The sequence below is a fragment of the Triturus cristatus genome, chromosome 8, assembly GCF_964204655.1.
Source record: "Triturus cristatus chromosome 8, aTriCri1.1, whole genome shotgun sequence".
Taxonomy (NCBI): domain Eukaryota; kingdom Metazoa; phylum Chordata; class Amphibia; order Caudata; family Salamandridae; genus Triturus; species Triturus cristatus.
Window position 1 is genome coordinate 1,571,589,254 of NC_140591.1, and position 72,089 is coordinate 1,571,661,342.

General features: G+C 43.8%; 1 protein-coding gene and 1 pseudogene across 1 annotated transcript; both read left to right on the forward strand.

The window, feature by feature from the left end:
* Positions 1 to 20,713: 20,713 nt before the first annotated feature.
* Positions 20,714 to 46,311, forward strand: LOC146806209 (uncharacterized; annotated as a pseudogene).
* Positions 46,312 to 48,791: 2,480 nt separating this feature from the next.
* Positions 48,792 to 51,866, forward strand: LOC146806210 (olfactory receptor 52R1-like). Its single transcript, XM_085623896.1, is given in 3 exon segments — positions 48,792 to 49,226; positions 49,228 to 49,680; positions 51,825 to 51,866. Coding segments are annotated over 3 exon segments (930 nt in total).
* The last annotated feature ends 20,223 nt before the right edge of the window (positions 51,867 to 72,089 follow it).

Consider the following 72,089-nt stretch of genomic DNA (forward strand, 5'->3'; position numbering starts at 1 on the left):
AAAGACATAAAATGAGGCCTGGTCAAAATGCTTTCAGTCTGAAATGCAATCATTTAAAACCATGTCTAATTAATTCATCATGGATGTTAATGTGTTGAGTTTAGATTTAACCACACTATATAATGTACATTTAATTTACAGAATGTTTTGTTTTTACTTTTACAGCAGCACATAATTGTGCTGAATCAACATGTGTTTTTGTAGTGTAGAGAAACTCGTGATTGCAGTTTCCTTTTTAGCTTTGAAGATAAGCATGGAATGTGTTCTCTCCTCCCAGCTCCTTTCCCTTATAATCTACACTCCCTGTTCCCGTCTCAAGAGACTCTGGCTTTTTTGCATATTTAGACAATACATATTCAGTTCATAACACATCTTTTTATAATGTATTCATTATTCAACCAAGCACCAGGACTACACGTGGGGCAAACGCATTTTGCATAAAAAGCTATCTAAAACATTAGAGCATGTTGCTATGAGTATGTATCAATTGTTTGCGCTTTGAAACTGGTGCATGTTTATGCTATGTTGTACATTGCACATTTTTGCATGATGTGGACAAATAATAGAAAAGCTGCTTTAAACTAATAGCTTTTGCTAGGTAATAACTAATACAGGGTACTAGTATGGGGGAGGTAAACATAATGGGAATTATTTCATAAATTAATTCTCTTTTGTGTTTGTTTTATTTTTGGGCCCACCATAAAATGGCTGCCTGGGACTCTAGCATGGCTGAGAATTGTTAAGCAGTATGCTGAATGAGAGACGCAAGCACAGAAGATTATGACAGCTACATGAACTGCCAAGTGCCTCAAGTAAAGACACATGGGTCAAGGCCACAGTGAACTGTACATTCTTGTCATCGTGCCAATGTACCAGTGATCGTGGGAAAGCGTCATTCCTACGTACGATGTGAAAGCAAGGAGGAAATGGACTGATACATGTTTCCCTATTAAATGTTGCCATATTTGTATAATCATTGATGGTGAAACATATGACTGTATTAAGCATTAACTCTTCCTTTGTTGAAACCGGTATAGGTTAGATTTGCAATGAGAAAAGGATGGTGAGACCCTCACGTCACCTATGCTAACCAAATCACAGTGCGAGTTTCTCCTGACACTGCAACATTATTAGTGTAGTCAGCCAAGAATTAGAGTATAAATAATGACCCCCTATGGGGGCGTGTCAGTTTATCTGGACTAGATGAGATAGGAGGTGAGAGGAGAGGGAGCAGATGAGACCAGACATCATAAGGGTTAGGTACATGAACATCGCGGGTGCAGCCTGGGAGGAGATTGCGTCCGAGGAGAGGTAGAGGGAGGAGGGGGCAGAAAGGCCTAGGCTAGCTTACACATCATATTTTTGGCAAGGCAGATCACATTCCTCGGAGGTCTTGTGAAGGAGGGGCATTTTCAATATTAATTGCATTTTTGATTTTTCATGTTTATGTAAAGTCTCCCGGAGGTGATAACACGGTGGCAAAGGTCCATCACCTTTACAGCGGTAAACTAGAGGTAAATGACGTATTGCATTGATAAATTACAGTGAAATTACCGCTGGATCACAGGCAAGACTTCGGGTGCTCCACACAAGGCATTCCAGTCTCTAGCCACAATTCTTAGTTCCACACTCACAACGCCCAACAAGTTAGGATACAGCAGACGATGTGTAAATTTGAGAGGGCAACGCTCTCCTGGTGTCACAAGCAGACGTGTGAGTCCCTCGTAGGAGATCTTTGATGTCCCTGAGACATCTGAAATAACAGGAGTAAAGCCAACAAACCCTTGGAGAGCACTAGGGTGCCAGACAGAAGCAGGTAATCAGCTCAGACCTGCCACTATTCAGGAAGGGCATGTTATCCCTTTCAATGGCAGTTATCCTCCGTGTGCACATCAGATTCCTCTCGCAGTTTACACCATGCAGTTCCAGGTTCTCCGGTCCCACGTCCCCACAAGTGTATCTCTATTGAAGTATGGCACCAGTAGTTATACTATAGTGTGTCTTTGAAGTTGGGGCAGTTCAGAGGGTTTCCCTTTTGACCACAGATATCTCCCCTAAATTTCAGTCATGTCTGCCATGAGGCTGTGGAATATAGATTTTAATCTTTAGTGGGGCCATGATCTGGCTCCAGAGACAAAGTGTCAATATCTCTTTCTCTAGTCTATTGAGTCAGGCCCTCAAATGGCAGAGGTCTGTCATTCCATTTGCATGCCCAATGTTTTATAGCCCAGGTGTGCTTCCCCAACCTTTGGTGTGGGATGGAGTCAAACTAAAAGGCACACAAAGAGTTTTAGAACAGAGAAATGCCCACTTGCTAGAGGTAGCATTTCCAAGCTAGTAATGATAAAACCACCTTTACCACAGGAAAGGGGTTGTCATTATGAATCACATGATAGGAAACATTATTAGGCTGCACCACTGCAATCCACTATTGCAGCCTAAATAAATATCTACCATTGTCCCATGTTAACCTATGGGAAGGGCAAACCTCATAGGTAGTGAAAACACACTTGGGTATTCTTCACTAACCGGGCAGGGTACACACCTATGTACCTGCCTTACCATTAACCTACCACTTGCTTCAGCCCTCAGAACTTACCCTAGGGGTGATCTAGTGGTAGTGAAAGGCCCCTCTCAGGATGGGCTAGTAATTTTGCAACCAGCCTGAGCATATGTACAATTGAGCATGGCCCGATTCATGTTTAGAACCACCATACGTGCCAGAGTGCAGACACCAGCCTGCAATGGCTGGCTTGACACATGTTTAAATACATCCTAGGTGCCAGTATTCACACCAACCTTTAATGGCAGGCTAGTGATATGTTTTACAAACATCAGGTAAGCACCACTTCCTACCATAGGTAGGAAGTGTACCTGCGCTTTTGCACTGCATTTATAGTGGGAAATTGCCCAGAGCCCGAGGCCACTACAAGAGAATCACTAAAACCAAAGAAAACAAAGCAAAAGGTTTAGGAAAACACTACCTGAAGAATAACAATTCTGCAGTCCAATAGTGGCATTTAACTTCCAGGCCCTTGGTGCATTTTCTACTCCATATACTAGGGTCTAACAGACAAGATAGATATGTCATTTAGGAATATGCCAATGTAATCATGTTTAAGAGGGAGCAGAGGCACTTTACTCCTAGTTAGCAGGGGCACATTGCACAGAGTTCTAAAGCCACCAAAACAGACAGCACACTACTTCTGTGGACCTCACACAAAGCATGGTCATCAAGTTGCAGCCACACAGACATGAAGTTGTCTGACTGACACTAGCCTGTGTACACATTTTTCCAAGGAGCAGCCCATGATCTGCTAAACACAACAGGTGCCCCCTATGTGACATGCTATGCTATTTTCAGGCTTGGCCTGGAACTGTTGCTTGTTGTTTCACACAAGTCTATTTAACGACTCAAAATAGAAGGAGCCGGACACCACATACTTTTCAGGGGTCTATCTGGGTGAGTTCAGGACAAGACTTACATATAGGGAGTGTAAGCTTTCTGTAGGAAAAAGGGATGTCTAGTACCATGGTACAACATATACTAAATATTGGGAAGGAAGGGAGCACATAGGCCTTGAGTAGTCAGTGACAGGCTTTGAACAGGAAACTGAAAGTCTATAAAGGAAAATGATAAGATAACACGAGTGCTACAACTAAGGGAAATAAGGGAGACAATTGACAAACTATCATAAATTACAGTTTTATGCTCTTTTGGCTAGTGATCTCTCTGTGAGGTGAAACAGATTAATCTCACAGAGATAGAGAAGACACCTAGCAGCTTCTATGGAGAAGGAGCGCTGGGTGGTTTCTCACTGGCACCCTTGAAAGCTAAGACAATCAAATTTACAATATAATCCACAGGACAGGACAACTGGAAACAGAACAAGGAGCACCAAAATAGAAACTGGGCTCAGAAATAACAGGACAGGAATTAAGGACAGGAGCAGAACTGGAAAACTGGTAGGGTTCACGACTGAATTAATAATTTAGTTTTATTGTTATACATAGTTATTAAAAACCATAGCACATATTAGCTCAATTTAAAAACCTGCTACAGAAACAATTCTATAGGAAGTACATATTAAAACATAGTTAAAATAAACAATTCAAAACACTACGATAATAGGAATTATCAAAGGATTAAAATGGTGTAAATTCACAGATTCCAATTTTTTTTCGATGCAGGGTTTAAAATTACAATTCAAAGAGATATCCAATGCCTTGAGACATGTCATTACAGCATGCCAGCCCCAGCGAATTCCACGCTGATTAAAGAGTGCTGTTAGCAGCCCCCTCCTCTCATTCAGCAGAAAATGCTTGCACAGTCTTAGACTAACAATTGTAAATCTGTTGGCAGGGCACCGCCTAAGCAAGACCTGTTATGAGGTCAAAACGAAGCCTGAAAAAAAGGTCTTTTAGGTGCCAGGACCATCTGATCTCTAGGTAGGGCTGGGGTTTGAGAGTTTTATATTCATTTAAAATCATCCAGGCATTGGATATGAACGAGAGGGCCTCTTTGTCTTTTAACAAAGACATTCTCTTTCAGCGATCTATTATTCTCTTTTTTAAATTTCGTAGGAGGCAGGGGCCTTTCCCATAGTGATCGAACATCCAGTTCATCAATCACAAAGTCTAGACACTGCCGGGAAGGCACATTTGTATTTTTTTGAGCTTCTTACCAGAGAGCTTGGCATTATTGACTTGAAGTTGATTACTTTATTCTTTTCCATAGACGGAGATAGAAAAGCGATCTGGATGTTTTTGTTAAAATGGTAACTTTTCTGCCATTACTTTTAGTAGTGGCAAGTAACTTGGGCCATCTAATGATCTCTGTAAAGTGTGAAATGCGAGGAATTGAGTGTTCCCCTTCCTCCGTGGATCCAGCCTATGCCCTTGTAACCAATAGTTCTCAGAGGTCTCTGTAAGTTTTAACCGGTTCCAGTTGTTGGCCTTGTCGGTACCATTTGTGACTTTTCTGTATCATTTTGCTCACTCCGTTGGCTGTTGAATAGTGTGATAACTTGTCGATGAGATGATAAAAGCCGATGTTTGTTTGGCTTAGGAGTATCATATTGTCTGCATACAGGAGGTTCAAGATGTGCATGTCTCCTAGTTTAGGTGGGTGTGCATTTCCACCCAAGGCTGGGGTCAGGACAAGATTGAACAGGTACGGCGCAAGTACACATCCTTGCTTTAAACCCTGGGAGCTTTCTATTTTCCTGGACAGGATAGAGCCATCTCCAATTCTGACTCTTGCCCTGGTACCCAAGTATAACACCTGTATTGCTTAAAGGAGACAAGCACAAATGCCCCAGGTTTTGCCAAAGGAGGTTGATGTGCACACAGTTGAATGCTGACTAAAAGTCCACCAAGCAGAGGTAAATTGGTTGGTTATTTGACTTTCGTTTATCTATAATTAACTAAAATGATAGAATGTTGGTAGCCATGCTGGCCCCTTGTACTAACCCAGACTACTTAGAAGGGGTCATTTGTTTTTCTTCCGCCCAGAGCAATAGTTCAGTTAAAAGAATCCTTCCAAGGTGCCTTGGCTCAGTGTCTAGTAGCATGATGAGGCAGTAGTTTTCCAGTCAATGGCGATTACCCCCTTTGAAAATGGCCTTTCCGCAAGTACGGATAAGATTCTAGTTGGAGTACAGTGTTAAAAACTGCCAACAGGCTGGCCGCCCAAAAGGCAGGGTTTGTCTTTTACAATGCTTGTGGCCTGATGCGCTCTCTTGTCTACTCTTTCAGATAAATTTACATATTTGCTCTTCAGAGAAGCTAAGCATGAGGTCGTCTGGTATTATCAGGTTTGTTTTTAGAAGTTTGTTTTTGAATAAAAAAAATCTCTCCCAGTCTCTTGGCTGAGCAGTGCTGTGGCCTCTAGGGGTTGGTTGAAGCGTTTAGTTAGTTTAGTGCTGGCTGATTTTGATTTTGGTGATGGGTTGCAGATTTAAGCTCATTTCTTAGGGCCGAGATTTTGTCACAGAAGAAGGAAGAGAATTCCTCACTTGATATTAAGGGTTTCGGTGTTTCTTTGGCAGTTTTGACTAGTTTGTTGGATTGGTGTTTGACCAAGTCAAACAGCTTGCGAGGCCGATGTTTCGCATTTTCCAGTTCAGATCTGAAGAATTCTTTTTTTGTGTTGAGTATTTTCCTGTTGTAGACATTTCTGGCCTGGCGAAGGAGATTTAGATGTGCTGCAGATGGGTGTTTTTTCCATATTCGTTCAGACTGTCGCAGGGATCTCCTCTACTTGTTGAGGGATCCACTGAACCAGGGGTTTCTGTCTTTGATCTGTGTTCTTTTTAGTTTTAGCGGTGCCAGGTCATCAAGGATGTCGGATATGGTGGAGGAGTAGTGGTCCGCCAGGTTTGTGACCGCTGTGCACTGTGGAGGGGGGGGAGGTCAGACTCACAACGGGCTGCCAATTTCTCGTGGTCGAGGGTTTGTAGGTGTAGAGGAGAGCAAGAATTTCTTCCTCAGAGAGGAGGCAGGGTTGCTTGCGAGGACGTAGGTGTCTTTGGGATAGAGGTAGAGGGTGAAGGAGGGGCTTCGTGAAGGGGATGTGAGTCTCAGTCTGTGAGAGCCATATTTTGGAGAAGGAGAGTTCAGTGATGTGAAGGAGGTGCTTTAGTTCCAGAATCGATTTGTGGATGCTCAGTGTTAACTCTGAGGATCTGCGGTGGAGAAAATCTATATCGTAAAGAGAGGAGAGTTCAGGTAGGCCTGAAGCCCGTTGCCGGGGCGTGGTTCTGATGGAATGTTCAGGTAACCTAGCGGTGTGATCAGGCGGGCTGAGGGCTGATGGTGGGTGAGCTATAGGGAGAGACTGAGCCGTTCTGACGGTATGTTCAGGTAGCCTCCAGGTGGGTTTAGGTGGGCGGAGGGCTGGAGGCTGGTGTGCTATTGGGATAGAGTGAGGGGGGTTAGGTTGCTCCATGTCCCTATGTGAGGAGGGGTCTTGTGGGCAAGGGGCTAGGCGGGTGGGAGCAATATCTCCAGAATGAGTATTGAGGTCCCTAACCAGGGTTACAGGGGACCGGTGGCCGGAGGTTAAGGGTTTTTGGGACGCTTCTGGTGAATGCTGGAAGTGAGATGGTGGGGCTGGGTAGACGAGAGGGGAGGATCCTAGGGGGAGCTTCGGTGTTCGATGGACAGGGGTTTCCTCTGAGGTCTGGGAGTGGTGGTAATGGGGCATAGTGGATGGCGGGCATGAGTGACAAGGAGGCAGGGCCGGGAGCCCCCAAGGCAGGGCCACTGCCAGGGCCGGGTCCCCCCAAGGCAGGAGTGGTTGGTGAGATGCAGGGTATACTAGGCAGAGTGGGTGCAGGGAGGAGTGGCCGGAGTGGGGACTGAGCTGGTTGTGAATATGTTTTTTAAGGAGGGTGAAAAGGTCAGCAAATTTGATGAGGTTTTTGGGAGGCCCTTGAATCAGGATGGTGCCGCTGTTGTATAAGGAGATGATAAGATCTGCACGTAGATTTGTAGAAGGAGTGATTGTGAGTTTTTTTCCGTGAGGGATGACCCTGGTTTCTTGAACTTTGAGGAGGCTTGAGAAGGCATTGCACCAGAGGGACATTTTCTTGGAATGGAAGGTGAAGTCGTTGATGACAGTGCCCTGGTTAACACAGAGACGATGGTCAGATATCAGCGTTTCAGGATGATTTTTCAGGATGGAGTGTTTAAGGGTTTTGGAGGCAGAATTGGAGAGATTAGGGGTGTAGAAAACGGTGTAATAGTTGGCTCCCGTGGAGGACAGGCACGGTTCAGCCATGCTGGGGGAGAGAAGAGAGTTTCAGCCCCGCTGGTCAATTTACAAGGAGGTATGGGTTCGTAAATCTGTCCTACCTTCAAGGTATGCTGCTGAAGGAGCGCCCTCGTCCGATGACCGGTTGGAGTATAAAAACCATTGTCTAGCTAGGTGACTACTGTGGAAGTCCTCTCTTTATTGTTGTTGCGGGGGGCTTCTTGTTGTAGGTGGGATTTTGCTTAGTCCCCTGTCTGTTGCTGTGGAGTTAGCTGCGCAGTCCTCTTTTAGTTACCATTAATGGGGCAGGTGATGATCAGTCCCATTTAACTATCATTAAAACTATTGCGATTCCTCATTACGATGTGGCAAGAGGGAGATGATTTGATCCTTTTTAGGTCTTGTGAGTGCTCTTTGGCTTGGTAAGTGCTAGGGTGGTTTATTGATGAGCAAATGTTCTGTAGCATTCCTGTAAAAAATGTCCACTTTGATATCAGGGTCAGGCAGTCCTCATTAAAACAATGCTTGACAGGGCCTGACAAAGCAGCTCCATTCGACCCGATTGTGCCTTCCGAACAGCGCAGTTTCCTAAAAATAGTTGTAACTAGATCCCCCGGCAGACAATGTGCCTGCTGGTGAGGCATTGGGTACTGATCTCTATAATTTGTGTCTGTGGTTGCATTCGTCCATTTGTTTTAATCTTGAATGATGAAATTAAGCTGAGTAGGGACAGGGGTAATGCTGTGAAATCAATTGTAGAGTGTGAGCCTGCTGAGTAGCAGGACCGCTGTGCTGCAGTGTCTTGTGGGTACCTGCCATTCAGTACTCTTTGCCTTGCAGGTCCAGCAGACATATTGGGAACAGTTCATAGGAGGTCCTGTTTAGTGTGTGTTCCTCTCTGGTGAATAGTCACAGCAGGTTTATATTGAAGTCACCTTAGACAAGTATTTCCGAGGACATTGGGTCTTGTGGACTTTCTAATAGAATATTTATTATTTTGGAGGGCATCGATTTCCTGGATCTTGGGTCTGGGTGAATGTAAAGTTTAATTAGTAAGAGAAAACTCATAGTTTCTTTGTGCCACTTTTGCAGTTTTACTATGAAGATGTTATTTTCATCTGATTCCACCAGCTTATTTTCTGTTTTGAGTGCTGCGGCTATGAAGATTGCCAGACCCACTCCTTGGGTGGCCAAACCTTTTTTATTTTAAGTGCTGGGCTAAAATAGCCAGCAAATCCCTCCATTGGAAATGGCAACATTGCCCATGTTTCTTGTAAGATAATGATTTGGAATTCCCTTGTGAGATATCAAAATCTTATTGTGGCTTTTGGTGTACGCACCATTATATATTCCATGAACACAGTTTCATAGGTTTTGTTGAGTATTGGGCTATAGTTGCATTAGGAGGTGCTCCTTAGCATGTCAGGATCAACTGCTGTGGTGTAAGGCTGCTGTTAACCATCCTAAGTTGAGTTGAACTGAGCTGTATTCGCCTGATTGGGAGTGTGTATTTTGCATCAGCGGAAGAGAGGGGGAAGATGGAGCCAATTTTGCGAATGGAGTTTCTGAGAATTGAGTGTACTTGCTTGTTATCTTTTGGGCCTTGCATCAGGGAAGGCTCTTTTTGTAGGACAAGTCAGCTCGGTCGGCTGTTGGACGGGGCATACTGATTTTAACTCCCAGCCAAAAAAACACTCTCTCTCATGAACCACTTTCCTAGCTAGCAGTTTAGAGGCCATTGACCTTGAGGTCCATGAGTGGCAGAAATTCAATGGATTCAGTATCTATAGTGGACATCTTCTCAAGATATATAGCTGCCTGTAGACGTTTTAGGATGTTACCACAATTAAGAATATTGTGTCTCCCCCTGGACTGGTATTTTTGGTAAAAACTATTTGATTGTCGTTAGCTGGAGGTCCAAGTGGTAGAAGAGTACTGTCTAAACCATGCCAACAGGTCCCTTACCAGTTTGTTCTCAGGCCTGGAGAAAATCAGATGATCTTGTCAGGCTGCTAGTAGCAGCTATGATGTGCCACTGAACTAGCAGATTTTCATAGACCTTTTCGTTAGTCGTTCTTTGTGGTGGTGGAAGGAGAGCCTGGGCTGTGTTGATTGTAGAGGCTTCTTGGCTTTCCCCGTTGATAGGCATAGGTTCTGGGTGAAATCGAGCTTCCTCTTTTTGTCTCTTGCCCAGCAGAACTGGTTCCATGAGGGAGCGTGAGTCTGTGGGAACCAGAGTTCGAGCTGGAGTAGGAGAATCACACTCTTCAGGGGAAGTTGTATTTCAAGAGGGTTTTCCAGGCTTTTTATTGAATAAGGGATAGGGCTTGCTTCTCTTCATTGAACTCAAATATATTTTCGGCCGGTATACTTGCGCTTGTACAGGGGATGATTAGTAGGCTGTTTTTGTTTGCTTCTGGCATTGCATTGTTTTTTACTCTGGAGGGGATGGTTGGGTAATCTAGAGGAAGCTCTCCCATGGGTTAGAGTCCTCCTTAGCGAGTTCACCTGCCTCCTCCTTTGACGTTGTGTGTTGGCGGTCACCCACTGTTCCTGTAATTCCTGTGTTCCTGTTACTAGGGTCACAGCTCCAACCACGTTTCAGTTAATTTTACTGGTGGAGTTGAGTCCTTTTGTAACAGGGGACTCCAGATTTAATTTGAGCTCTTCTATTAAGGTGGTCAGAGCACCCAGGATTGTTGCAAGCTTATTAATTAGTGATGCTCAGGTGCACTCTACATAGGTTCCTGTCATATGGTTTTGTGCTCGGACTATCAAGTTGTTTCATTCGGGCAGCTTCTGGTTGATACCAGAAACCGATTTTGCCATGACATTAAGCAGGTCCACTTAGACATGGATTTTGTTTGACTGGTATGTCAAGGCATCTGGTGTCAATTGTGACATTCTAAATAGAATGTCTCATACAGCACATGTTCCTAATGTGACTGGAGAGCCTTGATTTTGAAGTGATTTGGCATTGTTTTTGCCGGGGCTCTTGCTTACTGTATGTATCGCTGCTTGGAGCCAAGTGTTTGCCTTGGACTGTAAAACGTGAGGCTTAATTGTTAGGTTGGTAGTTAGTCATGGGGTGCTCCAGTGGTAAGGTTCCCATTCCCCTTATGGGTGTACATAGTTTGTCCACTGATCTGACCTTGCTGCAGTTGTACTATGTGGACGTAAGTCGTTTTTTGCTCGTCCAGTTTGTGAATTGAAGTTGCTTTATATGAGCCCAGAGCGAGTGTAGAGCTCAACTGCTGCTGTTCCAATTGTCCATTTTCTGTGTAGTATGATTGATTGTGAACATCCGGATGCATCTGTGTTTCCAGTCTGTTTGGCCCTTTTTTGGTTTTTAAACTGGCCTCAGTTGGGAGTAGGGCACATATTTCTCAATAACGGTCTGGGGGACGTTTGCGGTGAAAGTCCACTAAGAGATGTTTGTGGTGACAATGACCTCAATGAGAGTAGCTCCAGTTCAGTTATCAGTCCCCAAGGAGTTTCTTTGTTTTCTACCATCTCTTGATTAGCTACTACATCCACAGTCCCCTTGCAATGCCAGGTATTATGACTTAAATTGTGTAAGTTACTGTTAGCTTATGGTTGGTGAGATTTGGGCTGGGTGGATATCCTTGGTCCCTGAGATGGAAAAAATCGTGCCAACTGGATCCTTTAAAAAGTCAAACATGTGGATTTTTGATTGATTTTCAAACATTTGAGCAGGGAAAGTTGTGGGTTTTGGAGGGGTGAAATGCAGTATTCCCTCTCCAACCTAAATAACAGTAGTTAAAGTATTGAATTTTGGAGAGGTTGGGAGAGCACGCACGGCGCCAAACAAGATGGCCACCTAGCTCCGGAGCACCGGGTCGTGGCGGAAATGTTGCAATGAATTTCGCGGCAAAAAACTCTCTTTGCACATCGAAATAGAGAGTTTCAGACATCGGAACTGCTCCTGAACACCCTCATATGCCTGATATGGGTGTCTTCTCTGTTTTTTGAGGTAAAACCTCTCTCTATTGTTCTGACTCCTCTGCGGCCGCCATTTTGTTTTTTCCCTGTGAGGATTTCCTTGCATTTCGCCTCAGTTACCATGCTGCTTTCCTGATTTTTGGTGAAATTTATTATTTTTCTGCCATTCTATGCCTGACTAGACATTTTTTAAACTTCAATAACAATCGTGCTGTATTTTTGAGCTGATTGCGCATACACTTGTGAAGCCTGCCTCACATACTGTGTGACATTCCACTTCTTAACAAGTGTTTCTCCTCTTTCGCACATAGTCTTTCCTTCCCTGCTCCATGGGCAGGAGCAAGAAACTATTACTTACACAGAAGAGATCCACAACTCATTCTCCAGTGCCAGTATCATTTTCCTCTGCTCCTGTACTTAGGAATACTATTACTATGGCGCAATCCAGCTCTTCAAAGTCAACAACTTCGTCACCAGCGTCAATTAAATTGCAGATCTCATTTTCTGCTAATAACGCCTCAAACAGAACCCTCCTACTCCACCAAAGCCTGCTTCTCCAATTTCTCTCGACACTATCTTTGAGGAAATTCGCGCTTTGCGCCCCTTTATCAAGGAGACTAAATCACGCTTACAGACTATGGACACCAAGTGGGCGTCTATGGACTCTCATATCTCCACAGTGGAACAGCAAGTTGATGAACTTCAAACTGATTCTACAAAATTAATTGCCTTTGAGAAGGAGGTCCTTTGGATGAAGAAATCAGCGGAGGACTTGGAAAACAGAAATAGGCACAACAATCTACGCTTATATGGTCTTCAATAGAATTTAGAAGGTGATGATCCAGTCCATTTTTCAACAGCTTTCTCATAAAGCTTCTGGACCTCCCTGCATCTAAAATCTGAATATACAGAGAGCACAGAGACTGGGCCCTCGTTTGTCATCTTCAGCTGCTCCTTCCAAGCCACGAGGTGTGATTTTTCTGTTTTTGACATCTAAAGACATGCTGCTGGTTTTAAATGCGGCTAAACACAAAAAACAGCTTGTCTGCTCAGGTGCTAAGTTATTTCTATCTCAGGATGTTTCCTCTGCAACGGCTAAACAGCGGAAAGAATTTTTGGATCTTCAAACTTCTTTGTGCACACTTGGAGCTCGTTATGGACTTTTTCACCCATGTTTATTCAAGGTTACTTACCAAAATAAAACTTCCACTTTTGAGGAACCAGCAGAGCTGAGGAAATTCATCCAGTTTCATTTCACATCGTCGATGGATATCTCTGGCCCTCTCTCTTCTTCGACCTCCATACCTTGACTTTTTTCTGATCTGTTTTGGATTTAATTTGCTTGGTTTTACTTAAAATTTTCTATCTTTTCAGGTTATTGTTAATAATTGTATTGTAGTACTATGTTTATCTTTTCATGTTTTCCTTACTTCTTTTACATCCTTCTAGTTTTTTATAGGTAGTTTTTTATCCTCTAACGCATTTCTCTCTCTGTTTCCTGTTTATCGCATATATTCCCCGCTGTGACGCTTCATCCCCGGTTAGTTGTGCCGTCTTCCTCGTGTCGCCACTCCCCGCACTTCTTCTTTTGTCTTCCCCTAAAAGGTACGTATCACAGTCGTCATCCTCTCTATTTTCTCAATTTACATTCCTTTATTACATTAGTGGTTGTCGTATACTATCTTCTCTTACTGTCTCTTTTTTCATTCCTCTCCTCTTTCAGTCCTTCTCCCTTTTCTTCTTCCTTTTCCCTTTCCCCCCTTTTCTCTAATGTTGTACTTATATTTGGATTGTAAGTTTGATTACAGTATTTATTGCATCTTTGTTAATATTGCACGTTTTGTTTTTATTGTTGTCGATTTTTATGTATGTTTGACAGTTTTACATTCAGAGTTAATTCTTGGAATGTGAAAGGTTTCATTAACCCTATTAAGAGACAGAAAATGTTATCACATCTTGCCTCTTCTAATCCTGACCTGGTTTTTCTACAAGAGACCGATCTAACTGAAACTGAAGCTTTAAAATTGAAGAGAAGTTGAGTGGGTCAGTTTTATTCTCTCCAACTTCTAATAAGAAAAATGGTGTAATAATTTTATGTCATAAGAAATTAAATTGTAAAATTATTTCGCAAGAAATTGATACAGAAGGTAGATGGCTGTTAGCTAAGTTGTTAATTAATAATATTTCTTTGACTGTTTTTAATGTTTATGGTCCCACTCATCCTGATTGTTCCTTTTGGCCTATGGTCACACAAAAATGTATTCAATTTAGAGATGAAAATTTCATTTTAGGAGGTGACTGTAACCAAGTGGTTGACCCTTTCTTAGATCCCCAATCACAGACGTGCTTTACACCCCATAGATCTCATAAAAAATTTCTGGATACTATCTCCCAAACACATCTTGTTGACTCTTGGAGGCTCACTCACCCCGACTCCCTTGACTTTTATTTTTTCTCTCCCCCTCACAATTCTCTCTCCTGTTTAGACTATATCTTTCTTTCTCAATCTTTATCTCAAAACTTTTTATCCTTTTCTAATGAACCTATCATTATTTCTGACCATTCCCCAATCATATCTGACCTTGACCTACTTCCACCATATCCCAGGTCCACAACGATTGGTGTTTCAACAACTCTCTTCTACTTCCACCCTCTTTTCTCTTCTTCTTTCATCACCTTTGCTGACAATTTTTTTGACATTAATACCATCTCTTCTTCCTCCCCTTACATAATTTGGGACTCCCTCAAGGCTACTGCAAGGGGTTTCATTATAGACTTTGTCTCAAAAAAGAAGAAATGTTTTCTCCAACAACATAAAGCCACCCTGGCCCACATAAAAGCTTTAGAGCACAAATGTTATACCTCATCAGATAACGTGGTCCTTCCAGCCCTGATTCGCGCTAAATTGGCATTCAATAAAACTTCGACTGACAACGCATCTTCCATACTTCTGCGTTATTACGGTGGTCGTAATAAAGTTGGAAAACTTCTAGCAAATTATCTTAAATCCCGTAAAGATCGTACACTGATTGACTCTGTTTATTCTGCGGATGGCTCTCATCTTCATAAGGATCAAGATATCCTTAAAAATGTTAAACTGTTATATGAAGATTTGTACACCCCGGCGTCCCCTCCTTCTAGTTCCCTCATTCAATCCTACCTTGAGAAATTACCATCCTTATCAAATTCCCATCTTAATCTTTCTGGTCTTGAGGTTGACCTCACCCTTAATGAACTCTCCTCTGCTTTGTCAGTTCTAAAGAAAGGGAAAACACCTGGCCCTGATTGTTTTTCAGTTGAATTTTACCTTCATTTCTCTAACTTACTCCTTCATAAGCTTTTAAACCTTTTTCATTCATTTTTTCTCTCTGGTAAAACAGAATGTACCTTTCAAGCAGCCACAATTTGCCTTATTCATAAAGAAGGACAAGATCCTATGTTTAGCAAGAATTATAGACCGATTTCTCTGATTAATGCCGATTACAAACTTTTTTCCAAGACACCTGCTTTACGTTTAGATCCTCTTTTACCTCATTTAGTTGGTAAAGAGCAATGTGACTTTGTCAGAAGCAGGTTGACCTCAGATAATTCTTGTCTTTTTCTTAACGTTTTAAACAAAGTCCCCTCTCTCTCTCCACATCTTTAGCGGCCATTTCTGTTGATGCTGAAAAAGCATTCGATAGAGTAGATTGGTCATTTTAATTTGCATCATTGAAATGGCATGGCTTTAGTCCCAAATTTATTTCTCTTATATCTTTGTTATATTTAGGCCCCAGAGCATCATTACTAGTTAACGGTCATATGTCGTCCTACTTTCACCTCCAACGTGGAGTCCGTCAGGGATGTCCTCTCTCCCTTCTTCTTTTTGTTCTTGCTCTTGAACCCTTCCTTTCGTCAATCTGCAACAATGCTTTCATCTCTGGTTTTTCGTACGGTGAGCAACATTTAAAACTCTCTACTTACGCAAATGACTTCCTACTCTTTATTTCCGATCCTGACAAATCCATTCCTCACTTATTACAATAATTTGCTTCCTTTTTCCCTTGTTTCTGGTTATAAAATTAAATCTGATAAAACAGAAATTCTTCCCCTCACTACATTTTGTCTTCCTCATTCCTTTTCTTCTACTGGGTTTGCATGGAATAGTTCCAAAATCAAATATCTAGGTATATGGTTCTCTAATTCTATTGCTTCTTCTATCAAATTAAATATGACTGCGATCCTGTCTAGGATTGACAAATTACTTTCCTCTTGGAACCCTCTCTTTCTTTCATGGTGGGGTTGGTTGGACTCAATCAAGATGATGATTACTCCTATTTTCATGTATACTCTTTCTATGCTCCCTGTTCACATTTCCACGTGCAATTTTAAACAAATTGATTGTCGTCTATCTAAATTTCTTTGGCAAAAGAAAAAATCAAGGATCTCTCTCTCTTCTCGTCGTAGGACAAAATCTAGTGGTGGTGAAAATGTCCCCAATTTCTGCTCATATTATAAGTATTTTTGTCTTCGACAGGCCTCCAAATGGCTCCTCTCTGACTTCTCCCCCTTCACTCCCTTATGGCTCTCCATTGATCGAGCCTTATCATTACCATTCTCTTTAAAGGAAGTCTTTGCCTTTTCTGCCAAAACACCTCTTACCTCTCTCCCTTGGTTTAAACACACTTGTTCTCTACTGAAACCTTTGTTACATCCCAATCCTATCTCCAGAGAATCCTTTTGAGACTCCCCTATTTAGCATAACTCCCTCATTACTATTAATGGGAGAACTATTTTTTGGAACTCTTGGAGATCATGGGGTATAACCTGGGTCAAAGACCTTTTGATGGTCTAACTCCCTGTTTATTTGCCCAGTTTCAGACCACTTTTGAATGTCCCCGCTCCTTTCTACAGAAATGTACTGTTCTAATGACGGTCATTCTTGATATTTTCTATTCTCTTCCATCCTCATCTCTTCCCCCTGCCTCGCATTCTCTTCTCAAACTTCTACACTTAGTACCTAAAGCATCTCCTATTTATAAATATTTCTCAGCTCCTAATCCAGAGCGTATGAAAACCAAGTTGGAATTTACATGGGAATCTGACCTTGGATGGGAATGGTCTATTATTTTTTGGGACAAACTTTGGTCACGTTCTCTCAAAATCTCTCATTCCGCTTCTCTCACTCAATCTATGTTCTTTCTCTATCATAGGCTTTATCTCACTCCCACCTCTATCGCTAAATTCTCTCACTCTACTAATACAAACTGTTGGATCTATGGCTCCCCTAATGCCGGCCTTCTTCACCTTCTTTTCCTCTGCCCTTCAGTCTCTGCATTTTGGGAGAAAGTTTGGTCCTAAGTGTCTCGCCTATTTAATATTTCTATTCCCTTTTCTATTCCCTTACTTTTTTCTGGAAGTCTCTCTGATTCCATAGACCTTCTCCCTCATAAAAATTGTCTTTTTGACCTTATGCTCGCTTTAGCTTTCCAACACATTACTCTCAATTGGAAAACAATAACAAAACTCTCCATTCATCATCATCATCAAGATATCTTTATTTCGGCAATTTGCCTTAAAAAGTACATAAAAAAAATAAATATATATACAGACAAACTTGGCACAGAATGAAATATATCATTACAATACATTAAGTAATACATAGTCCCCTTCTCCTGTTCCACATTGCAAAGAGGAATTTAGAAACTGCAAAAACTATACATTCAGATGTGTCTGTTTTTAAAATTCTAAAAGCATGGCTACATTGCCGAAAACCCATGTTTTTGCAGATAGGCACTATCCACTGCTTCCTAGCTTTTGTGTATGCAGGGCAGAAAAATAATACATGGAGCTCATCCTCTTTAACACAACTACAGCCAGGGCAGGTCTCAACAGAATTTGATGCCCAGCTGCTAGTGAAAGCTCGCAGAGGTAGTGTGCCGTATCTCCATTGCAAATAAAGTTTTCTTGATGGTATAGGATAAATAATATCCATAAAATTCTCAAATTGGTAAAAATCCTTGACACTTAAAAAAGATTTAGTTAAAACTCCAATATTAGGGGCAGTCTGCACTCTGTTTTGTTTCTCAGCCACATGGATCTTAGTGAGCATCTTCCGTGAGATCATCTTGCAGCTTAGTTCCGGTTCATACCACATGCCATCCAGCCCGAGTTTGATGCACTGGGATTTTATAAACACAAACCAAGGGATTTTTGGTACACAGTTGCTTGCCAGAATTTCCTTCAGCTCTAATCTATAATACAATAATTCTGGTGTAGTCCACAGCCTGTGCCAGTACCTAAGGGGCTTCAAAGCTAGTTCATCATCCATCGACCTCAGATTCAGATCCATCCTCAGAGGATGCATCGGAGTACTCTGTGGAAGTGATAGTAACTGTCTGATGAACTTGTTTTCAATTTTAAGAAGTTCCAGCCCAGGTAGGTGCCCCCAAAGTTCTGCTCCATATAGAATTGCTGCCCTGGCCTGGCTCTTATATACTTCAAGCGGGGGTTTAATTGGTTTGTATGTGGACGTGTTGGAAAACTTAAGGATACCCCCAGCATACTGGGCTAATTTCAGCTGCGCCTTGGCAATTTGTGGAGCCCATGAAAGATTTTCGCTCAGCGTTACTCCTAAATAATCAAAAGTTTTTACCCTTTCTAGCTTTGATGAATCAAGTTTAGGGTTTGGCCGTGTGGAAGGTGAAGGATTAAACACCATATACTTTGTTTTGTTCACATTAATTTCCAGGCCTCGACCTCTACAGAAGTCCTCGAAACTGTCAAGGACACGCTGAATTCCCATTGGTGATTTGGAAAGTAGCAGGGTGTCATCCGCAAACATAATTGCTGGCACCCTGCTACCTGCCAGAATTGGGGCGTCATTGTTAAGGGCGCTATTAAGATGGGAAATCACACCATTGACATATAACACTGGTGGAATAGCCTCTGTCATATGCATCCACTTGATTTTGCTTTTGCCTCCTCTTGTAAACCTTTGCTCAATAGAGATCTCTTTTGGTTGCCCCTTACCACTTATTTAGATTATTTAGTATTAACTGATAATGCTAGTTTAAATGCTGAAAATTTCAAACCTCCTTGAACATTTATTTTCTTCATTCCTTACCTGTTACTGTTTTTTTTTTATTACCATATATATTAGCTTGATTAGTTTTATCTTTCTTATTCCGATGTAAGATGCAATTTCTTAACTTACTAGTTTTGGGATGTTTACCTTCCTTCCTTCCCTCTTTTTCCCCCCTTCCTTCCCTTACCTTTATTCCCTTAAAAAATTTAAAATAGCTTTCTTTTCTTCTTTACATAAACCTCTCATTTGATATGTTTTTTCTATTATAATGCAGTAGTTTGTATCATTGGTGTCTTGTTCTCTGTACCTTTTATTCAAAATAAAGCTTTTAAACCCTAAGAATTTTGGAGAGGTCAGATCTACTTTTCCCAGTCCCACCAAAGCAACAATAGGGAAAATATATATTATTATTGAACCACAGCATAAATATTTATATACAAATATCAATTACAGTACATAGAACTTAAAAACAAAATAAACCTGGGTTGGTTGGTGCAGTAAACTAGATCAATCTGGACAACAGTTTATGTCCCCTACTATCCTTTGTCACTGCAGGAAATGATAAAGAACAGGGCCCAGATTTATCATAGTATTGCATTTCCCTTACATCAGGAATGGAGTTGCAAGGGCAACGCAATACTAAAGTCAGATTTACCAAGCAACGCAAGGCCACCTTGCGTGGCCCTGCATTGCTTGGTAAATCTGGAGTATTGCAAGGCAGCGCAAATCTCTGCCTTGCGTTAATCCCTGAGAAGGCGTTCCATGCATGGAACGTGGGTGTTCCTCTTCATCTACCCATGAATTTCTGAATATTCTCAGATTTGCCAAGACTGATAAAGCTGGAAATGCATTCAAATGCTTCTCCTTCCCAGGTGAGGTGCAACAAGAAGAAATATATTTATTATTCCTGTTGTTTTCTCTTTCTAAGTGTGCAGTTCCCAGACCCAGCTCTCCCTTGTGCTGCCAGCCCTCGCCACTGCTTCACCAATTCTGCTGCCTAAGTCTTGTGCTTTTTGTCTCATATTGCTGTTCTCTTTGCCTATTTCCTGTGCCAATACTGCTGCTTAATTCTTGCTTTCTGTCTCACTCCACTATTCTTTTTGCTTAATCGTTGTGCCAATTCTGCTACTTCATTATTGTGCCTTTACTTATATTCTTATGCTTTTCTTGATGCCTGTTTTTCCCACCTACTGCCAAACCTCTCTCCTGATCACTATACCTTTCTACCGCCTACAGCATAGCCCCTCCCACCACCACCCAGTGTTCCTCCCTCCTCCTAGAACTACTCATTGGAGACCACAGAGCGGAAGCATCGCTGGCATGCATCAAAGGCTAGGCTCTCTGCACACGCCTGCCCCTGTACTGCACCCAGAGCCAGGACCTCTGGCTCCCAGCTCACCCGTAGGAATGACGCCACCATACTCTATGCCCTGAACACAAGACAACCTAGGTAGGACTCCTGCACGAGATGCACCTTGTCCTGCACCAGCACTACCACCGTCATGCCACAAAGCACTACACCAACCACTTGCCACACCACACCGAAGCAACCCACTTACTCCACTGCCTATTATTGAACATGCACATTATGTGCAAGCACTCCACAGAGCAATGACACCTCATTGCCAACCTCACATCTGACATAATGTTCCTCACTGTAGCCTGGCTCAACCCCGCATCTGCCCCTGACATTGCCAAAGCAATTCCCAATGGATCTCACTCACTAGGATTACACCAACAAGCCGGGAGGGGGCACAGCCATCATCCAAAAGGAGACCATACAGTGCACCACCACCGACAGTATCACCACTACCATGGACACCTCAACTTCAAGCTACACACTATTGACAAGACCACCATCAGAGGCACACTTGCATACCAACCCCTGGACCTGAGCTACAGATTCTGCAACCCCCATTGCAGGCTTCATGGAGCCCCTAGCCCTGGACTCCAAAGACTACATCTTCCTCAGTGACCTCAACTTCCACATCGAAAACCCACAACAGCAACAATCACACATCTCCTTGACAGTATGTGCAGCCTCAGACTGACCCAGATCATATGCGACCCCAAGCAAACCCCAGGACACATGTTGGACCTCATCTTCAGCTCCAGCAACCTCATCAAATACAGCCACATCAGAGAACTTAAATACACTGATCACTCCATCGTCCACTACAGCATCTCCAGCCCCCACACAGCCACCCTAAGTTAGCTAGCACCCCACACCACTGATGTAGCAACATTTCAGAGGCCAGCTGGACGGATTCCCTCAATATCTCCAACCCAGGTGCCACCAGTGACCTGGAACACGGAAATGAAATACCTGGATCACCAACTGCGCTGACAGCATCACCTCTATCGGATGTATGACATTACAACGCGTGTCATTACAACGCATGCAGTTACATCGCATATGTTACAACGCTATGCCATTACAACGCAAGTCTGTACATCGACTTGCGCTAGATGGCGTGCTAACATTAGAAAAGTGTAATTTACTATTCCAACTCCTTAACAGTAGGGAAGGTGTTGGGATAGTAAACTACACTATTTGTAATGTTAGCACGCCATCTAGCGCAAGTCGATGTAAAGACTTGCTGTGTAATGGCATTGCGTTGTAACATCGCATGCGTTCTAACGCATGCGATGTAAAAGCTGCGCGTGGTAAAAACCGCGTTGTAATGGCTGTTCCCCCCTCTATCAAGAGCAACAATCAGAGAAGCTCTTCAAAATGGCTAACCAGGAACTCAGAACAGTGAAACGGAACAGCAAGCAGCTGGATAGGAGATGGCATGCCAGAGAGAAAACATCCTGTGGGGCAGCCTTCAAGAACTCGAGGGATTGTTGCCACCCCCTGCTGAGAGCAACAAAGAAGACAGCCCTATCTGCTTGCATCTAAAACCAGTGGAAACAGCAGCAAAGAACTTTTCAATGTTGTTAAAGAATTCTCCAACCCCGCTGCCAGTGGAAACATAATCACACCCTCCCAAAAGCTATGTAACAACCTCACGACTTCTTCCATGATAAGATCACATCCATATAAAGAAACTTCAAACCCCAACCTGCACCTACAGACTTCCTCAACAGATACACCTCCAGCACAACTGATATGAGCCATAGGCTGACCCCCTAGAGCCACCTCTCCACCCAGGCCACCACTTCCATCATGAAATCCATCCAGTCGGGAGCTTCCACAGACCCATGCCCACACCGCATCTTCAACCTCAGAAACAAAAGGATTGGTCAGGAACACACACTTCAATCACCACTACAACATTTCCCAATGCCTGGAAGCACGCAAATTCAGACCACTACTCAAAAACCCTCCTCCGATCCCAGTGAACTAAAAAACGACTGTAAAATCTCCTTACTCCCATTCCTAGCAAAGGTACTGGAAAACACTATCAACAAGCAACTGACGACACACCTGGAGTGGAAAAAACTACGTGATGCCTTCCAATCTGACTTATGCAGAAATCACTGTTTCAATAAAAGGGGGGTTGCCCTAGTACTCCGCATGCACCTGGGCGATATAAACAGCAAAAACAAAACTTGATGCGGCGGAATCGCTCAAAAATATTGATTTCTAAATCTGAAGGAAATCTTAATTAATCCCTCAAGCAGAAAATGATATCCTCAAACCATGTATCTTATTGAAAAGACACTCACACCGATCCGTGATCCAGATGTTTGTCTCTATGTATATATTTGTCAAAAAACAAATAAAGTAACACATAAAATATCTACATATACATACAAAAAGGTGATACAAAAATTATATACATATAAATTTAACAAACATAAACCATCATACAGTATCTTCTGCCAAACGCACAGAATCCTTGTTACCCTAATTTCTTAAGGGGCTCAAAAAAAAATTATTTGATAACTATGGTTCACAACCCATATCAAAAAGATAGCCCTTGCACCAGCACCAATCAGGGGAATTATATGTCTCAACCCCTTTCTATATTAGTTGATGCTGTATATTTCCTTTAATTGAGAGTCAAATTTGTAAGGGCTTCTCCAGTCTGTCAGGTGGATGCGTTTCAGTCCGTTTCATCTGGGTCTCATAAGGACTTGTAGCACAAAGGAAACATAAAACAAATAAAGTACAATCCTCATACTTGCATATACACATATGGTGTGTGCTGGCTCCCTTCCTTTTCAATGTGTTTACAAACAGACTAGAACAAGCACTGACGAAGGTGGGACAAGACTACCCTCTGACAAAAGGTCGACCCATACCGCTATTAATGTATGCAGATGATGCCGTCTTAATGTGCCGTACCCAAGTGGGCCTTCAAAGATTACTGGATGGTTTCGCTGTTCATATGTGTGACTTAGGCCTCCAGGTAATCACATCAAAAACGTTCATCATGAGATGTGGTACAGGAAGTAATAAATGCAGAGACATGTTCATCGACAGTCAAAGAATACATTTTATAAACAGCTTTAGTTACTTGGGTATCCTATTTGACAATAAAGCTACATGGACGCAGGCTGTGCAGATGAGAAAACTCGCCTTCATGAAAACCACTGCAGCCCTAATAAATTTCTCAAAAAAATTAGGAGTGACACCCCCGCAAGCCCTACTAAAAATCTACAGGGCGAAATGTGTATCGACAGCCTTGTATGGAGCGGGATTGTGGGGACATTGCAACACTCAACCGCTGCAAACAGTTGAGAATCAGTTCCTAAGATATATACTGGCTCTCCTGAATAGTGTATCTTCATATGTTTGTCACTCGGAATTGGGGGTCCATGCTTAACAGACCTAATCAAAATAGAACCAATTATGCTTTGGTACAGGATATGGAGGTCTGAGGAAACCCTCTTGAATAGGGACATTTTAAACAATGTTGTGGGAATGACTGGTGTGCTGAAACTGAAATGGTTAAAATATGTCAGGGACTTTCTGTGTGACCTAGGACACCCTGATTTATATAATAAGCCAACCACAATGAGTCAGTAGACCTAGGACCCACACCAGGTGACCACAACAGAAACCTTGGAATCATTATTGATAACTAGCTTACCATTTAATCACAGATCAACGCAGTCTCTTCCACCTGCTTCCTCATTCTGCGAATGCTAGGTAAGATCTTCAAGTGGGAACGCCTGCACATGAGGCACACCATGAGACAGACCCTTATCACCAGCTAACTGCACTATGGTAACCCTTTCTACATAGGAATCACGGCACACTTTGTTCAGAGACTTCAAACCATACAGGACGCTGCAGCCAGACTGATCTTTGACCTTCCCCAATGAACCCACATTACACCCCACCTCAGCAACTCCATTGACTCCCCATACAGAAGAGATGCCAATTCAAGCTGCTAACTCATACACACAAGGCTTTAAACATCCAAGGACCAGCTTACATTAACCACCACCTGGATGTCCACCAACATTCTAGAACAATACTCTTAGCCTCCCTGTCACTCATCCACACTCCCTCATCTACCGAAGCAGAAATGGAGTATGTTCTTCTCCAACATTGCAACAAAGACCTGGATCAGCCTCCCCACATAGCTCAACCATCAGCTTAATTTTAGAATTCCAAAGGGTCCTCAAGACCTGCCTGTTTGAATGAGCCTCCTGAGACCTGCAAGCACCTGGATAGCCTATCGGGTGATTAGCAGTGCTTTGTAAAACTTGATTGATTGATTGATTTCTGCATTGGCCAGAATGAAGAGGAGTGAAATACAACCGGGCGAGGAACCTACTATTGCAACAGAAAATTAATGAGCCACCAAGTATGCTGAGTATTAAAGAAAAAAGAAGAAGACCCCTTTTCGGAAGAGGAGGATCATATTTTGGGAATAGAATCCTACATAAGTCCTAGAGGAAACTGTTATCTGTAAAGTTAATAAGGATAATATAAATGTGATCACAATCATATCGTTAGACTCAGAAGATCTCTTTGTAAATCAAAATGTACCACCTGGTGACAGTGACCTCCTAAGGCAATGAGACTGTCACTTTTCAACAGATCTTTGAGACTCAGAGCGACGTACCTATGTGCTGGACAGAAGACAAACCCATTTCCAAACTCAATGCCCCTAACTGTGAATCAGGAATGGGCTCCAGGGCTTTGCCATGTGTACTGGCATTGGAACCTTGGGTTTACACCAGCATGTCTGTGGCTCGTGATTGGCTAGAGAGTGGCCTCAATTACTGATTGGTTGCACCCGCATGTTATACCTGTCAGTCTTAGGATGGTCTTCCCCCAAACATTTTGCCAGCTTACATCCAATTTTGCTGATCTTGTGTTTGTTGACCTTCGGACTCTGTGCACCTTACCTCTACAAACCAGTGGTAAAGTGCTTGTACACTCTCCCTAAACATGGTTTGATTGACTTCCCAGGATGCTTGTTTCTGGTCCAGGGAAGATATGGCTTGGCAGATTGGGCTGGATAGTTCCCATGAGGCACAGGGTTAGACTGATTTGCATATGGCCATGTCTGAACTGGGGTGGCGGAGTGAGCTAAAGAATGATGATGGATTAAACCCAGATCAGTTAACTGGGGGTGAGTGCTTGCGATGTTCAACACTCCGTCCATCATTCTCTTTGGGTTTGCTTTGTTCGCCCTAAGTTGGCAGGGTATACCCAGATGTGGGTGCCTTGCTCACCTTGCCACTGGATTCAAGCTAGCCTGGCTGATGACGGCTGATTAGCCTGAAACCTGTCCCAGGATGCTTGTTTCCAGTCCAGGGAAGACATGGTTTGGCAGTTCGGGCTGGACTGTTGCCATGAGTCACAGGGTCAGACTGATTTCCATATGGCCATCTCTGAACTGGGGTAGCGGAGTGAGCTAAAGAATGATGATGGATTAAACCCAGATCAGTTGACTGGGGGTGAGTGCTTGCAATGTTCAACACTCCGTCTATCATCCCCTTTGATTCTGCTTGATTGACTTATCCCCAACTAGTATAATTAATTTAATTTACTTAGAAGTCCCCAGTACACTACCTGTGCCCAGTGCCTGTAAATTAAATGCTACCAGTGGGCATGCAGCTCTGATTGTGCAACCCACTTAAGTAACCCTATAAACTTGTCTCAGGCTTGCCAATGCAGAGCCTGTGTGTACAGTTTTCACTGTCATGTTGACTTGACATTTTAAACCCCTTGCCAAGCCTTAAACTAATCTTTTATTACATATAGGTCAGCCCAAATGTAGGCCCTAGGTAGCCCACAGGGCAGGGTGCTGTGAAATTAAATGGTAGGACATACTTTAATGCTTTACATGTCCTGGTAGTGAAAATCTCCCAAATGTGGTTTCCACAACTGTGAGGTCTTCTCCTCCAATAGGTTAAAATTGGGGATTCTTTGCTTCATCTAATAAGCTGTAATTCACACTTGGAAGAAGGCAGAGCTGTCATGTTTAGTACCTCTGGAATTGCAATGATAAATACACTTTAATGGTACAGTCAAGTTTATCGTAACAATTAAAAAAAAATCCACTTTTAGAAGGAATGCACGTGACACACGGCTGGGCATACCCTTCCCACTTAGGTGGCGAAGTGAGCTAAAGAACGATGATGGATTCAACCCAGATCTGTGACTAGGTGTGAGTGTCTGAAAAGATTTAGCGCTCCGTCCATCACTTGATTACTTTGCCACTGGATTCAAGCTAGCCTGGCTGATGAGGGGTGTTACCCCAAAACCGGTCCTAGGATGCTTGTTTCCGAGTCAGGATAGACCTGGCTTGGTAGTTCGGGCTGGACTATTCCCATGAGGCACAGGGTCAAGACTGATTTGCATATAGCTGGGTCTGAACTGAGGTGGTGAAGTGAGCTAAAGAACAATGATGGATTCAACCCTGATCTGTGACTTTTAGCACTCCATCCATCATCTCCTTGTGTTCACTTTTAGAAGGAAGGCATTTTCCTTCTCTTAGCCTTGCGTTGTTGCGGGGATTCTGCTCATGCACAGAACTATGCACAGGAAACTAGGACCTCAGTTAATTGTGGTGTACCAAAAAACTCACCTCAGTAACCAGAATCCCTATCCGACTAGCATCAGTGTCTCATTCGTTCTCCGTATCATCTCGAAGCTATCAATGATTAGACAACCCAGAAAGAGAGACTTAAAGTACTCTCAGGAATGGTGGGAATCAGAAATACCTTTTCCTTATTATTCTCAAATCAGTCCACAACATGAATAATCAGAGACACGGAAAAGTTTAAAATGTTTATTTTTAACTACGTGCACTAAGGTACAGAACTTTGGCTAACATAAGCAGACAAATGATTAGGAAAAAAAACATCAGCATTGTTACAATACCATAAAAAACAAAGGGAGAAATCATATTACAATGATAGTGGAAACAGGTCCTATAATACCTTGTGAACCACCCTCCCATGGCTAGTAAGCTAGTTTTATAAAATAATAGAAGGTCTCTAGGTGTGAATGGGGAACCCCATACCTCAAAGTACAGCTTAGGTGGATCACATCACAGGATCAGCACTGCTCTCTATGTCTGGAAAGGTTTTCTCCAAGTGTCTGAATCATGCTTGCAAATTCAATATTAAAGGCACCCGAGTTTCAGAAATGTGCAGCTGTGTGCTTGTTGTGTCTAGAGCGTGGGCCGATCAACCTGAATTCAACAGCATACATTGTTATTGGACCTTGACGGTTTCTGCACACAGTGTTCAGACTAAGGTCACGGTGCACGTCTAGGGATGTGAAAAACAGACCATTCTCATGTGAAGAAAAAGCAGGCAAGCAGTTTTACTCGTAATAACAACTACCTGTAGTGTTGTGTGCAAAAGCACCAAAGTGGCAAGATGGCGTTAACATCTAAAACGCTTATGCTAGCATAGCAATGTATGCAGACAAAACCCTGTCTCCACTACAGTGTGCCTGCTGCAGGTCACCAACACATCTCTGGGGTGGGTGACAGCTGAATCTTGTACATTCCCTGTAGAAAGTCACACACATTGAGGGCTTAGGTGTGACTTGATGGGCCATCCACATACTCATGCATGGGCCATCCTGGGCAGGATGGGAGAGAGGAGCTGGGCACAGCCTCACAATTACACCTGAATAGTGTGTGTCTGGTCCCCACACAAAGGACTGCTTACCCCCTAACCCTACCACTTTAGTACACCGCTAGACCTGTGGATACTCTCTGTTGAAGAAAGACTGCTGTGCTGCTTCAGGATTGCCACTCTGGTGGACTGCTGCTCTGGAAGAATTGCTTTCTTATTTTTGCTGGTCTGCTGCCTGCTGCTCCTTTGCCGGAGTGAGAAAGACTGACATCACTTGAACCCATAGCCAAAGTGAATCCAAGGACTTGCCTGCTGTGTTGAAGTCTCAGGGACATCAAACTCTTTCAACCACCCTGCTATAGCACCTGGACTCTGCCGTCTGTAAGTCTGCCCTGCCAACTGGTGCCAATCCAGTGCAGGACCCTTTGGAAGTGGTTTTAAAGTGCTGCTCCAGCAGTATCCACACACCGCCATTGATGCAGCAGGTCAGAACTGGGATATCTCTACAACTACGGACACATTGCTGCTATTGCGAGTATAGACTCCGACACATCGCCAACTTTGCAGGGCAATGACACCAGTTCTGACACACCATCGACTGGCGCAGCATCAGAGAGGATTCTTTGCCTTCATTCTATGAATTGTTGATGATGCATCTCCCTCTCTGCACTGCACATTTTGCCTTCAACAATGACGCAACCAAAGTGCTTTGCAGCGAGCTAAGGCTGGTTCCAGTGTCTGACTCGTGCTCCATTGTGAATGGCCTGAACGTTTGGATTTGATCCAGTCTACCACGACCAGATAGCCTTGGTTGGCGCTTTATGCTGTCAAGCACTATATTTCAGTTTATTCTTTAAAAAGTCATAACTCAAATTCTGCTTATTATATTTTTGTCATTTTGGTCTTGTTTTCTTCATTAAATTAAGCTCTATATTTCTAACCCAATGTGGTATCTTTTTGTGTTGTATTTTCACTATTTTACTGTTTGAATTGTTGTACTTTATTCATTGCCCCTTAACTTAAGCCTGATTGTTCTGTGCCGAGCTGCCAGAGGGTGAGCACATGTTAATTTAGGATGTGTTTGTGACTTACCATGACTAGGATTGTGGTTCCTGCTTGGACAGGGTGCATACCTCTGGCAATCAAAAAAACAATTTCTAACACTCTGTGATCAAAAAAGACCAACAATCTGCTTTGTGAAAGAACATCTGGGACCAGTGGGAGAGTCATGCTTATCAGCAGGCTGAAAAGGTTCTTATCCAAACACAGACAGGCCTTTTGACACTCCAGTTGCACAGACTCGCAACATGAAACCACATGTCAATTTTTTGCACGGCATATATGATTACTAAACTAACCCTGTGCCCCTCCGATATGCCAGATCTGGTAGACTTGCAAGTGGCAAATAGTGCAGACATGGGCAGAGTTCTTCACTCTTGCAAAAGCTGTGCTGAAATTCGTGACTTTATTGGTGAAAAATGAAGAAAATTATTGGATACATGATTGAAAATGATTTCAAGTTCAGTGTTCTTGTGAAGGAGTGTACCACTGTAAATAATAGCTTTGCTATGGCTGGGTGCATCAGGGCTATGTTTTGGGAGGAGTCCGAGACATTGTTTATTTTCTTCCAGCTGCTTGAATTGCAGGAAATGACAATTGATGGTGCTTCTGCAACCTTGAAGAGGGCGCCTGGAGTCATGGCCGTTCTGAATATGAGCAAATGTTATCCAACACTTGTTACATGGCACTGCTGAAACCACAGGTTTGAGATCACTGTCGCCTAGGTGTTGCAAGAGATGACAGGAGCTCACAGCTTCAATGCGCTTATTAGGGGTGGGCGGAATTTGCGGAATTAACTTCCGCAAATTATCGCGAGAATGCAGAAAATCTCCGCAAACACTCCGGAAATATCACGAAGATGCGGAAGTTTTTTTGCCGCCTGTTCGCAGTATTTTTTGCGTGTTCGCGGGTCGCCAACTTACCCATGCGGTCGCTCACGGGCGCGGCCATCTTGTTTTCACTTGTCCCGCCCTCTGGCGTTGTTTACTTCCTGTTCCGGGTCGCGCAATGCATGTTCGCGGTCGATATTTCCTGTTCGCGATCGCTTTTACTTGATCGCGTTGCTTTTTGCTTGCTCAGGGAGAAAATATCGCGCGAACTTGCGCACGTGGTCGCAACGGGCGCGGCCATCTTGTTTTCCACTCTATTGCATGGTTCTGGGGCCTGATTTTCAATCCTCCCTAAATCTTTTCAATCCTTTGTTTATAGCCACTTTTTTGGGATCTTTATTACTTATTATTTCTCTATCTATTTTCCTGCCTCTATATTTTTGGTTTTTGTGTACTTTTTTTTTGTTTTTTAGCTACTTTTTCTCTTTGTATTGCCCGCTATTTATTTCCTTTACTCCTTTATTTATTTTACCTTTTCTTTCCCGCCCCGTCCCCAGAACCATGTCCAAGGGCAGGGCTGTTCGCCGGCGCAGCCAGAGCCGCGACCGCCTTCCTTGCGGAAGGCGGCGCCCACAAGGGGTGCATGCACGGGCCTTATTTGGGGAGGCGGAGTTGGCTGCACTAATTTTCTTTGTGCAGCGCCACCTCCCCTCAACCCTGGCAGCAGGTGGCAGGCCTGGGTCCGGGTACGGCCTCCGGGAGCGTCGGCAGTGGTGGGGGAAGGTGCGCCAGGCAGTGTCGCGCATCTCTGGGGTCCGGCGCACCCAGGCACAGCTGACGCACCGGTGGTCCGACATCCTGGACCGTGAGCAGGACCTGCTGGACCTGCTAGGAGTGGAGGTCCCGGGGCTTGGTGAGTACCTATTTAATTATTACAACTTTGTGTCTGTTCTTCTGCTCTATGTTATATATTGCGAATATCTTTTTTTCCTTCCAACCAGCTAGAATGTTGCTGCTTGCAATACATTCCAGGTTAATAACGTTTAAAAGTCTGCTGTGATTATGACACAGGTGCTCTTCTGCGCTACTACTAATCTTACTTGTTTGCAGCTTTGCGTTTGCGCTTGCTTAGCGTGATTCTTTACGAGTTTATTTTAGAGAAATTAAGTTACGTAATGCTACAGTGACTCACGTCCACTCCTTACTTTGTCCTGTCACTAATAGATAGGGGCGGATTGATACATAGGTTTAGGTACTTTGTATGAGCTTCTAATTGGTTAGTGGTATGCGTGATGCCCCCCTCACTCAGTTACGTGACATGCTGCTAGTACGCCAGTCTTTAGAACCTTTCTAGTTTGTTCAATGAGTGGAGGTTGGCTTTGCAGTTACTTAGCAGTAGCAGATCAGCATCAATCAAACCAAAATTTGGTGTATACAAAAAATGTAGTCATGTTCATGTGTCCTCCATGATTGGATCATACACATTGTTGAGGAATACAGTGGAAATGCATACTTAATGTACAATTGGCATGCCTGGAATAGGTGGGCTAGGTTGGGTGGTACGTTGTACTAATACTTAGGCTTACTTGTAACTTAGTTTTCTGGAATCAGAATGGAAGAATGGATTACTGTTGATAAATAGTAACTTAAGTAGTCGAACTGCGAATCCCCCGATATTACATGTTGACCAGATGAGATCGGTCAATGTAGTTATTGCAATTGTTTACATAAGTGTTTTTTGACCGTTGTTGAAAAATATTGTATTTGCTTAAGTTGACACCATCCATCAATGTTTGTCTCTTTCTTATATCTTTCCTGTTCATCAGCACCCAGGGGCAGACGGGCAGGGACTGGGCAGTCGGCGGGACAGGAACACCACCAGGAGGACACCACTGAGGGCTCCTCTGCTGGCCCCAGTAAGTCTTCTTGTTTTTAATAATATTTCTTATTCCATAACTTTTACTGCCCCATTTCTCCCGAACTATAGTGTGTTTCCAAATGCTATTTTTTTACCACCAATTATCCTTCGATCTGTACGGTTTCAAAAAGCTTATCCCTGCCTCCGCTATGATGACTGAGTACTACTACATACTATCAGTCTGTCTGTCTGTACTGTAGTAGCTAGTCTTGCCCAGTTGGCCAGTGCCACTCTTTGTGAAAGGTTGTAATATAAAACTCATATTCACCAGTAGCTCGTACAATCCGTTGGGTCGTTGTCTTGTACTACTTTTTACTCTTGTTGATGTTTAGGCTTTGAAAATTCACAGCAATAGCCCTACCAGATTTCCTAATATTTTGATATGATACCCTATAGGACATACAACTGTTGTAGGGATCTTGCACATACATTTGCACCAGAAAATAGGATGTTGGTGATGGTAGGTTGGACCTTCCTTGCACACCTCAATCAGAGATTCCGCACCCACCACAATTCCACTGCTTGACTATAGTACTGTCTTGTCATACCTATTAGGTCTCGGAACCCTCCCCCCAAGATAACCAACAAGCAGACAACCCAGAACATTAACACACCCAACCTCTGTCGTGGAAGCAATTCACATGCACACCCTTACTTTAATTTGCTCACTCGTGTAAGTTAGTCCACTCCACACCAAATACCACAAAGTCTATGTAAGTTTAAAATTTTTATTTCAATTTGAGAAGGTCTGTACACTGTTTTCTTAGCAGCACCAACCGGCAAATCAATAACATTAAAACAATATACATTGTTACACTTATACAGTTGGGAATTAAATCATGATAACTGAAGTGGTGGAAGGCAGCACCACCATCCCATAGCAATTTAGTTTATATACATTTATAAATGAAGATGTGAGTGAAGGGACCCCTCACCTCAGGAGAACCTAGTACTGGTAGTTGGTGCATCGTTCAGAAGCTCTGGTTCGTAGAAGCGAATCTTGCGTCTGTAATGCGAAAAAAGAAATGGTGTGCGTTAGTATATTGCAACTTGCAAGCATTTCTCAGCCGTGCCAAAAAGTGTAGCATCTATGGATAAGCAATATGGACTAACAGTAACAGTAGTACACCAGTTCTTCCTAAAAAAGTGGCTTGTTAATGTTTGTTGACCGCCTGTACGCAGCGCGTAGACTAGACAGTAGCAGTGTGAGGCAGGTCATGTGGGCTCAAAGGTGTCTTAAGAAGCTGCAAGGTAAAGGTAACGTCACATGTGCATGGCTAGGGCTAATCAAGCAAATGCTACAATGATCATATAACTTAGTGTCTACTCTACTACTACCTGATTTGTACTAGTGATTTATGTTAGTATTAACTCATTTTTCAACCTTGCTACTGATCAATAGGGGGGAGGTGTATATGTTGCCTAATAAATGTGTAATGTTTTCTAGGCGCACTACCGACCACCATTGCTGGGGCCAGCGAAGGCGACGCAGAGGGCGAGGATGCGGCAGTTGCAGATAGCAACGGAGGGGGAGTGGCAGCACCAGTGGCAGGCGGTGGTAAGTTAGATTCATAATCTTTAACTATTGTTGAACTTGACAGCACACTCACTGCAAAGGTGTACTGTATGTATATGTATACTGTACAGTTGTGAATTAGGGCCCCATTAGGATGGTGGGCGTATTGCCCCCGCCGGGCTGGCTGGAATTCACTGCCGTCACAGCAGGGGCAAACCTCCCGCCATCCCTGTAGAAAATATTCAGACATGTCTAGGTGTAAAAGGGTTCAATATGACGGTGGTGTCTCTCTCACCACACCGGCAGCCATATAATCTGCATTTTGGAATGCCTTTGCGTGGCGGCATTACCGTCCGCCACGGAAAGGCATGCACACATTGCAGAGTATGCTTGGGGGCCCCCATGGAGGGTACCTACCGATGCTATGGTACACCCCGACTTTCAAAGCAAAACGTGACAGGCTCCGTGCGAGGCCCGTCATGTTGTGCTTGGAAAAGCAGCACAACATTTTAGCATTGCTTTCAGCAAAGCCAACCAGAATTTAAATTTAAAATAACAGGGTGCGCCCGCCACTGTGCCGGGCGCATCATCCTAATTAATTGTCCCCACGGGACCCCCACCCTTTTTAGCAGTCGGATGGCGGGCGGACAAAGTCCGCCCGCTATCCGATGTCGTAAGTAAGTATGAGTTCTTGGGGACGTTTGAAGAGTGAACTAGAAGACTAGAATTCCCTTTAATTGGTATAGGACTAGGAGCCGGAGTATTGAGTAACCAATGTCCTCATCTATCTGATTTCAACTCCGCTTTGAAAGTTTTATGGAGAAGAGCACCTGGTGCACTGTTCAACTAAAAAGTGTAAGACAGGTGGAAGGAAGAAGGACGGGCGACATTTAAAATGTTATGTACTACTGTGCTTTATTTTATAGTGCTACTCTACCATGCCACTATGTGTATAAATAATTACCTTGTCCTACAGTTTTATTAAGACTATATTTTACAATTGTCTTGTTTTTTTCTTTTCGATACACAGCAACTCCGAAAGTCAACCGTAAGGAGTTGGCCGCCAAGGCACGGCGGCGGAAGCTGGAGGCAATCCAGCAGGAATACCGGCGGCTGGTGGTCCTAGCCGAGGAGGAGGAGGAGGCTGCTGCAGCTACTGAAGGCTCCTCCATTGCCCCGGGCCCCAGCCACCGCCCTCCAGCGGTACGGCGCCACCGCCGGGCGGCTGCCCGCCGCCAACGTGCCATCTCCGGTGCCCCCCCCACTGTGGCTGCAACTGCCGCGGCCTTAGACGCCGCGTCGCCCATTTAGAGGACCAGATTCGTGTCCTCCAGTCCCGCCCCACCAGTTAGTCCCTGTCACTGCCCCTTTTTTAATTCCTGTTCGTTCTTCACTTGTTTGGGCGTTCTCTATTTCTATGGACAGTCGTTGGGGTTAGGGAGGTGGGTGGGTTAGCTTTTGTGGGTTTAGTTTATTTGTTAGGGTCAATTAAATATATTTTTCTATGTTACATGCAATGTTGTTAATGTTTTGTAGGTGGGGTAACTGTTTTACATCACACTGTTTCTTTGCTGGTGCATGGCCGCCCATAGCGTGTGTTTGATTTCAATAATTTGCTGACTGTATAAGACACAAACAGATAGATGCGACACACCTCACTCATTGACTGGTCCTACTATGCATTCCTTGGAGTGGTGTTTGAAACTGACATCATTGACAACATGTCCATTATTGATTCTGCCTCCCCCAAACTTCTCTCTTACCGGTGCTTGATGTTTATGTCCAACTGTGGCACAGCACTGGCTGCATGGTGAAGATGGTTTCCTTTTTCATACATGCCATGATTGGGGTGGTGGTGGTAGTATAGTAGTAGTAGTATACACTGGCAGGGTGGCAGCATTTCCAAAAAAAGAAAAGGAGATAGTCAATCGCCTTTGAGAGACTGTTAGAGGAGTACTTGAATGAAGTACATCACAGAATTTACCGAGCAACAATTATATGCTCAAATATTTGACAAAAAAACTGAATGCTGGTTATTATGAGGATAGCCTACTAGACAGAGTTACAAACTATAGTTTTGTCGACTTGGCTATGCCTACAGTCTAACAGTTAGTGCTGTATATGAAGAATGACAACAAACAAATCCAATCAATGCCGGCAATTCATGCTGAGGTATATGTTCCTTTGTTAAATAAAATAACCTGTGAAATATCCTACTCATGGGTGGGCAAGCAGAAGAAGATCATCGCTCTGCATTGAAATTGAAGTAGTGTTGCTTTCACCACATCCGCCCCAGCAAGTGTGTGATTAAGTATTGGTGTACATTTAATTTAGTTACACCTCGACAATAAGTCACACAGCCCGGGGGAAGAGGGTTAGGGTCCGTTGATTGGATGGGAAGGGGGATTTTGGGAAAGGTTTGACATAGAAAAACAGTATGCATACATAGACAAACAAACGACAATCATTGAAGACTACCATACCATATCCATTCCATATGTTAAGGTATAAAAAAGGAAATGCATGCATGATGAGACCCGGATTACATACACTTCTATTTCTTGTTCTGTTCCGGCCTTAATACTTTAACAGATAGCAAATAGAAATTTTAAATATTGGTAGTGAAGAATCGTAAACACAGAGCAAACATAATGATGATTGATAATAACAACTCCAAGAACACACTGTTGTAAAGAATGTATACAAGATATTAATCAAATTATTTAAAAGAAGTGAAAAGTGGATACTGTTACTGTCTTATCCTGGTCAAAAATGTGGACTGGTTTTTTGCATCTCGGCATTCCTCTTGCTCCTCTCGTCCATCAATCTTGGGTGTGTCGCCTCACCACTCGCCACTGCCCGGCTGGAATAAAAAGGTGATTGATTGGTAAGGTAATTAATATGCATTGTAATGTTTTACAAAGTTTTGGACAAGGCCCGGCCTGTAATTTTAGATTGAAAACCAAAGGGGATATTCAGAAAGAAAGTGAAAACAAATGCACAAGTGATGGTGTAGTGCAACAAGAACACTTTCCGAGGTGGCATGTATGCATATGCATCATCTCTACTGTAGTCTGTTTCCAGCATAGACCTTCAACAGTAACAGGAGAGATCAGGCCCACAGTGCTTACCATTAGCACATCCTACGTTAACACTTTAGAGTCCTTTTTTTTTTTCTCTCAAAGAGTTGGACAAACGCAAAGCACATTATCCATTCCAGACATAGCATTTTACAGTTAAAGTTAGTAAAATCAATGCACTGCAGTCATCCCACCGCTACACTCTATTCAACTTCTACACAGACATTTGGGTGTGCTGTGGTTGTTGTTCACGTGTTTACCTTTAGGCTTTTCCGTTTTATGCCACTCATGAAACATCCTCCTGACTTCATCATCAGCTCTGATACTTCTACTGACTGAAGATCGGCCTGCAGTACAAGTGTAATTTTTATAACACAACAAGAGTAGAAATATAAATATTACTGACTTGAGTCATTCTTTATTGTGTACAGAAAGATAGATTACCACTAGTACACTTTGACATCACTTTGTGCACAACAAACAACGCAAACACAAAGACCAATAGCTCAGAGTCAGGTGTCCAATGCATGCCATTAATTATCATCATTTATTACCTGTTCCTTCTCATCTTAAGTTAACGGGCCGTCTCTTTCGCCATCATCATGACGGACGGTGCTGCTAAGTCACAGTCATTTGCATTGCGCAGATTGAGTGAGTCCCCTCCCTGTATTGAATTAAAAGCAATGTATCACCAAGATGCAGGAGAAGTACACATTTCTTGTTTGCCAGAAGAGGAAAATTAGTAATTACTAGTGTGTTCTGTAGAAAGTTGATTAGTGGCAGTGCACAATTACATCAATTCATGCGCAACACACCACAAAATCTACATCATTCAGTCTGCTATTCTGCGGCCAATGCATGGCATCAATCATTACCTGTTGCATCTCATCTCGTTAACGCTGCAGGCCGTCTCTTTCGCCATCATCATGATGGACGGTGCTGTTAAGTCACAGTCATTTGCATTGCGCAGATTGAGTGAGTCCCCTTCCTGTATTGAATTAAAAGCAATGTATCACCAAGATGCAGGAGAGAAGTACACATTTCTTGTTTGCCAGAAGGGGAAAATGAGTAATTACTAGTGTGTTCTGTAGAAAGTTGATTAGTGGCAGTGCACAATTACATCAATTCATGCGCAACACACCACAAAATCTACATCATTCAGTCTGCTATTCTGCGGCCAATGCATGGCATCAATCATTACCTGTTGCATCTCATCTCGTTAACGCTGCAGGCCGTCTCTTTCGCCATCATCATGATGGACGGTGCTGTTAAGTCACAGTCATTTGCATTGCGCAGATTGAGTGAGTCCCCTTCCTGTATTGAATTAAAAGCAATGTATCACCAAGATGCAGGAGAAGTACACATTTCTTGTTTGCCAGAAGAGGAAAATTAGTGTGTTCTGTAGAATGTTGATTAGTGGCAGTGCACAATTACATCAATTCATTCATGCGCAACACACACAACAAAATCTACATCACTCAGTCTGCTTTTCTGCGGACAATGCATGGCATCAATCATTACCTGTTGCATCTTATTTTCAGTTAATGGCCAGTCTCTCTCGGCTCTGAAGGAGGATAGCTATAGAAGTCATCAGATTCATGGTCCACTTGTTTTGGAAGGACGAGGAAAGTTTGAATTTGTTGTTACCATCATCCAATCATCATTCATGAGGGAAATGGAATTGACCAGGAGATGCAGTATGATTGAGCGGAGGAGCTGGATTCTGAGGACTGTAGTGTCAAATGGCAGACACCTGAAACTTGTATCTTAAATTAGAAGATTAGAAGACGGTGATAATGCATTGGTTGCGATTCACAAGTTTATAACCGGAACAACAGACACAAACAAAGGGGGAAAAAAGGGAGGAAGACAGTAAGTGCGAGCCTAATTGTCAGGGAAGTATAGCTCGTCCTCAAACTCTGGGGGATCTTCCAGTAGTAGGGAATCATCTGACACAATACTTCCGTCACCTGAGCCGCTGTCCTCATCTTCCTCTGTTGATTCATGCATTGTGTAATTCGGTGGTATGAAGTGCTGATTCATTTTGATCATTGTTAACCTCTCCACGTTTTTGGGAGATAGACTGGTCCTTCTCAAGGTTACAATGGAACCTGCAGCACTGAAAACACGTTCGGAAGAGACACTTGCGACAGGGCAAACCAGATAGCTTATCGCCAGCCTGCTGAGCTGTGGCCATTCAGACCTTTTCCTATGCCAATACTGCACTGGGTTTTGATCAACGTACACCTCTGTTGGGTCGTCCAGATAGGCCTGGACCATCCGCTCAATGTTCAGGGTTGCTGCTGGTAAGCTTTTGTGCTGTTATTTCTGTGCATCAGCACTGTGCTTAAGGCCCATCTTTACATACCAATCTGATAATGATTGTACTCGGCCGAATGATCCAGTTATTGTTTTTGTAGTCGATGGTGATGGTGAGTGTTGCGATTGTGAGCCAACCGCACTGCCCTCAGCCGACGAAGTTGCACTTGATTCTGCATGGCCTGCTTCAGTATCAGTACTTGTTGTGGGTTGATGTGGCGGGCTTTTAATTAGCAGCCCTTCGTTTTCAAACTTGATGGCTGCTTCAGCTATACAACTTTTGTAGCGGGCAACATCAGTGTCGGAAAAAGAACAGAATAGTCCTAATTTTGCACGTGGATCCAGAATTGTGGCACAAATGTAATGTTCTTGTGACAAAATTTTATTTTGTATCCTTACATTTTCTGATAAGCGCCTGGATAAGCTCTCCACCAAGTCATGGGCTTGCCTTCTGTCCTCTACACCTTTGTAGGATTCAGACACATTATTCAGCTCATGCTCTAGCATTTGCAACAATGGGATAGCTTGGCCCATTGTACAGTCCTCCTTGCTGACTTCACGTGTGAAGACCTCAAAAGGAGACAGCATCTCAGTCAGGCATTGAATTAGGGTCCATTGCTCCCTCTGAAGGGTCATGCCTTTAACACTAGCATCACTGCTTCTGTACCAGACATAATCATTGAGTGACCTGTGCTGTTCGTACAGACGATCAAGCATGTAATACGTTGAGTTCCAACGTGTTGCCACCTCCTGGATGAGTGCCTTGACTGGCACCCTACGCTCACGTTGGAGGATCCTCAGCTGCTTCCGAGCTTTAAAAGAATGGCTGAAATGAGTGCATATTCTTCGGCAGATGGACAGTAAATTGCTTACTATGGGTTCTTTTTTCAGAAAGTCTTGCACTATAATGTTTATGCAGTGTGCCAAACACGGAACCCTGAAATAGGAACCAAGTTCCATGGCCTTAAGTACATTACTGCCATTGTCTGTGGCAACAAAACCAATACCAAGCCCTCTGGGCTGCAGCCATTCCAAAACCTTGGTGCGAAACTCTTCTAAAATGTTTTCAGCCGTATGAGATTTCTCCATGGCGAACATGGCTACAGTTGCATGTTTCCGAGTACCTTCAAAAATCGCAGCTGTGTCAACAACACCTCGTGCAGATAGTTGATCTTTAACCCCCACAAAAGAGATCCAGTGTGCAGTGATACACATGTAATCTGTGGCTTGGCAACTGGTCCACATGTCTGTTGTCAGGTGGATATTGTGCACAGCACTCTTCTGCAAAGCTTGTCCAACCAATTCCAGCACATCATGATGTAGTGCCGGAACAGCAATTCTTGTGAAATAGGACCGGCTTGGAACTTTCCATTTCGGGCAGATGGCAGACACAAATTCAAGGAAACCCACCCCTTCCACAAATGAAAAAGGAAGAAGGTCCAGCGCTAACATTTTAGCCAGCTTCGCATTGTACAATCGTGCCGTTGGGTGGTTGCGTTGGAACTGCCCCTCCAACCTAAACATGCTGTCAATGGTAGGCTGGCTTACTTTCCTTAGTGGTGCCATTAACCCACTAAGGCTCAACGACACAGATTGTCTCATTGAGGTACTCGCCGGTCGCCTTGGTGTCTCACCCACACTCTGAGTATGGCTCTTACTGCGGTGCCACTCTGATGTTACTGAGGAGGATGTGGGCGTTACCACTGCAGTGACTGCACTACTGGAGACAGGGCTAGAAATGCCTCCCTGTTCGTCACCTGCCACCACAATAATATCGCTCCCTGATTCCTGACCAACTTCAAAGGGTTTAGTTTTCCTACTTTCTTTTAACTTAAGTAGGTGATCCTCCCACACAATAGTGTGGTGTATTCTGAGATGACTTGCTTGTCCTCCGGTACCATAGTTTGTACCAAGCTTACCACGCCGAACACCTTGCCGACAAATTGCGCATATAGCAACGTTCTCCTCCTTGGCGCTAACAGAAAAGAAGTCCCAAACTGGGGAGGAGAACTTTCTGGCACTGCTGGATGTGCCACTTTCAACACCAGATGAACTTGAGGCGGTGCTTGAAAATATGTGACCCTGTCCACCTACACTGTGACTTTTACTACCACTTCCTACTGAGGTGGTTGATCTGGATGTAGGTCCCTGCCGGGCCTTGGAAAATATGGCAGCTGGAGGTAGTGGTGGTGTAACCTGTGTTGGTGAGATCCGTGCTACATCCCGCTCAGTAGCAGCCTTTCTGGATAGGGTTAGAATGTCGGTCTCCAATCCCTTTGGGGCGGGAGTAATGTGCGTGATGACTGGCTCGTCTTCATCAACATCATCACCCCCCTCTTCTACATCTACCTCCATAACTCTAAGTTTTTCTGGGACCTTCCGTTTCAGAAGCAATGTCTTGTGGCGTACTTCACTCTCAGACCGAGCTGGTGGGACCCAAGTGTCATCACGATCATCAGAAGCGGGGCTTGAAGAAGAAGATGATGGACTAAGCCTCCTTTTCCTTGCTGGTGGTCTGGAAGACAATAGATGTTCTGAAACAGTGGTTTGACTTCGCTCCGCTTTGTCTGCAGGAAGCTCGATTTCCTGAAATGCCCCTACGTCAGGAGCAACAACTACTATGGTGGGCTGTTGTGGCGGCTGCTGCTGTTCTGGTTGTGGCGGCTGCTGCTGTTCTGGTTGCGGCGGCTGCTGCTGTTCTTGTTGCGGCGGCTGCTGCTGCTGTTCTGGTTGCGGCGGCTGCTGCTGCTGTTCTTGTTGCGGCGGCTGCTGCTGCTGTTCTTGTTGCGGCGGCTGCTGCTGCTGTTCTTGTTGCGGCGGCTGCTGCTGCTGTTCTTGTTGCGGCGGCTGCTGCTGCTGTTCTTGTTGCGGCGGCTGCTGCTGCTGTTCTTGTTGCGGCGGCTGCACACTGATCTGCGGAGTTTGCGCCTGCGTTGAACTTGATTGTGTACTACTTTGCGGTAATGACATTTCTTCAACATCGCTGCCCGTTAGTAGACTGGCTACCTCTGCAACAGTAAAGCCCTTGGGCCTAGGTTGGTGGGGTTGCTGGACCGCTGTGCTGCTCCCAGCTTGGTTCCCGGACAACGCTTTGGTGCCAAAAAAAACCTTGGCCGGCACACCACCAGTCGTGGTTAATGGCACTTCCTTTTTCTGTTCCTTCTTCTCACCAGCAAACTTTCTTGGTACTGGACCTGGTACCTTTCTTTGGGGCCATCTTATTCCGACGTCAGGCAGGAGGCAGATGCACAACAAGTTCGGGTCACACGTGGGCGTGATGCGCAGCAGGACTTCTGTCTGGCTGGCAGTACAACGGGTAGCCAGGTGATGCCGATGACACCTCCTACTCTGTCTTTTGTGCACCTAAAAGCAAAGAAGACAGGAGAAGAACATCAGTGAAATGTTGCATTTGTTTTTGTGGTTCAGTTACTTAGTACTGTACTAGTGCAAACAAAAGATAGTCTAGCCATTTATGAATTTTTTTTAACTAGAGCTATGTTATACTACTAGTACTGTGTACAGCCACACTACACTCTCAGGAAGGTGATGTCTAAAAATTCAACAGATCACATAGAAAACACTTGATCAATAAAGCTGTGGCTACCTGCTCTGGTAGCATTGGATGAAAGCAGGCCTGCTGGCAGACAAGGCCAGGCAAGCTTGCAGGCCTAGGCCTCAAAATGGCCACCAGCCACATGGCCAGGCCCAACAACATCAGCAAGGCCACCCCAAAAAACACACTTCCCCAACTCAATCCAATGCCATCCATGCCCACAATGATGCCTAAATTCAATAGAGCACACAGAAAACAGTAGATTACTAAAGCTGTGGCTACCTGCTCTGGTAGCAGTGGATGAAAGCAGGCCTGTTGGCAGACAAGGCCAGGCAAGCTTGCAGGCCTAGGCCTCAAAATGGCCACCAGCCACATGGCGAGCCCCAACAACATCAGCAAGGCCACCCCAAAAAACACACTTCCCCAACTCAATCCAATGCCATCCATGCCCTAAATGATGTCTAAATTCAACAGAGCAAACAGAAAACAGTAGATTACTAAAGCTGTGGCTACCTGCTCTGGTAGCAGTGGATGAAAGCAGGCCTGTTGGCAGACAAGGCCAGGCAAGCTTGCAGGCCTAGGCCTCAAAATGGCCACCAGCCACATGGCCAGGCCCAACAACATCAGCAAGGCCACCCCAAAAAACACACTTCCCCAACTCAATCCAATGCCATCCATGCCCTAAATGATGTCTAAATTCAACAGAGCAAACAGAAAACAGTAGATTACTAAAGCTGTGGCTACCTGCTCTGGTAGCAGTGGATGAAAGCAGGCCTGCTGGCAGACAAGGCCAGGCAAGCTTGCAGGCCTAGGCCTCAAAATGGCCACCAGCCACATGTCCAGGCCCAACAACATCAGCAAGGCCACCCCAAAAAACACACTTCCCCAACTCAATCCAATGCCATCCATGCCCTAAATGATGTCTAAATTCAACAGAGCAAACAGAAAACAGTAGATTACTAAAGGTGTGGCTACCTGCTCTGGTAGCAGTGGATGAAAGCAGGCCTGTTGGCAGACAAGGCCAGGCAAGCTTGCAGGCCTAGGCCTCAAAATGGCCACCAGCCACATGTCCAGGCCCAACAACATCAGCAAGGCCACCCCAAAAAACACACTTCCCCAACTCAATCCAATGCCATCCATGCCCTAAATGATGTCTAAATTCAACAGAGCAAACAGAAAACAGTAGATTACTAAAGCTGTGGCTACCTGCTATGGTAGCAGTGGATGAAAGCAGGCCTGTTGGCAGACAAGGCCAGGCAAGCTTGCAGGCCTAGGCCTCAAAATGGCCACCAGCCACATGTCCAGGCCCAACAACATCAGCAAGGCCACCCCAAAAAACACACTTCCCCAACTCAATCCAATGCCATCCATGCCCTAAATGATGTCTAAATTCAACAGAGCAAACAGAAAACAGTAGATTACTAAAGCTGTGGCTACCTGCTCTGGTATCAGTGGATGAAAGCAGGCCTGTTGGCAGACAAGGCCAGGCAAGCTTGCAGGCCTAGGCCTCAAAATGGCCACCAGCCACATGTCCAGGCCCAACAACATCAGCAAGGCCACCCCAAAAAACACACTTCCCCAACTCAATCCAATGCCATCCATGCCCTAAATGATGTCTAAATTCAACAGAGCACACAGAAAACAGTAGATTACTAAAGCTGTGGCTACCTGCTCTGGTAGCAGTGGATGAAAGCAGGCCTGCTGGCAGACAAGGCCAGGCAAGCTTGCAGGCCTAGGCCTCAAAATGGCCACCAGCCACATGGCGAGCCCCAACAACATCAGCAAGGCCACCCCAAAAAACACACTTCCCCAACTCAATCCAATGCCATCCATGCCCTAAATGATGTCTAAATTCAACAGAGCAAACAGAAAACAGTAGATTACTAAAGCTGTGGCTACCTGCTCTGGTAGCAGTGGATGAAAGCAGGCCTGTTGGCAGACAAGGCCAGGCAAGCTTGCAGGCCTAGGCCTCAAAATGGCCACCAGCCACATGTCCAGGCCCAACAACATCAGCAAGGCCACCCCAAAAAACACACTTCCCCAACTCAATCCAATGCCATCCATGCCCTAAATGTGATTGAAAATGAAATATATTCAAAAAACAAAAGGAACAGTTGCTTCATCATGCACACACACACCCATGAGGCCATGCCCATGGCTAGCTCGGGCCTACTACTACAACCCACAAAATTAAAAAAAAATAAAAAAAAAAAAAGGAATGATGATAATTAATTATCAAAAATAAATTGTAGTTACACAACAACTGCAATGCCCACAATCAAACACAACAACCACTTACTTGTAAAATATCCTATTCCAAAAATCCTGAAATCCAATTGCAATGATGCAGCAGACAAAAAGAGTGATCTTTCCAGCTCCAAATCCAAAGGCAGAATGAGCAGGAGATGGACAAAGCACTGGGAGGAGCCTGCTGGACAGAAACAGGAAGTTGGAGAATCTGTGTCACTTCCTCCCTCTCTCCACCTTGTAAAAAAAAAATGACTCCTTGCACAAAAAAGGAAAGCCAAATGTGAATGTAAGGAGTTCTTTTCATCCAAAATCAGTATTTGCAGATGGTTTCATGCTGCTAGAGCCGATATTCCTCTCCAAATTGTAAATTTTACGTTGTTGAGTTCTCCAGCTTCACATTACTTCCGCCGGCGTGTCGAAAACGATATGATCGCGTTCTCTTCTTTGTCCCTGTCGCGTTGGATATGACGTGTTTGCGGTCTCTTTCTCCTGTTCGCGTTCGATTTCATGTGCCCGCGTCCTCATTCTCTGGCTCGCGATGTAGAATGACATGTTCGAGATCTCAATCTTCTCATACTCGCGCGGTGCATGATCGCGAGAAGAAAGACGTGATCGCGCGACAAATGACGTGATCGCGTGAAAAATGACTTGAATGCGGCCGCGAACTCTCGCGAGACAGCGCAAAATGGCTACCAAAATTCAACATCTCGTGGAGAACGCGACCGGGTCAAGAAAACTTGTCGGAGAACGCAGGGATTCAGGTAAGGCGATCGCGCGCGCGCGAGAATGTATTGTTTTACAGCGCGAGCAAGAAAAAAATTATCGCTAAGCTGCGGAATGCGGAAATTTTGACATTTTCGCGCTTTCCGCGGAACGCGAAAATGCCAAAATATCGCAATTTCCGCGAACGGAACGGAATTTTGGCCCAGGCCTAGCGCTTATTGACATGGTTTAATGTCTTTACCAGATCTCATCAAAAACCTAATGGAAGTTACTAACCTGCACCGCAGAATTTGCTGTCCTTCTAAAAGCCACATACAGAGGGCTTCATACAAAGATGGTTGCATCAAGCTGTTGGACCGTCAATGCAGTTTGGAAAAGTATCCAACCTTAAGCTTTTACTTGAAAACGGCAGTTGCAGGCCTAACATGTTCAAATATAGAAAAAGCTAATTACAAATCCGTAGCACAAAGGCTGATAAGTGTTGGATTTGTGAAAAATGTGGGATTAAAGTGGGATGCACTGAAGATGCTGTGTGAACTCTGTTTGAGACTTCATCACTCTCCCTGAGGAACTTATTTTAATTTGTCAACATATTCAAGTGTTCATGGAATTGGCTTAGGAAAAGAGGCTGAATTTCCAGAAACTTCTATGGAATCAGCAACAGATTAAAAATGTCATAGTGGTGTCTTTAACTTTGAGCCACATTTGAAGTGGAAATCATCAAGGAAAGCTTTTTCCAAAGTCTGACAAATTGCCTCCAGAACCTGTTAATGCCATCCTCAGCAGGGGCTGCCATCTCTCCTGAAGAGGTCTCTTCTTCTGAGTTTGATGATCTGTTTCAAACATCAAGGCACTCTGTCCACAGTACTGGCCAGAGGATGCAGATTTTCAGTATGGGTATAATAGAGGGCTCTCACTTTGCAGAAGGTTTTAACACCCGTGCAACAAATTGTACAAGGGTTTCAGGAGCATGAGGCTAGTGGTGGGTGGCAAATACCAGAACAAATACGCACGCTCCTTATGGCTTTGAAGACCACTGCTATCACATATTCAGAGTGCACGCATGTGTTCACTGACATAAACAATGTTATCACATTGGTGAGAAGCTCACTCCAAATCAGCAGAGTCAGCAATCCATTGTTCCTGCAACGCAACATACCCCGTCCGGCCCAGTTCCACCATGTAAGTTAAGCAGTGGCATGGCTTGCTCAAGGAAAACACAGTGCTTGTTACCTGGCTTTTGAGAGTAGGAGTCAAAGGATGAAGAGACTATGAAGAGAAAAGATAGCCTGAGGTCTTTTTAGAATGATATAATGATAGAATGCACTCCGAAATTGCAACCCTGCCTAAAACATGCGAATGAAAACCAAATGTCAGTGCCTGGAAACCAGGCGGTAAACCAGACCCAGGCGCAAAACCTTAAGTCCCGCAGGCTTCCAAATTGAACAAAATAAACAAAATTAGTGCAATTAGTCTGAGCGAAACAGGAATGTCCAAAGGTTGAATTGTGTTATTGAAGTCATACAGGATGCTGCTCCAAACCTATATCTGCAGCGTGTTACAATTCAAAGTTCATAATAATTGTCGATTTCATCATAGGCCCAATTCATTTTGGGAAAATCCTTCATCAGGGATAACTGTAATGTGAAATTTGAAAAGATTCTGTCAGAACATTTCACAGATTAGTTATTGGCAATTGGTCACCACAAATCAACAGTTGTGAGCACCGCATGCAAGAAACAAAACTATAAATATGCTGATGCAAAGACAAAGGGCTCTATTGAACCACACAAATGAACAAAATAGTTGGTCAAGTGAATAAACAAAAAGTCAGTTGAGAACCCCACCTGTGAAAAAGATGCATTGCATGTGTATCGCACTGCTTGTACGTTACATTGTTCATGCACGAAAATACCAATCCACATAACTACACTCCATGACAAGCAAATCTCTCTCTTCATAACTCCTGTACACTCAATACCACATGATTACCATCCAAATAATTTAATTGCACACCATGCCACATAATTCCACTACATAAATCCACTCCAAACCACACTATTCCACGCCACACAATTCCACAACTAACAATTTCAATCCAACACAAAAGCTCTAACTTTCACAAATGCAAGACCAATTGCATTGCAAAGGATTGTTGAGTTTGCACTCGCATTGTGTAAAATATGGAGTGAAATTTTCATCTGTCACTGTTTTTTGCAATATGATCTTGTTCTAATTTTTTACTTTTTGGGCATGATCTACATCTACTGTTTATTGTTAGACATCGTAAATGTGAGTGCATTTGCACTAATTGTTTTCCATTTTTGTGCATGAACACTGAATCAGCATGTGTATGCAGTGCAATACGCAAGATGCACATCTTCACTTGTTTCACTTGTTGGGTTCTGACGGACTTTTCTATTGCATAAGCAACTATTTTTTTTGTTTGTATGATTCACTAGAGCCCTCTCTCTTCGCATCAGCACTTTTATAGCTTTGTTTCTTGCATGCGTTGCTCACATCGGTTAATTTTTCATGACCAATTGCCAAGCACTAATCTGTGAGAGTTTATCCTGTGACATGTCAGACAGGACCGCTTTAAATTTCACATTATCCATTAGCATTTGTCATTCTGAAAGCGCCATATTCTTGATGCTGTAGTCTGCATACACTGCAGTCTTAACTACTATTCTTTTAAGTTTATAAGTTTTAATAAAAAAAAATCTTTCCAATCAATGTACTGTATATGCAGTGAATTTAAGGGAACCTAAATAAAAAATACACCAATTTCTATAAACAAGCAAATGCTCAGCAGATTTAATAAAACAAAGACATTTAAAAAGTGACTCATTAATAAAAATAATCACAAATGTAAACAGTATTTATCAATTAAAAACCTACAACCTCAAAAACTGCAAACATATTTTGAAACAATACAAAAAAAAAAAAAAATCACAGCAACTAAAAAAAATTACTAGATATTAAAAACCTTACTTTTTAAAATGTAGTCAATCCATTAAATCGCTCTACTAAATGAGTTACATTATTAATGATGTAATTATCCAATTAAAATAAAAGTTTAGAAAATTACAAAAAAGTCATTAAATTATGTATAAATTAAACAAATTACATAGCTTTCAATCTAATTAAAAAGTTGAATACAATTTAAGAAATTATATTTTGTCAATTATTTAAACACAATGTAAATACATGTTAAACTAACTTCTCAAACAGCTCCCTGCAAAGCCAATTATATTCCATTTTATTAAAAATTACAATAAACTCAGAAGAAACACTTTAAAAATATTGCCAAAACAAAAACAATTACAAAACGATTGCAGACAACTAACAAAAATATATTAATAAATTGAAACACAAAACATCATAAAACATTACAAACTAATTTAACATTGATTTTATATCAACTATATTTTTAAAAAAAAGGATATTAAACACATAAACGCACAAAATACCTACCTGGTATATTCTGTACCGTGATTTTCCTATTGTTATAATATCTTTTTTAACACTATTTGAGTCAATTATTGTTGTTTACTCTATTATGATCTAAGAGCATGCCTAATAAAGGGGATACTAGATCAGAGATTCACAAGTGAAATAATAACTCACCAATCTGCAAGCTCTTTAACTTGATGAATGTTGAATGTTTAATTTCTTTGTTGCTTTCTAGGGAGCAAATGATGATGGGAAGTAGCCACTATGTTCCACATGTATCATCCTTTAACACCACTAAGATGCATCCATCTTCATTCATCCTCATTGGCATTCCAGGACTAGAACCTGTCCAGTGCTGGATCTCCATTCCCTGCTGTGCCATGTATATTCTGGCACTCTTAGGGAACTGCACTATTCTCTGCATCATAAAATTGGAGCGCAGCCTTCACGAGCCTATGTTTTTGTTTCTGTCCATGCTTTCAATCACTGACCTGATTCTTTCTACCTCTGCAGTGCCCAAAATGTTGAGTATCTTTTGGTTCAATTCTCGAGACATCAGCTTCAATGCCTGCCTTGCCCAGATGTTCTTCATCCATTCCTTCACAGCTATGGAATCAGGCTTCTTCTTGGCCATGGCATTTGACCGTTATGTGGCAATCTGCAATCCTCTCAGGCACTCATCTATCCTCACCAATCCAACAATAGGTAAAATTGGTATTGTGGTAGTGTTAAGGGGGGGTTATTTTTTTCTCCCCACATGCATTCCTTGTAAAAAGCTTACCCTACTGTCACACCAATGTAATCCCCCACACCTATTGTGAGTTCATGGCCATCATAAAGTTAGCTTGTACAGACCCATACACAAGCAAAGCGTACAGTCTCACAGTGGCTTTACTGATTGCAGCTTTTGATTTGCTGTCAACAGTCCTGTCATACATTTTTATCCTACGGTCGGTGTTGAGGTTGCCTTCAAAAGAAGCGAGCCGTAAGGCATTAAGCACCTGTGGTTCACACATCTGTGTCATTTTAGTGTTTTATACAACTGCAATTTTTACCTTTTTAACACACCGGTTTGGTCACAATATATCTCCAGAGATTCACATCACAGTTGCCAATATCTACCTCTTGGTGCCACCAACTTTGAATCCTATTATTTATGGGGTCAGGACAAAGAAGATTCGTCAGCGGGTGGTGACGATTTTTTATCTCAAAAGAAACTGCAGATGATTGACATGCATTCCATCAATAAAGAATACATACAACATACAAACAGATGATTGAGTAAATATTGTGATCTCATTTAGTAACATGTTCATAAATAAATAAATATTAAATATGTGTTCATATTTAAATGTAAGGTAAACATATATTCTGCACTGACATTTGAATTCATTTTCTGGGATAGCACAATAATAGCCGCACCTTTCAGAAAAGATAAATAATATACTTTATGAAGAGGCACAAAGAAGGGTCCTACAATTTAGTAACGTGTATTTGTTAAAGGCGTAATGTGAAAAAAGTGAATGTGGTAAGTCTTTAAGGTTTAGTCCACTGATGGACATATTAGGTAGGTCATTTGATATTACTGTGAATCGGCCACACAAGGCAAATTTGATAACAGGTAAGAAGTCAAGAGTCATAGGCACACCACCCATCATTGACCGTCGGTTTGACAGTTATTTGTTAAGCTGTCTATGCACTGATTTTAAAGTGACATCAAGATAGCGCCAGAATAAAACTTACAGCATCTTGGTAGCCATTTTTAATAGCACTTTTTCTCTTTATTGTTTGTATCACCTTTTTGCACTGCAACCATCACCCTACCGTTTGTATTCACGCCTGGGACAACTGGATAACCACCATAACCATCAGAGTGGTTGGTTCTCACAGTACAGTCCTGAGTTCCCAGATGATGATAAGCCACCTTTGGTGGGTGATGGGAACTAAACCTTTTTGATATATCTCTTACCATTATTTGTTTGGGGTTTCAACTTGCCTGTCTTGTCAGCGTTTTCTTTATACAGAACATTAGACCCACAGTATCTTTGTAGAGTATATGTTGAATAGGGGACTTATACTGTAGTTGGTCTTTAAACTTCTCCCTTGGACCCTCCCCCACCCTTTTCCTTTGTGTGAGAATTTTATGTATTGACACCACCCATCATGCCTGTGAAAGAGTGCTAGCATGTTCATCTACACGTATTCTGATGTTGTAGACATGTAATGTATAGTCTTGTTTATTTGTTATTAAACATCAGTAATGTGCAATAAAGTGAAGGTATCAATGAATTGTTGTTTAGCATTTTATAGTGAAAAGAAATTCGCTGTAACGTGTGAAGTAATTTACTCTTATTTTGTGTGGACATCATATCAAGCTGGTCAGAACTTTGATTCATGTTCTTCGCAATACCTTAATGGATTGAAATATATTTGCCTATATCAGAGCTCTGTTGAAATGAGCTATCTTACAATACAAAATCTCAAATACAAAGTCTGTAAATTTGCATTGCGGAATTAAGTGAGAAGTAAGTTGATCTAATTGAATGCTATCCCTTGATTCTTCTAAGGTTCACCAGATTGACCGCAATTTTCAAAGTTTATCTTTGGTTACTAAAAGTCTCATAAAGAGTTTGACAAAAAACTGGACATAGTTCTGTCTGCCAAACTTGTATAATCCTGATTTATTTAAAGTGGTTTTCAAAAACTTCGTTCCCAACTGCAGAGCCAGCAATGACTTTGTCATCAGAAACCTGTGACTGACAACCCATTAGCGACTTGTCCACTGGTTAATATATGGAAGAATGTCCGCCCACTTTGGGGCTGTGATTTCATTGTGCTTTTTCCTGTTTGGGACCACCAGGGAAAGTCTGGTGGTCTTAAACAGAAACCAAAAGAATATGCATAACTCACTGGGAGCTTGCCAGAGACCTTTCATTTTCCTTTTCAATAACAAACTCCTTCCTTGGGACATGTTTTTGAAAAACAAAAAGATTTAAAAGTGGGCAAATTAAATATAGCTCCACTCAACAAAGCCTCAGTGCCTTCATCAGAACCAGAGTGATAAAGGGTTTGCTCTCTGCATCTAAGTATGATGAAGGTTAGCCTTCTACCCGGTTAGAGAAGAATTCACATACATTGACCAGGAGGACCAGCTGACCCTCAGACACACTCCTAATGAGCTACTTTGTTTGTTCAGGTTCCTAAGTGTTTTGTACATAATAGATTAACAAAATTAGTGAGTGATGAATTAAGTTAAACTTTGCCTTCGAAGAAGAATGACACTCAAACATTCATGTCACCACTCAATAATTCAGTTGTCATTTCTTTAGTAGGTACTCAAAGTTGTGCATCCTTTCAAAACTATCCTAAAATAGATTCAGAACTGAACATGCTACTGATTCCAGATACCAGACTGAAGAATGTTGAAAAATTGAACATTGAAAAGAACATCCATGTTTATTACCTTTAAATTTAATTCTTCATGAATTCTAGGTACTTTCGACAGTTTTTGCCAACAATAATTTGATGTCAATAACTCTTTTATGTAGTGTGACTGGCTATCATACAGTCCCAGGAAAGGGGATTGTCCTCCACCTGAGTGGGTGTGATTTGGGTGTCTTTCACAGAAAGATTTTAGATAGCTGAAGTATTGGGGTTAGTTCTCTGAGTCACCCTGCCTTCTTTGTAGTCAACGTGGCACGCAAATTGGAAGATAGTATTGGAGGCTGAGGTGAAAAAGAAACAGAGGCATGCCATATAAAGTACCATTTACTGTAGGCACATCATATGGTATAGAGCTGATTCAACCGTTAGCTTAGAAACATGGGAATTATCTCAAACGTGACACAAAATCAATTGGTAATCCAGTAACTACAGGTTTAGTTGTGCTGGGTGGGTGGTTCCCTCAATTTCGGCAAAGGTTTTAAATTTGGAGACAGTAAACTCTGGGAGAAGTTTTTATATTTGGAGAAAGCAAAAACTGGGATGGGCAGGTAGTGAGTGACATGTATCATTTAATTGCTTTGCCTACTTATTTAGCTCTTTCCCTAAGATTCATGAAACAAGGCACACAAAATCAGACATGTGGCCTGATTCCCAAAGGTAACTTACACTTACACTTTTCATCATTTTTCTCTTTTGAGTGCTTACTACATTTTGGCTATTCACAAAATCCCAGTGTAAATTTACTCCAAAAGTGTACCATAACTCAGTCATAGTTGATGTGGCAATTGAGCCAACAACAAACCGAGCACACCAATATTTCCTTAGGAATCTGGGTGCGGACAAGTCAAACACCAAGAGATTATAAATGTTTAAATCAATTATAATGAGCTAGTCCTAGGACTGGATTAACTGTTAATACAGGACTTTCATCAACTGAATTAAATCATAAGAATGGATGACACAGAACAGTATGCATTCTATGTAGAAATTATTCCTAAGCAACATATTTTTTATTCCAGATATGCAAATGGTAATGTAACAGAGAGTGCTTATTACCAGCCGTAGTGAATAATATATTCACAGAAAGTACCAAGTGTCTGAAGGAATCAGATAATGTTATAACTCAAAATCATAAGAGCAGTGGCTTGGACAAAAGGGTTAGAAGATGGGGTAAGGATGTCAGCCAACAGAAAGAATATCCTCTTACACTGCTATGAATCTGATGGAGAAGGCAACGAGGTCAAAAATATCATGGCAAGCAAGCAATTTGTAGTTATTATTAGAAGTGCACAGACTGAGAACACTTTAGTGGTTATTGTCGTTAGTAAAGGCATGTGTTAGGGCATATTAATGAAGCACAGGTCAATTTTAGACTATCAAGGAATTAAAGTTCTAGAAAATTCTTTGTAGAGTTGATCAGACCTTTTGAGTTCTTCTACAAATGGCATTGAAATATTTTTCTTTCTCTAACAATTAAACTGTAATACTGCATTGAGGCAGTGACAACTTCAGTGCTGTCCAATTCTAAGCATGTATTACTCCACATTAAGTAACATATGGATAGATCACGTCACCAGGACTTATTGTGTAATATCATAAAAATACCAGAGCCAAAATATTCTAAACACACCGAAAATTGGTTTTATTTATGTGTTTAATTTGTTTAACAGCCGGAGCAATGTATGTGTTCTGCGTGGTTTGGAAAAACAGTGGTTCACTAAACACCCAATAGGTCTCAGGAGTGTTTTAGAGAAAACACAGTAGGTCCTATATAATTTAGAGGACCCAACAGTACACAGTATATCAAAGGCAAGTATAAAGCAGGGCACTTCTTAGCATTGTAATGCAATTAATTTATTCATTGCACAGTATCACATAATTTTTTTAATTTATATAAATATCATGATTTAGCGCTCACAGATAAGAGGAAAAACGTGCTGTGGCGAGTGGTTAAACATTGCAAACAAGCTAAACTTCGTTAGGCATTTTTTGTTATATAATAAAATAAGGAGTCAGGATGTTCTGGGGTCGCGTTTTGATCTCAGGTAGTTGAGTTCATCATAAGGCCAGGTATGTGAGCAACTAGTATTTAATACATGGCCGGACCAGCCGTGTGGCAGAATTTGCAATGAAGGGAAAGACGTGAAAAACAATTCACTTAGGGTCTCTATGAGGGCTAGCAATCCTGAGAATTTGGTACGTAGTTGATGCCGCCATAAATCTAATTATTGCGAGGTCCTGTTTAAATATTGCAGTCTTTGTCAAAGATATAGCAGGGTTTTGACGGCGATCGTTCATGCAAGGAGTTAATCCAGACACTGAATGGAAGCTCCGGTGTCTGTGGAAAGCTGCCAAAGTTCCATATTGTCACAGAGCAGTCAGACTTATGTTAGAGGCAATGTATAAGTGTTTATCCCACACTGTAACACAGTGAAAACAAACCACAAATGAAGACCACAACAGAGTTAGAAAAGAAAAGCAGATTTTAATAAATAAAACACCACTAAAACAACAAAAATCTCATTAGTAGAACCAGAGATATTGAAATTTAAAGTTTTTATGAAACATAGCACCAAGAGGCATCAAGTGCCAATTGTAGATCTCTGGTTGCACCAGTCCACGAGAAAGTCTCAAGTTCAGACCAACCACTATGGAGTGTGGGCCTGCTATAGTTATCAAGTTAGACCCACTGAACAAAAGTACCTTGAGTTCTGTTTTACGGAGCGTTGCATGGATCCGCATCACAGACGCGTCGCACAGCCCAGGTGATGCATCGGTTCTGAGATGCGGCGAGGTTGAGATGCACAGACCTGTAGCATCAATGTTAGAGATCTTGTGATGCGCATTTTGGATTCAGGGATGCAGTGAACGGTCGGGGCAATGAGTAGGCTCTGAAGTGTAGCAAGGCTGCGATGCAGAGTCTGAAGTCATTATCGATGCTGCGGTTGACAAGGGATGTGAGGGCCAGCACCAAGAATACTACACTCATTGGCCGTTCTGAAGACAATGCAGGCTGTGATTGGGGTCTTTGCGATAGGTCCAATCCATGCAGCAGCGGAAATACTTTGGTTCTGCTCACAGGGTTGCACTGTACAGCAGAGGAGATGTATCAGTTCTACTGAATCCACAGAGGCTGGCAAACTATCTTAAGCCAATTTCCAAGGGCCCAGGTCTGGGGTGGCACCGCTTGGCAGGATAGACTCACAGAAAGCTGAGTCCAGGTGCAGAAACAGGGTTGTTGGAAGCCTGTTATGTCCCTGAGGCTTCAGATCTGGAGGCCAACCAACTAGCCCTTGGAGTCACTCTCGGCACAAGAGATGCAGGCCCAGTCTTTCTCACCCAGGCAAGAGGGCAGCAGGATAACACAGCAAAGAAGGAGTCCAGCAGAGTGCAGTCTAGAGGTGTCAGTCCTTCAGCAGCATAGTGGTCCTGAAGTATACTGAAGTGGTGGTGTTGTAGGTCCTTCTTTATACCCAGGGGCCCTGGTTCTAAAAGGTGGGAGAAGCTTCTATACAGTGTATTTGAATTGCATGGAATTCCCTTCCTCCTCTGCCCTAGCTTCATGCTGGCTGAGGTGACACTGCAGAGTTGTTAGGCCCTTTGTGTGAAGACAGGACACAGCCCATCCAAATGTAAGTGGGGCTCTGCCCGGCTCCTCCCTCTCATCCTGTCAGTGATGGCACATCCAGTCACACCTAAGCTTCCATTGTGTGTGGCTGTCTAGGAGTAAAACAAAGCCCAACTGCCAACTTCATGCAGTCATGTGACCCAGGCAGGATGCACAAACCAAATTGCTAATGCAAGAAAATGCCAACTTTCTAAAAGTGGCATTTCAGAATTGTAATTGAAAATCAAAGTTCACCATAAATTTAATTTTTAGATTGTGATTCTAGAGATACCAAACATGAACCAGTATCTCTTCCCATTTGAAAATGACACCTATAAATTGTGGTACGGCAAATCCAGTTTTATACTATGGGAGAGAAGGGCCTTGCAGTAGTGAAAAATTAGTTTTTCACTACCAGGATATGTAAAACCTAAAATTACTCTGGGGTGGCCAGGGCCTACCCTGGGGGTGACGCATATGTATTAAAAAAGTAAAGTTTGGACCTGGCAAGTATTCATTTCCCAGGTGTTGGTCTGCGCAGGGATGTAGTTAGCAAGCCCAATGATGAAGCATGCCACATATTGTGAGTGAGGGCAATTTTTTTAAAGCAACACATGTGACACTCTCTCCTTATGCTGCATACTTCTCTTTTCTCCTACATCTCTTTGTGTTTTGGATGTTTGTTGTGGAGGTTCATGTAGGAGCAATACTTCTTTCCCCTTTGTTTTGTGCGATTGAAAAGATGTATTTTCACAGGTTGAAATGGAAGTTTAAACTGCACACTCAGGGTCTGCAATGGCAGGTCTGGGGCATTTTTAAAGCGCTTCTTAAGTGGGTGACACAATCAGTGCTGCAGGCCCTGGACACGTAGTGCCACTTTGCTAGGTACTTATAAGTAAATTACATAAGCCAATTGGGTAGCAGCCAATTCTACCATGTTTTAAGGAGAGAGCACGTGTACTTTAGCACTGGTTGGTGCTTAGTATCCTACAACCTGCAAAAACGATGTCAGAGAAAATGGAGGAGGAAGGCAAATATTTGGGGAGAAGACCACCCCAAGGCTGACAGTTCAAACAATACGCAATCCTGGCAGGATGACTGGGGAGAGGCTGTAACTAGACCCACATACTTCAAATGGTATTGCCTCCTTGACACACACAAAGGAGCTTGACACCAGGTCTGCCTGCCTCTTGTCACCCCAGACAGTTTTCTGCTTGACAGGTAAATGGGAGAACTTTCTAGAACCAGATGTGGGGGTAGGACAGGATGTCCCACCACAAAAAGGTTAAACGCAGGTAGAAGTATTGGATCTTTCAGAGCTAATCAAGGGAATACTCCTGGACCTGAGGAGCTTACAGGAGAAGAGCTGCCCTGCTGCCTGATGGATTGCCTTACTGTCTGAGAAGAAAGATTGGACCTGCTTTTTTTCATCCCAGGCTACACTTAGTGAGTCCAAGGGTCAGTTGGTTGGATTCCCGTGTAAGCTACAGGTACACAGTAAGCTTCAGAGGTCTCCCTGTAACTGCCCAATTAACCTGATGCAACTAGACCTGCCTGGACCTGCATCTGTATCTGGTTTAAATCTGCTAGTGGCCTCTGCTGAAGTGAGTCCTGACCACCAAGAGGTGCCCTCCAGGTCCTGAGCCCCTGGCTTGCATCAGAGTGTACTACTCCTGAAGTAAATGTGAAAATCCTGAAGTTTGGACTCCTTGCGATGGTGAATGGCCCATCTGTACCAAAACTCTGCAGTCCGGGATGACCAACTCTGTATATCGCTATGGTAAAACATGCTCTTTCTGTCGACAAAGATCATGGAATGTGACTGGCAACGCAAGGCCTGTACTTTGCACTACAGCAACGGCATACACAAAGACTGTCAATGCAAAGCTTCAGCAATGACCGTCTATGATACACATCGGATTTTTGTGCTACAGTGAGGATCATCCGTGATTCCTGACCAGCTCTTCGCACTACATTGATGAGTGTCCGTTATGCCTACTCACGGCCTCCTCTAACCTGAATTGATTCTTTTGCGCAGGACGTAGTGGGGTAACTTTTCAATGGGACTAACTTGGTCTCTGTATCCAACCCACGGTCCATGGTGGTGGGCATGAACATGTGACTTTTCCGGTCTAGCGCGGCCAGATGACCACGAGTGGCGTTTTGAACTTTTAGATTCTATTTTCCCTCAAAACTTCAGAATTTAAAATTCTCAGTTCTACTGATTGGATTGTGTCATTCCATTAATATTTATCTATTAAAATGTACTCTATTTTTCTAAATTGGTTTGTATGTTTTCTTGTGTTGTGTTCTCACTTTTTTATTACTGTTTGTGTGATGCATAAAGTCACACTTAGAATTAGGGGTCTTTAGTTGGCAGTGGTATTTACCCTGTCCATGTAGGGACCCTTTGTTCTAGTCAGGGGAGGGGGACCACAGAACCAAGATAACCCATGTGCACCCCCTTGGTAGCTTGGCACAAGCAGTCAGGCCTATCTCAGAGGCAATGTGGAAAGTATTTGTATATAACACACATAGTAATACAGTGAAAATACTACACATGGACACCACACCAGTTTAGAAAAATAAAGTATCTTTATCTAACCAAACAAGACCAAAATGTAACATACATAACTCAAAATATGACTTTTTAAGGGTATCAAGAATAACAGTTCATAGAACTCTATGGATGCAGTGTTTTTACACAAAGTACCTTAGATGCGTCAACATCCTCAAAGAAAAACAGCCACAGAGGAGGGGGCATAGGGAAAACACAGCAATGCATTGGCTCCTGAGTCCCTGGCGAGTCAGTTCTCCTGCAAGCAGGAGAAGTGTTGCATCAAAGCCGGACTGTAAGGGGAAGCAATGCATCAAAATCCAAGTAGGTTGTGGTCTGCAGGTGAAGTGTTGAAAATTGTGACTCGCAGATACGATGAGTGGAAATCTGCGATGCGATGACAGAAAACAGGCACTGTATTGAGTTCTTCAGCCGAGGTCCCACGAAGCGTTGATTCTTTCAGCCGCACAGTAGTCAGAGTCAGTGCGGTGGTCTCAAACTTTGAAGATTCTGTGCGCTGAACTCAGGCTGTGCTGTTTCTTTAGCCGTGAACAGGCGCTGCATTAATTTCAGCAGCCACATGGCGGCGGTGCGTGGATATTTCTCACACACAGCGGAGCTGCATCAGAAAAACAGGTGCTGGACAGGTAAAAACACACAGCATTGGAGTTCAGGGATGCTGCAGGTGAAATCTTTGATGGCCCTGAGACTTCCTAACAGGTGGCAAGCACAAACAAGCCCTTGGAGAAAGTTCACTAGTAGGATACACAGCAACATCTAGCAATTGTCACTCCAAGTGGAAGCAACAACTGCAGGACAATCCAGAAAAACACCACACAGCAAAGGGGCATTACTCCTTTTTACAGTTCTTCTCCTTGGCAGAGTGTCCTTTCAATCCAAAAGTGTGGCAAAACGTTGGGGGTTTAGGTCTGATACATATACCCCTTTTGGCCTTTGAAGTAGTTATTCTTCAAAGGATTGTCTCTGTAGTGCACCAGTTCTTGGCCTGCCTGGTCTTGGCTCCAGACATACTCCGGGGTGATGGGCAATCAGGATATGCAGGGCTCACCTCCCCTCCCTTTGTGTGAGTGTCTAAAGTGAATGCACAAACAACCCAGCTGTCAGTATAAACCAGACGTTGATTCCACAGACAGGCAGAGGCACAGGGTGGTCACACAAGAAAATGCCCACTTACTAAAAGTGGCATTTTCAAATACACAATTTGAAAATCACCTTTGCTTAAAGGTGTGTTTTTAAATCCTGAGCTCAGGATGCTCAAACTCCAAATATTTAGCTTTTCCCGATTGGAAGTTACACTGTTACAAGACAGCTCTAAATTTAGCCTGTGGGAGAGCTAGTCCTTGCAACAGTGAAAAATGAAATTACCAGTATTTCACTATCAGGACATGTAAAACACACCAGTAAATGTTGTACCTTTGACATACACTGCACCCTGCCTATGGGGGTTCCTTGGCTCTACTTTAGGGGTGCCTTACATGTAGCAAAAGGGTAAGGTTAGGGCCTGGCACGTGGGTACATTTGACAGGTCGACATGGCAGTTTAAAACTGAAATCACGGACACTAATGGTAGGCCTGTGACACGTTTACAGGGCTACACATGTGGGTGTCACAACCAGTGCTGCAGGCCACTAGTCGTATTTGATTTACAGGCCCTGGGCACACCAAGTGTACTTTAAAAGGGTCTCATGAAGAACCAATTTACACAGGGAGCACTTGCACTTTAGCACTGATCAACAGTGGTAAAATGCCCAGAGTACATAAACCAGCAAAAACGAACTCCAGGATAACATAAAAAATACAAGCGTTACAGGCATGAAGTAGAGAGGAGTTGGCCTAACGGCTAGGGCGCTCGACCTTGGACCTGGGGAACTGGGTTTGAGTCTCGGTAATGACTAATGACGCTGAACCTACTGTGATTCTGGGCAAATCACTTAATCTCCCCGTGCCTAACAAAGAATGAATGTGTGTCCTAATGTAACGTTAACTGGTGCTATGTAAAGCACTCTGATACCTGGTTGGATTCGGGTCAAGTTCGCGCTATATAAAATTCTGCAAGACAAAAAAAGAAGAGAGGGGAAACCACGCCAAGGATGCTAGGTCTAACAGACACTAAATAAACCTGTGATTAACTCTCTGGTGACTTGGCAGAAAAGCAATTAGACTTAATTTAGAGTCATTGTGTACAGTATTTATGCTGTATATCAAATGACAACACAACAGAAGAAAACTCCCAAACCAATTTAGATAGCAGGGTGAAGTTTTATTACTAAAAGGACACCACAATTATAGTAATCCAATCAGTAGAACTAGAGTTATGAATTTTGTAAGTTTAAGTCTCAAAATAGCACAAAAATGTATTAAGCAATAACTGCGGTCATCGGATTGAACTTGACCTGCGCAAAGTTAAAAATTGTAGGCTGACTGCAATAGAGCACGTGTCAGATAGAGGGGCGGGGCCAGGTTCGCTCCAGTGAAAAAATTTACTTTTTAACACAGGCCCAGAGTTACTACGATTTTGTGTCAGGGTTGCAGCAGTTGTGTCGCGCAGCCCTGATCCAGAATCATTTTTGGCATTTACACAGCAACAACTGGACAACTGATGGCTATTTCCAGACCTCGCTTACAATTTAGACCAAGAAACCCACCTGACGCATTTGCAATGTCCCTTGCACATGGGACCACGTGCCACAAATGCGTACCAGATAATTCTTACCCATTTTTTGATTCCATATTTTTTAAAATCTTTTTCTAATTCCGTAAATCACTGTTATTTTTCCATCAGCCTTGTCTTCCCCAGAATGAAACCCCTCCAGCCGAACCCAAAGTGGACCTCCTGTGGGACCTCCGTCATCTCCTTATGGAACTACAAACTTTGAGGGCCCTACAGAAAGCCTAATCACCCGATAGCAAAGGTGAAGGCCACACTAATAAAAACACGACTTTAGAAAAGGCTATCATACCAACATAATGCGGCATCACCCCAACACTGCGTGGCTAATAACTTACTCACATGGACAGAACTCCCAGGTAGGAGACCATATTAGGGCAATATTTCAATGAATTAAGTCTCCCTTTCACAGATATAGACTCATTTTTCGAATTTATATTACTTTACCACCTAATCGAGTGGCCTTCTTCCCACCACTCATGAGCACCCATTTCCCACATATTTAATGGAATGTATTTATTTTTCTACAAGTTATATGCTAGTGTTGTGGCAGCTTTTGTATGCCTTTTGTACTTATATATGGACCCATGTCTGTTGTTCTGCACAACAATACGACACGACCGTATGTACATGCTTTGCTTACTTAAATGTTACCTATATGTATCTTATGTATCTTATCTTTGTCTAAATTATGATACCTACAACCTACAATGACTTCCATATATTTTGTTTTCCTTCCTTTTACTTCACCATTAAAGTGAACTTATCTTCTATCGTGTATTAACCTGGCTCGGACGGCTCAACTTTATCACTATGATGAAAAAATACTCCTCTCTTCCCATATATATTTTTTGTCACTGATGCGCTACATGATTATGTTTTATTTATGTATGCATATTGTGTTTTCCTTATTGAACTGGGCAGCCCTGAGGAAGCTCCAGGCTAACAGGCCATTGTTAGGGGGCGGAACACGTGTTGGCTGCATCACAAACCTGCGCTTTCTACTTTTCCTTTGAAAGACTGAAGTTCCAAAGAGTCCTGACTATACAAAAAATACTGGATGCAATAAATGGATCTGATTCCTTATAGACTACGATTTTTCTTACTTGTCTTGCCACATCTTTAAGATTTACACAGCAACACAAAGCCACTTTGAATGGCTTTGTGTAATTTATTAAATACAATGTAATGCAACACAGCACATGGCCATGCTTTAATCTCCATCTGGTAGGCGTTACATGGGTGGAGCGTGAGAGTTCCCTTGCATCCATCCATGTATTTTGACACAAATCCAGATTTACAATGCCTTTTAATCCTAAAATGGTGCACCTACCCAACATAGGCGTAACAAGGAGAAATATCTTTATTTCTGCTTTTTACTTCTCTTTCCATGAAGCACACATAGAAAGAGAAATGTGTCTCATTGGATTGTTTTTGTGTAAGAAGGTATCCCTTCCTCACAAGAACAAACCTGTCCATAGACAGCATACAGTGTGCCTGTGTACTGAGAGAGCAGAAAGGCTCCATATCTTTGTAAATTGGAGAATTTCTGCTCTCTCCTTTCACAGAACGCAGTGTAACAAGTTCCCTTGCTGCACCGTGTGCCGTCATATAACTTTAAATGTGCCCCTTATCCCTGGAATGGAATTCAAAAACTATGAGCATTTTTGAAGTACCATTCACCATGCCCTTTAGTGTCCACCTTAGGTGTGACTTATACGCATTAAAAAGAAAGAATTAGCTCTTACAAAATGTGTATTTTGACAGGTCAAAATGGCACACACAGGCTTCAGGGGTAAGCTTGGAAACATGTTTTACTGTTCTACTGTAGTGTGAGGTTCTGTAGCGATTCGAACCTGTGAATTCGGTATCATAGTACTGACACGATTTTGGTACCAATGAACCGCAAACGATCCATTGTATACGTGACAGTGTTTTCGCTGCGCAACTAGCACGAATTCACTGGAAACTAGGGCATTCTCTCTAAAAGTCACGGCATCCATTTTAGTTACGGCATCCATCTTGTTTCTTGCCCTCACATAGTCAATGAACGGACGATGACCCCGGCAGAGTCACCTTGTTAAGGACACGTAAGCTCGAGCCCCGAGAAAGGCTGACGCTACATGACTAGGCAGAATCAAGCTGCCTCCCTTGCCTGAGGCCAGTCCTGCTATACTGGTTCTCGTGTCCGTTGTCCTGACTGAAAGGCCGAAGACGATTGCCCTGCCCGTTTATGATCCATAAACACCTCTTATCCTACATTTCAATCCTTTGCACCTGGCTCTGCTCCTTTCTTTCTGGGCTTTTACAATGGGGAGGTTACGATTTTTATGATGGGGAGGATCAAGTAGAGAATGAAAAACTGTCGAGAGGATCTGATTGAACACCGAGAACCCACAACTAATCATTGTTTGATATTTATTTATTGTCTGTTTGGGATACCGGGTTAGGCATGAGAAATATTCGTGTAATGTTGCCCCAAGACATTTTTCTTGTATTTAAGAAGCAACCCACTTAATGCAATTTGAACAGCCTCGTAGATTCTGCCTCTGTGTGGTTCCTATGATTTCTGTATCCCTGCAGTAAATAAACCTTGGTCTTTGACGCCGCCATCGAGAAGCCCGTGTCTCTGTTTATTTGTGCACCGAGACAGGAGGAACTCAGGGGTCTTCGGGTGTTGTTTCCCTGACACCTCTGGACTCTTAAAAGTCCAGAACCTCAAGTGGGTGGCAGAATGAGTGCTTTGCAGTTAGTTTGCATGCCAATAGGTACATGTAGTGCCATATACTAGAGACTTATAAATAAATTCAGTCTACCTATTAGGTGTTATCCAATTTGCCTATGTCTAGAAGGGGCCCAAGCACTTTACCTTTGCTTGGCAGTGGTATAGTGCACAGCGTCCTTGGGCCAGCAAATACTGATTCAGCATAGGAAGGCAAAAGTTTGTGGGAATACAACGTACAGATGGACATCTCCAACAGTCCTGGAAGTAGACAATGTCTGGCATGCAATTGTTTGCTTTTTTAGACGTGGTTTAAGTATTCCTGAAAAGCGTTTTTGTTACTTACCACAAGACATTTAATCAGAGCAACGTTCACTATGGGTGAGGAAGAGAATACGGCCATGGTGAGGAGTATTCGAATGAGGAGCTGGTTAAGGAGGAGAGCGTGGGAGGTTTTGTGGGGGAATGCTCATCATCTTTGTTTCAAGGTGGTAGGTACATAATATAGTTTAAGGCAAATCCCAATTAATGCCAGCTTTGAAAGGTAGCCACAAATGTATGATTCTTGGACAATCATATCATTGTAATGTACTTGGGCTGTACTAGTTAGGCTGGGGCTGCAGCTCATTATGACACCTATGTATTCCATTATGACATAGGATTGTTCTATGGGCTGATCTGGCAGTTGGTGTGGGGTTTGACCTCTGTTTCATAAACCAACTTACCGAGTAAGCAGTGTTCCAGTTATTCATGAGTAATACAATGTTGGCAAAGATCTTGCCAGGCATGAGGCAGTTCCAGAGGTGAAACAAACCTCAAACATGAACTCAAGTGAGCAGTAAGGCCATTGGCTGTTCGGCAGATCATTGACCAGAATAAAAGAGTTATGACATACACAGATCAGATCCTTCTGATTATTAAGCAGGTGCTCTCATTGTGTCTGTGTGTGAAATTGTTGAGGAAGGAAAATATAGCGTTTTGTCTGTTGGTGAAATGGCTCACTGTTAAAGACAAGAGGTAAGCCAGCGTGCAAGCCTGTGCCGGAAGTAGCTGATTAAGACCGCCGATGAACCAGTGCGCAAATACACTGTTTATGCATCTTACTGCACGAGTGTTGAGTGTCAGACCGACACCAGAGGACAGTCACACTGCATCACACGCAGCTATGAAACCTGATGGCGCTAGGTCTCAGTACGAGGTGAAGACAGTTGAGCCAGTCCGGCCTGCACACTGAATGAGGTGTCCATGACAACTATGAATGGGCATTCATTTTCAAAGGAGCCGCGAAAGTACATGTTGTGTTAAAGTCATCAATCCATTTTTAAACAATCAGATCTGGGTGCAAGTAAAAGAAAGTTGAGCTGGTCCAGCAGCCGCACTGAACGGGGAGTGCATGATGACTATGGACCTCTAACCTCGGCCAGGGACCGCTCTCTCCCTCCGTAGCTCTGGCTGCCTGCTGTGCCTCTGCCCAGGAAGGGTTCAGTGCAGGTAGGGTAGGAGTTCGAGCACCGGCTCCTGCCTAAGTTGCGCCCTTGTGTTCTGCCCCATTGCCTCTTCTGGTGTGCGTATTCTCTCTTTTTCCATTATAGTGCCTTGTTTTTCCCTTGTTGTGCCTGTTTTTTAGTTATTGTGCCCTGCTTGCTATTGTGCCGTTCCGCGCCTGCATGTTTTTCCCGCTTCCCCACCCACCGCTGTCACACCCGCGGGCCCTCCCCCCACCAATTCCAACCCTCGCCTCCCAGCAGTGCCTCCCTCCACCCTCCCCTATGTAATGCCGGCCACTGCGTGGTGAGCGCGAGCAGGACCTCTGACTTCGGCCAGGGACCTGCTCGCTCCCTCCGTAGCTCTGGCTGCCTGCTGTGGCTCTGCCCCGGCAGGACTCAGTGCAGGCAGGGTAGGGGTTTGAGCCTCAGCCCCTGCCTAGATTGCGCCCTCTGTGTTCTGCCCCGTTGCCTCCCCTCTTGTGCTTATTCTCTCTTTTTCCATTATTGTGCCTTGTGTTTGCCTTGTTATGCCTGTTTTTTACTTATTGTGCCCTGCTTGCTATTGTGCCATTCCGTCCTCTCTGCCTGTTTTTCCTGCTCCCCCACTCGACGCTGCTACCCCCACGGCCTCTCCCTCCCCACTGATTCCCACTCCCGCCTCCCAGCTGTGCCTCCCTACCCCCTCCCCTATCTAATGGCGGCTGCTGCGCCCCTGCTGCGCGGTCGTGCAGTGGATGCGTGCAGCGGGCGTGCTGCTGGCATGCCGAAGATGTGCCTAAGGCTCGCCCTTCTGCGCCCGTGCACAACCCGATCGTGGGAAGTGCCAGGAACACTGGATCTCCGACTGTCCACCGCTATGACACCACCACCCTCTTCACACTCAACCCTGGAAGACTTTTGGAATGCCAACAGGCCTCACTGAACACAACCCAGAACCAGTTCTCCTGCCTCCACTGCCGCCAGACCCTCACCACCACCATGGCCTCCAACACCGCTGACACCAGCACTGACGACACCCTGAAATGCATCCTTCACAAAGTATGCTGGAACCTACTCAACTCCATCTCATCCGACACCGCCTTCTTCACAGACACCTGGACCAACGCATCCTCACCCCTTGACATCAACACCGCCATCCCGGACAGATACAAGATCCAGAGGAAAGGCTGACCCAACCACCCTGGAGGGGCCTTGCCATCGCCCACAAGAGCACCCTCTGCCTCACCACCTCCAGCGAAGCTTTCCCCTCCGCCGAAAACCTACACTTCCAGATCAAGACAACCACCAAAGCCACACTCCAAGGAACCCTCATCTACAGACCCCCGGTCCCCCGGACAACTTTCGCCACCACCATCAACGACTTCATCGCACCCCACGCCATCACCTCAACGAACTACATCCTCATTGGAGACCTGTACTTCCACCTCGACAACCCCAGCGACCCCAACTCCACCGTCCTTCATGAAAACCTCGCCAGCATTAGACTTAAACAACTTGTCAACACACTGACCCACAGAGCAGGACACACCCTTAATCCCATCTTTGCGGCAGGAAACAGCGTCCATTTCAGCCACACAACACAACTGCCATGGACCACCCACCACTGCGTACACTTCACCGTTGACAAACCCAAGGCACCCAAACCCTGCCCCACGCCCACAACGAAGGAACTGGAGCAAGGTTACTGACAAGCAACTTAACTCCACCCTCACCCAAGACAACCACACCTGGACACCTGATGCAAACAACGCAGCCAGAGAACTACACACCTGGATCTCCAACTGCTCAGACAAGCTCGCCCGCTACGCAACTCTGACACACACGTCCCAGAAAAGCCACCTGGTTCACCACCACTCTCCAAGAAGCCAGGCGCACCTGCAGACATCTGGATAAGAACTGGAGAAACACCAAGACAGCCGAAAACCACACCACCTAGAAGGACGCCATGATGGACTACCACAACCAAATCAGAGCCACCAAGAGAAACTTCATCCACAACAAATTCCTCGCCAACTCCACCAACTCCAAGGAACTTTTCAGTGTCATTTAAGAATTCACAAACCCACGAAGCGAAGCCACTGACGTCACCCCATCTCAAGACCTCTGTGACAAGCTTGGAACCTATTTCCACCTCAAGATCAAAAACCTCTACAACAACTTCGTTGACCATCCACCAGGTGCCACAGACCCCCAGAGACACCAGCCAGCAAACCATCTCCTATTGGACACCGATCACAACGAAGACACTGTCTCAACCTTGAAAGGCAACCACTCGGGGGCCCCCACTGACTCCTGCCCCCTCACATCTACCACAGAGCCGCAACCGCCATCGCACCCGAACTACAATGCACCATCAACACCATCTTTAAAACAGGCACCTTTCCAGATGACTGGAAGTGCTCAGAAGTCAGACCCCTGCTCATGAAGCCCGCAGCTTACCCCATCATTCTTAAGAACTATCGGCCCATCTCACTCCTCCCCTTCACAGCCATAGTCGCAGAGAAAACAGTCAACAGGGAACTGACAAGATTAATCGGAGAGAATGCTCCTCGACCTGTCCCAATCCGGATTCCGAAGCAACCCCAGCACAGAGACCGGCCTACTCACACCCACAGACAACATTCTCACCCTCCTGGATCAAGGCCACTCTGCAGCCCTCATCCTACTCGACCTACCAGCTGCCTTCAACACCGTCTTCCACCGCACACTAGTAAGCAGACTACATGATGCAGGCATACAAGGAACAGCCCTAGACTGGAGCCGATCATTCATCACCAGAAGAAGCTAAAGGATCAGACTGCCACCCTTTCCTCTCCGACCCCACAAAAATCACCTGTGGAGTCCCACAGGGGTCATCACTGTGCCTGACTCTTTTAAACATCTACATGGCCCCCCTCACTGACATCGTCCAACAACACGACCTCAACATCGTATCATACGCTGACGACACCCACCTCATCCTCTCCCTCACCAAAGAACCCACCACTGCCAAACTCAACTTCCAGAAAGGAATGCAACACGTCACAGTCTGGATGACCAACAGCTGCCTGAAGCTCAATGCCGAGAAGACAGAAGTCCTCATCCTCTGTACCACTCCTTCAGCATGGGACAGCACCTGGTGTCCAACCGCCCTCGGAAGCCGCCCTACCCCCTCGAACCACGCCAAGAACCTCGGCATCGTACTGGACTCATCACTCACCATGAACCAACAGGTCAACGCCGTCACCTCCAGCTGCTTCAACACCCTCCACATCCTCCGCAAGACCTTCACGTGGATGCCCCCTGAGGCAAGGAAGACCGTCACCCATGCACTCATCACCAGCAGACTGGACTATGGAAACGCACTCAATGCCGGCATCAACAAGTCCCTACTCCGCAAACTCCAGACAATACAGAACACTGCCGCCAGACTCGTCCTCGGCATCCCACAGCAAGAACTCATCAGCCAACACCTGCGAAGACTCCACTGTCTCCACGTGGAGAAAATAGTCACCTTCAAATTCTTCACCCATCCCTACAAATGCCGGCACAACAACGGACCCAAATACCTCAACAACAGAGTCAACTTCCATGTACCCAAAAGAAACCTCCAATCTTCCAACCTCACACTGTCCGAAACCCCACGCATCCTCAGAGCAGGCGAATATCCTTCTTTCACATTGCAGCCAAGACCTGGAATGAGCTACCGGCAGACATCAGATGCCCCAATCCCTGAATACCTTCAGGAAGACCCTCAAGACCAGTCTCCTCGGCTAAACAGATCTACGGATCCTCCCCACCCACCTCAGCACCTTTAGACCCTCACAGGTGAGTAGCGTGCTTACAATTCCCTGATTAATGGACAGGAGTTTACCTTCAAAACGCCATGAATGTAGACTGTGTGAAACACACTTGTTCCTCTTGTATAACCCACAAGTGAATGGGGTAGTGCAGGTTTGTCAGTACGGGATGTGGTTAAGAACATGTGGGCTTATCACACCACTGTCAAGACCAACACAGGAGGAACTGCTTTTAAAATTATGCAAAGGCAGGCAACCTGTGACAAAGTTCGTACCCTCTTGGATGTGTGAGGTGTCACATAAGGGTTAGGCAATTGTGTGTTCTGATGCAAATGTTGAGAAACGGTATATTGATATGGGAGCTTGGGTGAAGGTGTAGCCTGTGACAGTGAGTAGTGTTTGACCAAATTTAGGGGGCCCTTTACAGTTAAGGCAGCTGGAGGTAATTGGGTTAAATTGGAAATGGTCAGACATGGGACCTCAGGCATGTGGCTCTGTTCTAGAGACAAGGGAGCATGGAAGAGAGGTCAATGGAGAGGGGAAATCCATGTGGTCTATGTTCACCATGGATATTGATGAATGACAGGAATTTCACAAGTGAACTTAGTAGTGGTAGGTTTCAGGAACCTGCCAGTTCACTGGAGAGAAGATACGAGTCTCCGATAAGAAAAGGAGCTTAGTACAAGCCAGGAGGGGGCAAGGATGAGAAGGACGACAGACTATTTTGGTGAATATATCTGTGAGTAAAACCACTTGTTTCATTTTCTCATACGCTAGCAATTATTTGTTTTGTGGTCAACGTGTTTTTCTTCATTTCTGGAGAAATGTTGGTACATATGTGTTAGATTTTGTGTGTGCGTTATGTATGTGATGCAGTTGTGACATGTTAGGTGCAGGTTATGGTTGAGTTTTGTGCTATGTTTATATGTTGTATAAGGTAGGAAGATGTGTTGTAATATACGTAGGCAGGCTCAGCTAGGCTGGGGCTGAAGCTCATTATTGGCACATATGTATTCCATTATGACATCGGATTGTTCTGTGGATTGACCTGGCAGTTGGCTGACCAGCTGTTCCTGGCAGGACTGCAGTGGAGGGTTTTACCTCAGTTTAATAAACCAACTTACAGAGTAAGCAGTGTTCCAGTTATTCATGAGTATTACACATACTAATTAGATTTCACCAACATTATAAATATCTGCAAGATAATTTATAAATGGTGACATGTCAAACCCTCATTTGATGTGCACAGTTGCAATCATCTCCCACTCCCCCATAGATCAACTGTGCCTGGCGGATCGCCATTATCAACGTATATATGTGGCAATCTTTGATAAGCTCATCAAAGATGGTGTTGAGGTGGTGGACAACTAAGACTTCCTGGTAAAAAGGGCTCAAAGGAAGTGAATGCGAAAAAAAACCAAATGACTCAATTCGATTTGCGAGCTGAGTGGCCTTTCAGGAGTATGAGTGATAGAGTAGTGAGGGTTGTTGGTGGAAGTTTTTTTCAGCGAAATGCACTGTTATGGTTAATGATGGTGGAGTAGAGGTGTGTTTGCAAAGAGAAAGAGGCTGGGGAAAAACAGTTGTGTGGGACTTCAGGTAGAAAGTAAGGGACTTATTTATAAGAGCCCTGCATCACTTTTGCACCACGTAAAGTGGTACATGTGTGACGCAGGGCTCTGAATCAGATTTATGATGCCACACAAAGCCACCCTGCCTAGCTTTAAGTTGCCTCATAAACCATGAGGAAGGCAACACAAGGCAAATTGCTGCGTTGCCTTAATCCACCCTTGGAGGGCATTCCATGGGCATTACAGTGGGAGTTTCACCAAAACACCCATGAATTTGACGCTGTCCAGATTTTAAATATCATGGAAAAATGGGGACAGGCCAAATCGATTCGCCTTCTGAGGTGAGGCGTAACGAAAAGAAATACCTTTATTTCTCCTCTTTCCATGTGTGCTGCATTATGCAGCACACATAGAAAGAGAACAAGCATTGGCATAGCCAATAGGTTTTGCCTTTGGGACCTTATAAGTGTTTAGCCATGCAACAGTTGCATAACTAAATACTTAGAAGGTCCCAAAAGCGAGACCTATTGGCTATGCCAAGCGGCCGTGCGGCCGCAAAAGTGAAAGTAATCGCGGTAAAGTGCGGCGCGCGCGCCCGCGTACATGCCCTGTAGCTCTAGGCTGGCCTGGTAGCACTTTTTGGAGCCCTCTCAATAAGTCTCGCCAGACCAGCGGATGTGCTGGTTCAGGTGAGACCTAATTATGGCATTTTGTCGTTGTCTTTTGCTGTGTTGGCTTCATTGTGGTGCAGGCACAGCACCCCTTGCATTGGCTCTTCTCCTGTCATGGGCCTACTCGCATTGACTCTTTTAGGCCCGCATTAAAAAGCAAAAGAGGCCCAGTGTCCGGGCTGCTGAGTGTGACGGGGCTCACCTGTTGCCGCTGCACCCGCTCTCCAGGCTGACAAAAAAGTAGGTGCCTGAGACTGAGCGACTGTATAATCTCCTAGTTGCACTTGCTATGCCATAAAATTTGCTTTTTAGGCTGGCATCTTTGAGTCATGAATGATCAGATCAGTAAGATCATCTTCTGAGCAGCTGCATTGCCTTCCTGCCCTCTGTTACTGAGAACTGCAGCCACGCAGTCTGTCTCTGGTCTCTGGTTAGTGCCCTTCCAGTTATGGTCCTTTGCAGCAGTTTTAAGATCTTCTTAGAGTTTCTCGTTGCTCAAATGGGTGTAATTTCTGATATTTATATGCTTCCCTCCTCTTCATTGCTTGATTTTGCTCACGAAAAAGTGTCACTCAAAGTCGTTGAAATGTCACTCATAATTGCACTGAAGTTATGAAAGTGTCACACATAGCATTCTAAAACCTTGGCAATTATGGAAGCTTTGAAATACAAGCATTGGCATAGCCAATAGGTCTCGCCTTTGGGACCTTATAAGTGTTTAGCCATGCAACAGTTGCATAACTAAATACTTATAAGGTCCCAAAAGCGAGACCTATTGGCTATGCCAAGCGGCTGTGCGGCCACAAAAGTGAAAGTAATCGCGGTAAAGCGCGGTGCGCGCGCCCGCGCACATGGACTGTAGCTCTAGGCTGGCCTTGTAGCACTTTTTGGAGTCCTCTCAATAAGTCTCGCCAGGTCAGCACATGCGCTGGGTCAGGCGAGACCAAAAATGCCTCTAGGGATGTGCCCCTTCCTGCACAAAAACGATCCTGCATGCAATGGAGGCACCCTTGCACCGTGTTGCAAGAGTGCCTGCGTTGGCGCTAGGCTGCGGAAACGGCACCAGCACA